The sequence below is a fragment of the Hyperoodon ampullatus genome (assembly GCF_949752795.1).
Source record: "Hyperoodon ampullatus genome assembly, chromosome: 19".
NCBI classification, from domain to species: Eukaryota; Metazoa; Chordata; class Mammalia; order Artiodactyla; family Ziphiidae; genus Hyperoodon; species Hyperoodon ampullatus.
The window spans coordinates 47916235-47988323 of NC_136932.1; the positions used below are offsets into that span (position 1 = coordinate 47916235).

The 72089-nt window shown below is 40.3% G+C and overlaps 3 protein-coding genes across 5 annotated transcripts in view; 2 read left to right on the forward strand and 1 right to left on the reverse strand.

Annotated features, from left to right (window-relative positions):
* Positions 1 to 20761: 20761 nt before the first annotated feature.
* Positions 20762 to 55175, forward strand: ATAD5 (ATPase family AAA domain containing 5; the record flags this gene model as incomplete). Its single annotated transcript, XM_079725090.1, has 23 exons — positions 20762 to 20827; positions 23068 to 24992; positions 25695 to 25803; positions 30191 to 30346; positions 32294 to 32417; positions 32964 to 33045; positions 36311 to 36495; positions 38826 to 38983; positions 39711 to 39861; positions 40320 to 40508; positions 43041 to 43137; positions 44331 to 44410; positions 44638 to 44780; positions 44871 to 45021; positions 47259 to 47435; positions 47662 to 47795; positions 48255 to 48348; positions 49002 to 49066; positions 50178 to 50358; positions 52821 to 53002; positions 53509 to 54374; positions 54834 to 54992; positions 55097 to 55175. The coding sequence occupies 23 exons, from the start codon at positions 20762 to 20764 to the stop codon at positions 55173 to 55175; spliced, it is 5553 nt and encodes a 1850-aa protein (XP_079581216.1).
* A 3540-nt stretch (positions 55176 to 58715) lies between these two features.
* Positions 58716 to 63204, reverse strand: TEFM (transcription elongation factor, mitochondrial; the record flags this gene model as incomplete). Its single annotated transcript, XM_079725364.1, has 4 exons — positions 58716 to 59153; positions 59947 to 60096; positions 61445 to 61908; positions 63174 to 63204. The coding sequence occupies 4 exons, from the start codon at positions 63202 to 63204 to the stop codon at positions 58716 to 58718; spliced, it is 1083 nt and encodes a 360-aa protein (XP_079581490.1).
* Positions 63205 to 71469: 8265 nt separating this feature from the next.
* Positions 71470 to 72089, forward strand: part of ADAP2 (ArfGAP with dual PH domains 2) — a gene marked incomplete at both ends in the record, with an annotated part of 23238 nt that continues 22618 nt past the window's right edge. For all 3 annotated transcript variants that reach the window (XM_079724736.1, XM_079724737.1, XM_079724738.1), the window contains one exon: positions 71470 to 71563. In XM_079724736.1, the coding sequence (XP_079580862.1) occupies positions 71470 to 71563 (94 nt within the window). The remainder of the gene's footprint in view (positions 71564 to 72089) is intronic.

Consider the following 72089-nt stretch of genomic DNA (forward strand, 5'->3'; position numbering starts at 1 on the left):
AGGACTTCTTGCAAAACAATCACCAAATATTTATCACCAATGGGGAAGACTGGAGACAGGGTTTTCTCTCCACCAAAATCCAGTAATATTCTGGATTATTTTAGAAAGAGTTTACCCACAAATGAGAAAACTCAGACAGCAAAAAAGTACAAGATAAAGTCATCCACACCATTGCCTGCTGACAGTGACAAAGACTGTAAAACACCTTTGGAAATGTCCTCAAATACAGAGAATAAGAAGAGAGGAAAGAGACTTAATTTATCTCATCAACTAAGTCATATTAAAACTGAAAATGAATCTGCAATTGAAATTAACAGTGATGATAGCAAGGAAGACTCCAGTTTAAGTAACAATTTTGTGGAAAGTAGTACTTCTGCTTTACTCTATAAGAAACATGTCGAGGTACTTGCAGAAAGTATTCAAGATACCAAAAAACAATCAAGCCCTATGACCTCCAAAAAAAGTTCTAAGAAAGTAAGTCCTAAACAAGAGCCCTCAAAAACTGATCTCAGAAAATTGAGGAAAGGGAAGCACAGAGAGATAATAGATCTATCTGAAAGTTTACCCTTAGCAGAGGAACTAAATCTCCTTAAAAGAGATGGTAATGATAGTAAACAGATAATGCCTTCCCTAACTAATGAAATTGAAAATACTGCAAATGATGCAGAATCCAGAGATAATATAACTAAAACAGCCCAGTTAAATGATGGTACAATAACTGTCTCATATGAGGAATTTTTAAAAAGTCACAACGAAAGTAAAGTAGAACAGGCACCAGACTCTACAGTGTCTATTTGTATTCCTTCTGAAACTGTTGACGATGCAGCCAAAAGTGGTTGTATGACTGACCCAGAAACCTATGAGATTGCCCAACAGGTCCGCTTTAAGACAGTCACTGTTGTTGCACAAGTTCACCCCATCCCCCAAGAAAAGACAGGGAAAATACCCTCAACTTTCTTGAAACAAAAGCAGGTGGAAATGGAAAATAGTCTGTCTCATCCTAAGAGTGAACAGACGATTCAGAAAAGAAGATCTAATGTCGTTATATATGAGGAAGAACTAGAATTGACAGTGTTGGAAGCTGGAGGTTCTGAAGCTGTGAAACCAAGATGCACTCTAGAAGAAAGACGGCAGTTTATGAAAGCATTTAGGCAGCGAACATCAGATGCACTTAAACGTGGAGTCAAAAAGTCTTCTGATAAGCAGAAAGAGCTCAATGAAAAATCTTTAAATGAGGAAGGAAGAGACAGTAATTCTAAAAAAGTCTTGGAAAACCCTAATATCCAAATGGTTTCAAATAATGGTAATTCACAGACACATGCTGATAAAGGAGGTTTTCCTAAGGAGAAAAGTAAAAAGCTGAAGAAAAAGAATAAAAAAATCTTAGATACTGGTGCTATTCCAGGTGAAAATAGAGAGAGAAATAGTCAAGAGAAAGAATCAACATTTTCCTTTAAAGAGAAACAAAATCAAAAATGGCTTGGAAGGATTTTAAGACAAAAGAAAACAGACGTTTTCAAAAACGGCACATTACTTAACAGCAAAAACCTTGTTTGTGAAGGTGCAGCCGACGATGACCCTCCCAAAATTTCCTCTCCGTGTAGCAATAAGTCTCCAAGAAAAACTGGCTTACCAGTTAAGGATAAGGTTATACACTCTAAAGCTGAGACTGAAGACAGCTCGGTATATGTTTCTACACTGAAACGAAGCAGCAGCACACCTGCTACAGTCATCGTTAGAGGTACTGATTCTGAAGACGCACAAGACGATAGTCCAGTAAAAGCTTCCACTCCAAAAGCAGCGAACTTATCAGGGAAGCGTAGCTTATATACAGCGGAATTAATAACAGTATCCTCTGATTCAGAGAGTCCTATTAGGTAAAGTTTTGTTTTGTTCTCAAGTTCTAAATATTCTGCATGTATTATTAGATGTGAAGGAAAATATGTCAAGCACTGAAGAATTTTTTTTCTAGAACACAGCTGATTTATAAGAAAAAGAAAACAGGGTTTCAAAAATGTTGCTTATTTTCCATATTTAATTTAAAGTCAGGCATGATTTCAGAAGAATTCTGGATGTATTTTAGATGAGTTTTAAACTCTTATTTATCATAGTTGTTAATTCCTGGAGAAATATCCTCCAAATATGAATTCTGTGCATTTAACAAACATAAGATGAAAAATAAATCATAGAACTTTTTTAGGTAAGCTGAGCCATATACTGTGAGGTTTGGCCAGAAAGTTTGCTCAGGTTTTTCCATAAGATGCTACGGGAAACCCGAATGAACTTTTTGGCCAACTCAACACATACTTGCATGTTGGTTCTGGCTAATCTTAGGGGCTAATTTTCTAGAAAGCTTATGATTTATAAAATGAAACTTTATATTTTCTAAGAGTTTAACAATGAGTTTGGCTTACTTTTGAATCAGTAATTTGAAACTAATGGGGGGGGTGTCTTTTTTCTTTTTCTGTTTCAGAACGGTCGAGAAATTAGAGCCTTAGCTGGTTCCTTTCTGTATTTAATTGAAATTCTTACACGTTACAATCATATGAATGTTTGTGAATACCTTTTTGGGTTTTTTTTCAGAATGAAATTCACCAGAATTAGTACTCCCAAAAACTCTAAGGAAAGGTCTAAGGAATCTGAAGCAGCTGATGAAGATTTTGAGTCTCCGACTAGAAAGGTAATTGAAATATTAGGGTGTCCTGTAAGTAGTATTCTGTTTTGTAAAACAATAACTATTACTATTGGAAGTGATACGCCAAAAGAAGATTCACATATTTCATAGATTGGTTATGTTAACTATAACCCTATATTATTTTTTGCTATTTCATTCCTCTAGTTAGCTTATTAAGAGATCAACATATCTTATTGTGAGATGAAAGCAATTGATAAAGACAGTATCGTTTACCTAGAAAAAGTTTTCTTAGTGACAGTTATATTCCAATCTTTTTCCCTAAGGCTGCTTATGGAAATAAGTGTGACTGAATTTTTTCTATAGATTAGAGGCTAACAAGTGGGGTCTCTCAACCCTGGTACTGTTGACATTGTGTGCTGGATAATTCTTTGTTGTGGGGAACTGTCTTGTACATTCTAGGATGTTGAGCAGTAATCGTGGCCTCTACCCGTGAGATGCCAGTAGCACCCCAACTGCCCTAGCTATGACAACCAAAATATCTCCAGTCATTGCTAAATATCCCCTGGAGGGAAAAATCACCCCCAGTTGAAAACCACTATCCTAAAGGGAGAGGTTGTATATATAAGAATAGTTTAGCTGATTTTGTAGAGTAAACTGCTTATCCCTTATGATGAGAGAATTGGATTCTCTCCTGGGTGAGTAGGTACAAGTGTGTGTGTGTATGTGTGTTGAAAAAGCCACCAGGGTGGTTCTGATATAATCCTTGGGTGAAAGCCACTGCCACAGAAAGTTGGTATCTGTTTTGTTTTTATTTAACAACTCTCTTTTTTTTCCGCTTGGGGGGGTGCTTCTTATCTCACTCTAGGTACTATGCTTGGTACTCTTATCATTAATCTCATAAAGTAAACATTTAACCCTGTTTTGAAGGACAGTGGCGCCAAAGGAGGTGAAAACATTTTTGAGAGTTGACATGATATATGATGGAATTTAAGCTGGGGATGGGGAAAAGGGGTACCAGGGGCTGTTAAATAAGGAGAAAGTAGAGAGCTGTCAGGACGGAAGTTCCTGTTTTAGTCAGGAGTAACCAAGTGTGAGCTGGGAGGACAGGCAGCTAGGTCGGAAAGGAGGGTGTTGGAAATGACTGGTTTTTGAGATGATAGGATTATGGTTGATTTTGATTTTCTTCATTTTTCTGTTTTTTGTTTTTCTATAAACATGAACTTTTTAAAACTTTTATCAGAAAAATAACTATTAGGAAAAAAACCCCAGATTTCAGGTAATAGCAGAACTACATGCCAAAATGCATGTGGATATTTTTTTCACACATTCACTGAAACATGTCTTTCTTAACTGTTTCAATGATTGAGTCGTTAATTTAAATGTAGCTGGATTATTTTGAATTCTAACTTATCCTAAGGTTCATCAGCCTGTCAGAAATTTTGCTGGGGACTTCCCTGGTGGCACAGTGGTTAAGAATCCACCTGCCAATGCAGGGGACACGGGTTCGAGCCCTGGTCCGGGAAGATCCCACATGCCGCGGAGCAACTAAGCCCGTGCGCCACAACTACAGAGCCTGCGCTCTAGAGCCCGCAAGCCACAACTACTGAGCCCACGCACCCCAACTACTGAGACCACACACCTAGAGCCTGTGCTGTGCAACAAGGGAAGCCACCACAATGAGAAGCCCGCGCACTGCAATGAAGATCCAACGCAGCCAAAAATCAATCAATCAAATAAACTTATGAAAAAGAAAAAAAAAATTTGCTAACACAACAACAAAAATCTGTCACTCTACTACTATAAAGCAGATTCTTAACATTCCTAACCTCCTTATGTATGTTCTGAATATCCATGCCTATTCTTTTTTTTATATTTTATTTTTATTTTTAATTAAAAAAAATTTTTTTCCGTACCTATTCTTTTTAATGTTTTTAAAAAACATTTTAAAAGTTTCGGGAATTCCCTGTGGGTCCGGTGGTTAGGACTCCGCGCTTCCACTGCGGGGGCACAGGTTCGATCCCTGGTGTGGGAACTAAGATCCTGCGTGTCACAAGGCGCAGTCCAAAAAAATTTTTTTTTAAGTTTTTAAAAACAGCAAACATTTGTTTAAAAGACACAGTAGTAGGGCTTCCCTGGTGGCGCAGTGGTTGAGAGTCCACCTGCCGATGCAGGGGACACGGGTTTGTGCCCCGCTCCGGGAAGATCCCACATGCCGTGGAGCGGCTGGGCCCGTGAGCCATGGCCGCTGAGCCTGCGCGTCCGGAGCCTGTGCTCCGCAACGGGAGAGGCCACAACAGTGAGAGGCCTGCGTACCGCAAACAAAGAAACAAACAAACAAACAAACAAACAAAAGACACAGTAGTATATAAATTTAAAAGTGAAAACTTTTAAAAGTTTCTCTTTCCTGTTTAGGGGGAACCCACTTTTTTTTCTTAATTGCTATCTCTTACTTTTTAGAAAGATTCTACTGAACTTTTAAATGCTGCTTATATTATTTATTTACTTGGATTTAATTTTGTTTGTTTATTTATTTATTTATTTATTTGACTGCCTTGGGTCTTCATTGCTGTGCGTGGGCTTTCTCTAGTTGTGGCGAGCGGGGTCTACTCTTCATTGCAGTGTGCGGGCTTCTCATTGCGATGGCTTCTCTTGTTGCAGAGCACAGGCTCTAGGTGTTCCAGCTTCAGTAATTTTGTGGCACACAGGCTCTAGAGCACAGGCTCAGTAGTTGTGGCGCATGGGCTTAGTTGCTCCATGGCATGTGGGATCTTCCCGTACCAGAGATTGAACCCGTGTCCCCTGCATTAGCAGGTGGATTCTTAAGCACTGTGCCACCAGGGAGGTCCCCAGGGGGAACCCTCTTTTAATAGTTACAAGTTCATCTGTCCAGACTTTTTCCTATCCTTAAATATTTATATGTCATTTTTAAAAGGGATCATATAATGTGAACTATTTTGCAGCTTGCTTGCTATGTGTTTTTAATCCCAATGTAAAAACCTGTAGAACTCAGAATATGGCAAATACATTATCTGGAAGATAATATTTAAATGCACAAGATCCCTTAGTACATCAGTGGTAGAGCCAGGCCTGAAGGCCAGACTTTATTCTTATCAGTGCTCTTTTCCATACCTACTGCCTTTTCAGCCTCTCTCCAAAGGATTCAGCCTAAAAGTGACTAAAATCAAAGAATAGATGCCATGAAGATAATGGGGAAATAACCAATAATTCTAATCTGTACAGACATCTATTTGTTTGTTTGTTTGTTTTGGCTATTGTGCCTCTGATACGAGCTCACGATAATAATACTAACAACTCGTTAACATTTTCTTCTAGGACATTTATCATTTCATTTTAAGATGTAAAATTTTAATCTGTCTGTAATTTATTTTGTCTCATATTTATCCAGAGGGTTAAAATTTGTCCCAGTACTATTTATTAACTACTTCTTTGCCCACTAACTTGAGTGCTACTATTACCATATACCAAATTCTTAAATACACACTTATGTCTCTTTCTGGTTTTCTAATCGGTTCTATTAAGTTGCCTGCCTATTCATGCATCAGTGCTATGCTTTTAATCATGATAGCCTTATAATCCATTTTAATTTTCTAGACGTATAATTCCTTTGCTACTTATCTTCAAAAGAAAAGGTTTTCTTGTTGTTCTGGCAAGTTTTTTCTAACAGATGAACTGAGGAAGTTAAAAATAAGGTTGACGGAGCTTTTTTTTAAGGGTACTAAATAGTATAAGAGGCAGGCGGTAACTCTTAATAGCACACTAAAACACTGAAAAGTCTTATTTGTTTTATTTGTAGTAAATGTCCACTATAATTTTTACTTAATTAGTAAATTTTGGGATCCTAGGCTTGTTCACCATGTACCTGTTTCTTGGAAATAGTTAGAATAATTTCTTTATTTTTAACTAAAACAGTATAAAGGGAATGGAAATAATATTTATAGAGTTCCGAGCATGCATCAGACTTCACATGTTTGTATGTAGTATGTTCATTACAAATTCTGTGGGGTGGGTGGTACTATTCAAAGGTTATAGAGTAAACAGAGGCCAACAGTAATTAACACATTTGTACACAAGCATAGGGAGCCTTCAAACTTTTTATTGACGCATAATATATAAAGTACACAAATTATAATTGTATAACTTGATGTGACATTGAGATTTGAATGTAGGTTTAACTTTAAAGCTCTTTTTCTTCCTAATATGTAATGTTTATCAACTAAGGGAGCCTTCCTTTTTTTATCGCATTACATAAAATAATAGATCCATGTTTAGAATTTATGTTGCTTGAAATAAGTGCTTTCTTTCTTCTTTTAAACTGATAGGCAAGCAAGAAGCGAGGGACAGACGATGACAGGACTTCTTGCAAAACAGTCACCAAATATTTATCACCAATGGGGAAGACTGGAGACAGGGTTTTCTCTCCACCAAAATCCAGTAATATTCTGAATTATTTTAGAAAGAGTTTACCCACAAATGAGAAAACTCAGACAGCAAAAAAGTACAAGATAAAGTCATCCACACCATTGCCTGCTGACAGTGACAAAGACTGTAAAACACCTTTGGAAATGTCCTCAAATACAGAGAATAAGAAGAGAGGAAAGAGACTTAATTTATCTCATCAACTAAGTCATATTAAAACTGAAAATGAATCTGCAATTGAAATTAACAGTGATGATAGCAAGGAAGACTCCAGTTTAAGTAACAATTTTGTGGAAAGTAGTACTTCTGCTTTACTCTATAAGAAACATGTCGAGGTACTTGCAGAAAGTATTCAAGATACCAAAAAACAATCAAGCACTATGACCTCCAAAAAAAGTTCTAAGAAAGTAAGTCCTAAACAAGAGCCCTCAAAAACTGATCGCAGAAAATTGAGGAAAGGGAAGCACAGAGAGATAATAGATCTATCTGAAAGTTTACCCTTAGCAGAGGAACTAAATCTCCTTAAAAGAGATGGTAATGATAGTAAACAGATAATGCCTTCCCTAACTAATGAAATTGAAAATACTGCAAATGATGCAGAATCCAGAGATAATATAACTAAAACAGCCCAGTTAAATGATGGTACAATAACTGTCTCATATGAGGAATTTTTAAAAAGTCACAACGAAAGTAAAGTAGAACAGGCACCAGACTCTACAGTGTCTATTTGTATTCCTTCTGAAACTGTTGACGATGCAGCCAAAAGTGGTTGTATGACTGACCCAGAAACCTATGAGATTGCCCAACAGGTCCGCTTTAAGACAGTCACTGTTGTTGCACAAGTTCACCCCATCCCCCAAGAAAAGACAGGGAAAATACCCTCAACTTTCTTGAAACAAAAGCAGGTGGAAATGGAAAATAGTCTGTCTCATCCTAAGAATGAACAGACGATTCAGAAAAGAAGATCTAATGTCGTTATATATGAGGAAGAACTAGAATTGGCAGTGTTGGAAGCTGGAGGTTCTGAAGCTGTGAAACCAAGATGCACTCTAGAAGAAAGACGGCAGTTTATGAAAGCATTTAGGCAGCGAACATCAGATGCACTTAAACATGGAGTCAAAAAGTCTTCTGATAAGCAGAAAGAGCTCAATGAAAAATCTTTAAATGAGGAAGGAAGAGACAGTAATTCTAAAAAAGTCATGGAAAACCCTAATATCCAAATGGTTTCAAATAATGGTAATTCACAGACACATGCTGATAAAGGAGGTTTTCCTAAGGAGAAAAGTAAAAAGCTGAAGAAAAAGAATAAAAAAATCTTAGATACTGGTGCTATTCCAGGTGAAAATAGAGAGAGAAATAGTCAAGAGAAAGAATCAACTTTTTCCTTTAAAGAGAAACAAAATCAAAAATGGCTTAGAAGGATTTTAAGACAAAAGAAAACAGACGTTTTCAAAAACGGCACATTACTTAACAGCAAAAACCTTGTTTGTGAAGGTGCAGCCGACGATGACCCTCCCAAAATTTCCTCTCCGTGTAGCAATAAGTCTCCAAGAAAAACTGGCATACCAGTTAAGGGTAAGGTTATACACTCTAAAGCTGAGACTGAAGACAGCTCGGTATATGTTTCTACACCGAAATGAAGCAGAAGATCTGTAAGAAGCAGCAGCACCCCTGCTACAGTCATCGTTAGAGGTACTGATTCTGAAGACGCACAAGACGATAGTCCAGTAAAAGCTTCCACTCCAAAAGCAGCGAACTTATCAGGGAAGCGTAGCTTATATACAGCGGAATTAATAACAGTATCCTCTGATTCAGAGAGTCCTATTAGGTAAAGTTTTGTTTTGTTCTCAAGTTCTAAATATTCTGCATGTATTATTAGATGTGAAGGAAAATATGTCAAGCACTGAAGAATTTTTTTTCTAGAACACAGCTGATTTATAAGAAAAAGAAAACAGGGTTTCAAAAATGTTGCTTATTTTCCATATTTAATTTAAAGTCAGGCATGATTTCAGAAGAATTCTAGATGTATTTTAGATGAGTTTTAAACTCTTATTTATCATAGTTGTTAATTCCTGGAGAAATATCCTCCAAATATGAATTCTGTGCATTTAACAAACATAAGATGAAAAATAAATCATAGAACTTTTTTAGGTAAGCTGAGCCATATACTGTGAGGTTTGGCCAGAAAGTTTGCTCAGGTTTTTCCATAAGATGCTACGGGAAACCCGAATGAACTTTTTGGCCAACTCAACACATACTTGCATGTTGGTTCTGGTTAATCTTAGGGGCTAATTTTCTAGAAAGCTTATGATTTATAAAATGAAACTTTATATTTTCTAAGAGTTTAACAATGAGTTTGGCTTACTTTTGAATCAGTAATTTGAAACTAATGGGGGGGGTGTCTTTTTTCTTTTTCTGTTTCAGAACGGTCGAGAAATTAGAGCCTTAGCTGGTTCCTTTCTGTATTTAATTGAAATTCTTACACGTTATAATCATATGAATGTTTGTGAATACCTTTTTGGGGTTTTTTTCAGAATGAAATTCACCAGAATTAGTACTCCCAAAAAATCTAAGAAAAGGTCTAAGGAATCTGAAGCAGCTGATGAAGATTTTGAGTCTCCGACTAGAAAGGTAATTGAAATATTAGGGTGTCCTGTAAGTAGTATTCTGTTTTGTAAAACAATAACTATTACTATTGGAAGTGATACGCCAAAAGAAGATTCACATATTTCATAGATTGGTTATGTTAACTATAACCCTATATTATTTTTTGCTATTTCATTCCTCTAGTTAGCTTATTAAGAGATCAACATATCTTATTGTGAGATGAAAGCAATTGATAAAGACAGTATCGTTTACCTAGAAAAAGTTTTCTTAGGGACAGTTATATTCCAATCTTTTTCCCTAAGGCTGCTTATGGAAATAAGTGTGACTGAATTTTTTCTATAGATTAGAGGCTAACAAGTGGGGTCTCTCAACCCTGGTACTGTTGACATTGTGTGCTGGATAATTCTTTGTTGTGGGGAACTGTCTTGTACATTCTAGGATGTTGAGCAGTAATCGTGGCCTCTACCCGTGAGATGCCAGTAGCACCCCAACTGCCCTAGCTATGACAACCAAAATATCTCCAGTCATTGCTAAATATCCCCTGGAGGGAAAAATCACCCCCAGTTGAAAACCACTATCCTAAAGGGAGAGGTTGTATATATAAGAATAGTTTAGCTGATTTTGTAGAGTAAACTGCTTATCCCTTATGATGAGAGAATTGGATTCTCTCCTGGGTGAGTAGGTACAAGTGTGTGTGTGTATGTGTGTTGAAAAAGCCACCAGGGTGGTTCTGATATAATCCTTGGGTGAAAGCCACTGCCACAGAAAGTTGGTATCTGTTTTGTTTTTATTTAACAACTCTCTTTTTTTTCCGCTTGGGGGGGTGCTTCTTATCTCACTCTAGGTACTGTGCTTGGTACTCTTATCATTAATCTCATAAAGTAAACATTTAACCCTGTTTTGAAGGACAGTGGCGCCAAAGGAGGTGAAAACATTTTTGAGAGTTGACATGATATATGATGGAATTTAAGCTGGGGATGGGGAAAAGGGGTACCAGGGGCTGATAAATAAGGAGAAAGTGGAGAGCTGTCAGGATGGAAGTTCCTGTTTTAGTCAGGAGTAACCAAGTGTGAGCTGGGAGGACAGGCAGCTAGGTCGGAAAGGAGGGTGTTGGAAATGACTGGTTTTTGAGATGATAGGATTATGGTTGATTTTGATTTTCTTCATTTTTCTGTTTTTTGTTTTTCTATAAACATGAACTTTTTAAAACTTTTATCAGAAAAATAACTATTAGGAAATAAAAAACCAGATTTCAGGTAATAGCAGAACTACATGCCAAAATGCATGTGGATATTTTTTTCACACATTCACTAAAACATGTCTTTCTTAACTGTTTCAATGATTGAGTCGTTAATTTAAATGTAGCTGGATTATTTTGAATTCTAACTTATCCTAAGGTTCATCAGCCTGTCAGAAATTTTGCTGGGGACTTCCCTGGTGGCACAGTGGTTAAGAATCCACCTGCCAATGCAGGGGACACGGGTTCGAGCCCTGGTCCGGGAAGATCCCACATGCCGCGGAGCAACTAAGCCCGTGCGCCACAACTACAGAGCCTGCGCTCTAGAGCCCGCAAGCCACAACTACTGAGCCCACGCACCCCAACTACTGAGACCACATACCTAGAGCCTGTGCTGTGCAACAAGGGAAGCCACCACAATGAGAAGCCCGCACACTGCAATGAAGATCCAACGCAGCCAAAAATCAATCAATCAAATAAATTTATGAAAAAGGAAAAAAAATTTTGCTAACACAAGAACAAAAATCTGTCACTCTGCTACTATAAAGTAGATCCTTAACATTCCTAACCTCCTTATGTATGTTCTGAATATCCATGCCTATTCTTTTTTTTATATTTTATTTTTATTTTTAATTAAAAAAAATTTTTTTTCCGTACCCATTCTTTTTAATGTTTTTAAAAAACATTTTAAAAGTTTTGGGAATTCCCTGCGGGTCCAGTGGTTAGGACTCTGCGCTTCCACTGCGGGGGCACAGGTTCGATCCCTGGTGTGGGAACTAAGATCCTGCGTGTCACAAGGCGCAGTCCAAAAAAATTTTTTTTTAAGTTTTTAAAAACAGCAAACATTTGTTTAAAAGACACAGTAGTAGGGCTTCCCTGGTGTCGCAGTGGTTGAGAGTCCATCTGCCGTTGCAGGGGACGCGGGTTTGTGCCCCGGTCCGGGAAGATCCCACATGCCGTGGAGCGGCTGGGCCCGTGAGCCATGGCCGCTGAGCCTGCGCGTCCGGAGCCTGTGCTCCGCAACGGGAGAGGCCACAACAGTGAGAGGCCTGCGTACCGCAAACAAAGAAACAAACAAACAAACAAACAAAAGACACAGTAGTATATAAATTTAAAAGTGAAAACTTTTAAAAGTTTCTCTTTCCTGTTTAGGGGGAACCCACTTTTTTTTCTTAATTGCTATCTCTTACTTTTTAGAAAGATTCTACTGAACTTTTAAATGCTGCTTATATTATTTATTTACTTGGATTTAATTTTGTTTGTTTATTTATTTATTTATTTATTTGACTGCCTTGGGTCTTCATTGCTGTGCGTGGGCTTTCTCTAGTTGTGGCGAGCGGGGTCTACTCTTCATTGCAGTGTGCGGGCTTCTCATTGCGATGGCTTCTCTTGTTGCAGAGCACAGGCTCTAGGTGTTCCAGCTTCAGTAATTTTGTGGCACACAGGCTCTAGAGCACAGGCTCAGTAGTTGTGGCGCATGGGCTTAGTTGCTCCATGGCATGTGGGATCTTCCCGTACCAGAGATTGAACCCGTGTCCCCTGCATTAGCAGGTGGATTCTTAAGCACTGTGCCACCAGGGAGGTCCCCAGGGGGAACCCTCTTTTAATAGTTACAAGTTCATCTGTCCAGACTTTTTCCTATCCTTAAATATTTATATGTCATTTTTAAAAGGGATCATATAATGTGAACTATTTTGCAGCTTGCTTGCTATGTGTTTTTAATCCCAATGTAAAAACCTGTAGAACTCAGAATATGGCAAATACATTATCTGGAAGATAATATTTAAATGCACAAGATCCCTTAGTACCTCAGTGGTAGAGCCAGGCCTGAAGGCCAGACTTTATTCTTATCAGTGCTCTTTTCCATACCTACTACCTTTTCAGCCTCTCTCCATAGGATTCAGCCTAAAAGTGACTAAAATCAAAGAATAGATGCCATGAAGATAATGGGGAAATAACCAATAATTCTAATCTGTACAGACATCTGTTTGTTTGTTTGTTTTGGCTGCACCACGCAGCATGTGGAACTTCGCTGACTAGGGATTGTACCCATGCCCCCTGCACTGGAAGCATGGAGTCTTAACCACTGTACCACCGGGGAAGTCCGCAGACATGTATTTAAAAAAATTTTTTATATACAGACATTTAATATGGATATCTTTTTGGGTATTTTTCACAATGTAATTATATTTATCTGAATAGATTTCAAGCAAGAAATAAAGGCAAACTAAGTATAATTAGACACATTTTAATTTCATTTCCTTGGTAAGATTTGAATAACCATTTTTCTGGTCTTTTATTTAGTGTGATCTGTGGTTATATTTTTCTATTATATATGTACTTAGTGGACTTCATTTTTTAGAGCAGTTTTAGGTTCACAGCAAAATTGAGCAATAGGTATATATTTCCCATATACCCAGTGCTGTCACACATGCGTAGTCTCCCCATAATCAATATCAAAATAGTACACTTGTTATAATTGATGAACTTACATTGACACATCACCCAGTGTCTGTAGTTTAAATTAAGGTTCACTCTTTTTTTTTTAATGAATTTATTTATTTATTCATTTATTTAATTTTTGGCTGCATTGGGTCTTCGCTGCTGCACGCGAGTTTTCTCCAGTTGCTGAGAGCGGGGGCTACTCTTCGTTGTAGTGCGCAGGCTTCTCATTGCAGTGGCTCATCTTGTTGCAGAGCACAGGCTCTAGGCGCATGGGCTTCAGTAGTTGTGGCACACAGGCTTCAGTAGTTGTGGCTCGCGGGCTCTAGAGCTCAGGCTCAGTAGTTGTGGCGCACGGGCTTAGTTGCTCTGCAGCATGTGGGATCTTCCCGGACCAGGGCTCGACCCCGTGTCCCCTGCATTGGCAGGCAGATTCTCAACCACTGTGCCACCAGGGAAGCCCGATAACCATTATTCTGATGTGTATTAACTCAGATTAGTTTTGTCTATTCTGAAATTTCAAATAATTGGAAACATTATGTGTCCTTTTATATCTGGTTTCTTTCATTTTTTTTTTGTTTTTTTTTTTTTTTTTTTTTTTTTTTTTTGTGGTATGTGGGCCTCTCACTGTTGTGGCCTCTCCCGTTGCGGAGCACAGGCTCCGGACGCACAGGCTCCGGACGCACAGGCCCAGCGGCCATGGCTCACGGGCCCAGCCGCTCCGCGGCATGTGGGATCTTCCCAGACCGGGGCACGAACCCGTTTCCCCTGCATCGGCAGGCGGACTCTCAACCACTGCGCCACCAGGGAAGCCCTGGTTTCTTTCATTTAACATTATGTTTTTTAGATTTATCCATGCTGTTCTGTCAGTGGAATTGTTGAATCATATGCATTATGTTATTTTTGTTTGTTTAGCTTTTTAAGACTCTGCCAGATAGGTTTCCAGTGCATGAGAATTCTGGCACCTGCTGTCAGTCTTTTTAACTTTGGCCATGGTAGTGGTATCCATCTGTATGTGTGCATGTTTGCTTTCTGTTAATTAGCTTTGAAATATAGTTTATTTACAGTAAAATACATCCACTTCAAGTGTATAGTTCAATGAATTTTGACAAATATAGTTACAGAACATGTCCATCAAGATAGAGAACATCTTTATTACTTCCAAAAGTTCCCTTGTGTGCCGTTGTGTTCTGTTCTTTGTCCTAATCCCTCGGCCCTGCCGACTACCAGTCTGTTTTCTGTCACTGTAATTTTGCCAATTGTAGAATTTCATGTCAATAGAATCTTATAATATGTAGTGTTTTTTATTTAGTTTCTTTCACACACCATAATGCTTTTTCAGATTTGCTCATATTACCTGTGCCAGTAGTTTCTTTCCTTTTTTTAAAATAAGTTTATTTATACATTTATATATATGTATTTTTTTTCCATCTTCTTCTTTTTTGCGGTACGCGGGCCTCTCACTGTTGTGGCCTCTCCCGTTGCGGAGCACAGGCTCCGGAAGCGCAGGCTCAGCGGCCATGGCTCACAGGCCTAGTCACTCCATGGCAGGTGGGATCTTCCCAGACCAGGGCACGGACCCGTGTCCCCTGCATCGGCAGGCGGACTCTCAACCACTGCGCAACCAGGGAAGCCCCATTTATATGTTTTTTATTTTTGGCTGCGTTGGGTCTTGGTTGCTGCAAAGGGGCTTTCTCTAGTTGCGGCGAGTGGGGACTACTCTTCATTGCGGCATATGGGCTTCTTATTGCGGTGGCTTCTCTTGTTGCAGACCACGGGCTCTAGGCACCCGGGCTTCAGTAGTTGCGGCACGCGGACTCAGTAGTTGTGGCTTACGGGCTCTGGAGCGCAGGCTCAGTAGTTGTGGCGCACGGGCTTAGTTGCTCCGCGACATGTGGGATCTTCCCGGACCAGGGCTCGAACCCGTGTCCCCTGCACTGGCAGGCAGATTCTTAATCACTGTGCCACCAGGGAAGCCCTTGTATTGGGTTTTGACAGTGAAAGCAGGGGGAAAGATAGGCAAATGGTTCAAGGGAACAGGAGAGTTTGGACACACATTGAGTCAGTAAAAAACAGGATTTATTAATTGTTCTTGAACATGGTAGGTTCTGTGTGCTCTCTAAAGCTAATTGAACAGAATTGGCTCCCACTCCGGAAAGCTTTACTAAGTGAAATTAAAAAAAAAAATTAAAAGGAAAACTTCCATAAAGACAAGCTACCAATCTTAGTCTCACTCAACTTTATTTCTTTAACCTACTAACTGATGGGAAGCAGAAAATGTGTATCTAATATATCCACACTACCCACAAAAATAACATGAAGAAAACTGAAGAAAAGCTGTAAAACTGCACCCCCAGGCTCGAAATTTTTTTATTTTTTTTAACTTTAGAGCACAAGTTTCTGAAAAATAAATGCTCTGGTCAATAATAGAGAGGAAGATTGATCTAGAGGTGGTGATGACAGAAGCCAGCAGGCCATCAGACAGGGCTTTACAGAGTTTTTAATCTCTGTGTCACCACATTAGTCTAGCACTGACTTTTCAAGAGTACCCAGAGGTGAGCAGATTCAGAGGCACAGACTCCTCATGCTACAAGAAACAAAGGACTTGATAATTGATTTATTTACAATAAGAATATAATTGACGGGCTTCCCTGGTGGTACAGTGGTTGGGAATCTGCCTGCCAATGCAGGGGACACGGGTTTGAGCCCTGGTCCGGGAAGATCCCACATGCTGCGGAGCAACTAAGCCCATGCGCCACAACTCCTGAGCCTGCACTCTAGAGCCCGTGAGCCACAACTACTGAGCCCACGTACCACAACTACTGAAGCCTGCGCACCTAGAGCCCATGCTCCACAGCAAGAGAAGCCACCGTAATGAGAAGCCTGCGCACCGCAACGAAGAGTAGCCCCAACTCACCACAACTAAAGAAAGCCTGAACGCAGCAACAAAGACCCAACGCAGCCAAAAATAAATTAATTAATTAATTAATTAATTTTTTAAAAAAAGCACTGAAGTTTAAGTTTGGAGACTTGGCTAAACATTGTAACTTTGGAAACGTGTGAGCTACATTTCTCTAAATCGACAATAATGTAAATGTCTTCCTCACAGGACTCATGCAAAGGCTGAATAGTATGGCCAGGTAGAAGCACACATTTACTTACAAAATATTTAAAGAGTACAAGGTATGTGTCTGGCTCTGTGCTTAGGTGCTGGGAATCAAATCAGGAATGAGACCTAGGACTTGCCTTCATAGTCCAGTAGGGGGATCACTCACACATAAGCAGGAAGTTATATTCTAATATATTGAGTGCAATGAGTAGAAGCACAGAGACGGCCACCTAATCCAGCCTAAGGTAAAGTGGAAGGAAGAAGGTATCAGGAAAAGTTTCTTGAACGAGGTAAACCCTAAACTGAGTCTTAAGGCTTTTCTCGGCTTGGCCACAGGTGCTTCTCTCCTTTCCCTTCCAAAACCCCATCAAAATAACAATTAAGGGATTTAAAACTGGATTAGGAAAAACAAATGGATTAGGGACAAATGGAACAGTCGAGAACACAAAAGAGCGCTAGAGAGTTCCATACATTTTTGGAAGATGGAAAGTGGAGTGGTAGTAATTGCCCAAGAAAACTGCAGGAAGTTACGATCTAAACTGAAGAGGATGAACCATTCAGAACTGGGCTAACTCTCCCCAAAGGCTCCTGAGAAACTCATGGTATATATCCTTTTAAAAATTTTAGTCACTTAAAAAAAATCACAACCCCTATTCTGACATTCCTTTCCTTATCCTACTTCCTGCATTATTTTCTCCTCAGCATTTAGCCCTGTCTTACCATATATTTTACTTATGGATCATTTTTATTACATGTCTCTTCCAACCAGAATATAAATTCTAAAAGGATAGGCATTTTTGTCTGTTTTGTTCATAGCTGGCACATGTCAGGCATTCATTTGTATTTATGGAATGGATGGAAGGATGAATAACACAGCACATGAGAATGAGGCATGGGACTGAAAAGGGGAGACGTCAGTTAATATTAGAGTTAGATATTTTAGGTCCCTTGCCCTATTCCATGCATTTAGGTGACGCCTCCCTATTGCTTCCACAAAACTGCATGAGATATAAACACCTCTGCCCCTAAATAGATTGGAGGAGAAACCAAGTGGTCCAGAGGAAAGACCTCCACCTATAAACATTAGGAAGTTCCCCAATGAAAATCTCCTGATGATCCTACAGTAGAACCCACGAGTGAGTCCCACCTATGCTAAAAACCTTCAATCAGCTTGAACCATTTTTTAAACAGCTTTATTGAGTATAACTGATTTGCAATAAACTGCATATATTTAGAGTATATGACGTGATGAACTTATTCATCAGTAGATACCTGTGGAACCATCACCATAACCAAGATAATGAACATTTCCATCACTCCCCAAAGTTTCCATGTAACCTATTCCTTTGTAATCTATCCCTCCTTCAACCCCTGAACACAGGCAATGATGATCTGCTTTCTGTAATTAGAGATTAATTTGCATTTTTCTCAAATTTTAAATAAATGGAATCATGCAATATGTACTCTTTTTTCATCCATGTTGTTTCATGTATTGATAGTTCATTTCTTTTTATTGCTGAGTAGTATTCCATGGTATGGATGTGTTTGTTAATGTACCTGTTGATAGGTTGTTCCAAGTTTTTTACTATTACAAATAAAGCTGCTATCAACATTTGTGTACAAGTGTACAAGTCTTTATAATATAACTATATTGGGAATGTGGGAGGAGAGAAAGTATGGAGGGTGGTGTTACAAGAGAATGAACCACCATAACAGGACTTTAATGAATACTGTTTAAAATTGTTAGATCAAGAAATAGCTGTTTAGGGCTTCCCTGGTGGAGCAGTGGTTGAGAATCCGCCTGCCAGTGCAGGGGACACGGGTTCAGGCCCTGGTCCGGGTAGATCCCACATGCCGCGGAGCAACTAAGCCCGTGAACCACAACTACTGAGCCTGTGCTCTAGAGCCCAGGAGCCACAACTACTGAGCCCGCGTGCTGCAACTACTGAAGCCCACGTGCCTAGAGCCAGTGCTCCACAATAAGAGAAGCCACGACAATGAGAAGCCCACGCACCGCAACTAAGAGTAGCCCCCGCTCCCCGCAATTAGAGGAAGCCGGTGCGCAGCGAGGAAGACCCAACACAGCCAAAACTAAATAAATAAAGTGAATAAATTTATTTTTAAAAATAGCTGTGTAAAGATATTGAAATACTTAAAGATAAGCAGATATTTATAGTGCTAGAAGACCAGGGGTCGAACCCGTGTCCCTTGTATTGGCAGGCAGATTCTCAACCACTGCGCCACCACATTTTAAATGCTTAGCTTTTTAGAAGAATAAAAAGCGCTAGAGACATACCCTACAACCCAGCAATTCCACGTTTAGGTGTGTATCCTGGAAAAGCACCATTTGTGTTCAAGGAGACAAGAACGTTCGCTGACTCATTGTTTGACTAACAGAAAATTGAAGACAATTTAAATGATCATCACTAAGGAAATGGATAAATAAAATGTTGTGCATAATCGGGTGGAATGCTCAGGAATGAAAGGGAACGAATCAGATCGACCTGCATAGCTCTTGAAGACAATGATGAAAGAAACAAATTGCTGAGTGATATTTACATTGTTACCTTTTATGTAAAGAAAAACAAAACTAAAGATTTTTCTACGGATACGTATATGTATGTAAAAGTATTAAGAAAGGCTGCAATGCTATCCACCAAATAGGTAATACTGGCTGGCTTTGGGGCTAAGAGGAAGAGACCGAGTTAGGGGGTGAAAGTCAAACAGACTTTCAGTTTTTTCTGTAATTTTCTAATTGATTTCTCCTCCTCTTCGCCGTCATTCTCCTTGCGCAGCGTTCTTACACTACGTGAGTTATATACAAACGAAACCAAAACAACAAAACAGTTTATATTTAGAAGTGCAGTCTCCCTTCCTGAAAAACCTTATCCGGGGTTAATAATTTTCAAGGAGAAAGTAATTACCACTAATTTCATTGGAGAAACTTGTACCCTTTATGTTGTCCAGACAATAGCAAATACCATAAAGATCTATCTTTATTACGTCAACAGTTAGTATCAGTTTGCATAACCCGACCGAACGAGGTGGCTTCCCGTTACTATTTGACAGGTGTATTTACATGACTTGTTTCAGCTCTTCCATACCGTGTAGTTAAAACTAGCACTCAGACAAAATAAACACACTCTCTATATTGCAAGTGCAATGTAAAAAAAAAGTAAAGCTAAACATATCCATGAAAACAATGCAAATGATGTATGAGATTATCTTCACTGCAAACTAGCAAACTACTGGTACCCAGCAACAACTCGAACACACGCCAGCCAGCTGAGGCGACGACCTTGGGCTCCTAGCTGCTCGCGAGGACGAAATCCACGTCCGAGGCGGACCCCGCGGCCCAGCTCCTCGCTCCTGCTGGAGCCGGCCGCCTCCATGGCCTCCCGACAGGCCGGGCAGGGCCGCGGAAGGTCCTAGGAACCGGGATTCCGGGAAGCAGGGAGCATGGTGGGGGTCTTGGCCATGGCGGCGCCAGCTGCTCCCCCTCCGGTGAAGAAATGCCTCCTGAGCTCAATTAGGGGTAAAAAGTCGAAATCTCGGACCCCAAGTGGGCGTATCTCTAGGTAGGACGCTTGGCAAAATAACATTTTATTCCGTGTGGGAGTGTAATCAATTGTTATTCCCTTTTCTGTATTCGAATTTCCACTTTTAAATAGGGGCTAGTCTGGGGCATCAAAAGTATGGGGTTTTAATTCTGCCACCAACGGACTTAGTCAAATCATATCCTCATCAGTGAAACTGGGCTTTAGAAGGTTGAATCTCCGAAGTCCCCGCTGCTTTTAGATTCACGGTAAAACAATCCCGCCTTCCCGCAGGCTTGCCGAAGAAGCATTTTGGCCCTCTCGGCTCACTGTCCGCGCAGCCTCCGGAAGCAATCTAAACTCCGCCCCCTGCACTCTGGACGGCGCGAAAACACAATTGACAAGAACTCCTTCCGAAGCCCGCGGGTAGGTTCTGTGTTCGGCCTGCTTTCCCCACGGGAGACCCAGTCCCGATCACTCAGAGCTGGAGCGCCGGCCTCAGGGGCACCCCGCGCTCACCGACCGAGCCCGAGGGTCTTCGCTGCCCGCGCTTTCTCACCGCCTCTTCCCGCGTTCTTCTTGGCTGAGCTGGGCCCAGCCTCTGCGACCACCCCGGGCCGTGGGCGCGGGGGAGTCCGAGGCGGACCCCGCGGCCCAGCTCCTCGCTCCTGCTGGAGCCGGCCGCCTCCATGGCCTCCCGACAGGCCGGGCCGGGCCGCGGAAGGTCCTAGGAACCGGGATTCCGGGAAGCAGGGAGCATGGTGGGGGTCTTGGCCATGGCGGCGCCAGCTGCTCCCCCTCCGGTGAAAGACTACGGGAATGAGGTAAGTTTGAATATCTCCGAATGTTGGGTGTGAGTGAAAGGTGATCCAGACTTAGGATCTGTGAGGGGAAAGGAGGGATCTGGTGAGGCCCCAGAGTCTGACATTGTGTGGAACAATTGCTGGGGTGTGTCGTTGCTTAAAGACGTGATAGGTCCCTAGAAACATTGGGATTGTGAGATGTTTGCGGGGACCTTAAGATGCCTAGTAAAGGACTAGTTCCCAGATCCTGAAATGTTTCTGGAAGTTGATGTTTTAGTCTTGTGAAATGTTATGGAGGGTCCCAGGGTCAAGTCAGGGGTTCATGATAAGGAATCATAGAACTTTAGCGTTGAAAAGAATCTTTAAGTTCTACCTGTCCACCCAATCACCTGCTCTAGGAATACCGCTTAGATTGTCACTACAGGAATCAAAAAAGGTACGTCATTTAAAAATCACTATCTCGTTGTTCTAGGGCTTAAGATACTGCAGTTAGAAGTCCCAGCTTGGCATGCTGTTATTCTCCAGTGTTCATCAAGTTTCAGTGAAATGTACTAAGCAGTTGTTGTTAAGAGATTCTAATGCCACGAAGTAGTGGAGTAGCATCTAAAAGTAGACGGTTGCTATATTTTTACACCTTTTCACTTCAAGCTCGCATCCTAACTGAAGTATGCAAACAGATGTCTTCGAAGTGAGCCAAGATGTATATTCACTTATTTCGCTGGGACTCTTTCTTACTTTTTAGAATTGAGTACTTTTGTCTGCTTGCTAATAGATGTTATGCTGATACTTCTTTGCTGAAAAGACAGTTGCTCTGCTTGTCTCAGGTGTGAAGAAGGACTTTTGATACTTGAATTACACCGTTCTTGCTTTTTGTTTGCTCAGTTTTCCAGTCTTTTCATTACACTTTCTGCTTTTGGTGCCCTGCTTAGAGGGCTATTTCACAGTAATGATGCTTACTGTTTAGTATTTTAAGGGTAAGGACCTTATACACATTATTTTACTTAATATCAACCCTGTGATGAGGTGTTATTATCTGTATTCTACAGATGAGAGAAGGTTAAGAAGTAATTAAAAGTAAGTTAGGTTAGAAAAATAAGTTAGAAAATTAACAGTAATTTGCTTAAGGTCCCACACTAGTAGATGTCAGAGCCAGCACTTGAACTTAGATCTGCTTGACTCCAGAGCCTATGGTATTGTGCCTCTGATACAAGCTCACGATAATAATACTAACAACTCATTAACATTTTCTTCTAGTACATTTATCATTTCATTTTAAGATGTAAAATTTTAATCTGTCTGTAATTTATTTTGTCTCATATTTATCCAGAGGGTTTAAATTTGTCCCAGTACTATTTATTAACTACTTCTTTGCCCACTAATTTGAGTGCTACTATTATCATATACCAAATTCTTAAATACACACTTATGTCTCTTTCTGGTTTTCTAATCGGTTCTATTAAGTTGCCTGCCTATTCATGCATCAGTGCTATGCTTTTAATCATGATAGCCTTATAATCCATTTTAATTTTCTAGACGTATAAATCCTTTGCTACTTATCTTCAACAGAAAAGGTTTTCTTGTTGTTCTGGCAAGTTTTTTCTAACAAATGAACTGAGGAACTTAAAAATAAAGTTGATGGAGCTTTTTTTTAAGGGTACTAAATAGTATAAGAGGCAGGCGGTAACTCTTAATAGCACACTAAAACACTGAAAAGTCTTATTTGTTTTATTTGTAGTAAATGTCCACTATAATTTTTACTTAATTAGTAAATTTTGGGATCCTAGGCTTGTTCACCATGTACCTGTTTCTTGGAAATAGTTAGAATAATTTCTTTATTTTTAACTAAAACAGTATAAAGGGAATGGAAATAATATTTATAGAGTTCCGAGCATGCATCAGACTTCACATGTTTGTATGTAATATGTTCATTACAAATTCTGTGGGGTGGGTGGTACTATTCAAAGGTTATAGAGTAAACAGAGGCCAACAGTAATTTACACATTTGTATACAAGCATAGGGGGCCTTGAAACTTTTTATTGACACATAATATATAAAGTACACAAATTATAATTGTATAACTTGATGTGACATTGAGATTTGAATGTAGGTTTAACTTTAAAGCTCTTTTTCTTCCTAATATGTAATGTTTATCAACTAAGGGAGCCTTCCTTTTTTTATCGCATTACATAAAATAATAGATCCATGTTTAGAATTTATGTTGCTTGAAATAAGTGCTTTCTTTCTTCTTTTAAACTGATAGGCAAGCAAGAAGCGAAGGACAGTCGATGACAGGACTTCTTGCAAAACAATCACCAAATATTTATCACCAATGGGGAAGACTGGAGACAGGGTTTTCTCTCCACCAAAATCCAGTAATATTCTGGATTATTTTAGAAAGAGTTTACCCACAAATGAGAAAACTCAGACAGCAAAAAAGTACAAGATAAAGTCATCCACACCATTGCCTGCTGACAGTGACAAAGACTGTAAAACACCTTTGGAAATGTCCTCAAATACAGAGAATAAGAAGAGAGGAAAGAGACTTAATTTATCTCATCAACTAAGTCATATTAAAACTGAAAATGAATCTGCAATTGAAATTAACAGTGATGATAGCAAGGAAGACTCCAGTTTAAGTAACAATTTTGTGGAAAGTAGTACTTCTGCTTTACTCTATAAGAAACATGTCGAGGTACTTGCAGAAAGTATTCAAGATACCAAAAAACAATCAAGCACTATGACCTCCAAAAAAAGTTCTAAGAAAGTAAGTCCTAAACAAGAGCCCTCAAAAACTGATCGCAGAAAATTGAGGAAAAGGAAGCACAGAGAGATAATAGATCTATCTGAAAGTTTACCCTTAGCAGAGGAACTAAATCTCCTTAAAAGAGATGGTAATGATAGTAAACAGATAATGCCTTCCCTAACTAATGAAATTGAAAATACTGCAAATGATGCAGAATCTAGAGATAATATAACTAAAACAGCCCAGTTAAATGATAGTACAATAACTGTCTCATATGAGGAATTTTTAAAAAGTCACAACGAAAGTAAAGTAGAACAGGCACAAGACTCTACAGTGTCTATTTGTATTTCTTCTGAAACTGTTGACGATGCAGTCAAAAGTGGTTGTATGACTGACCCAGAAACCTATGAGATTTCCCAACAGGTCCGCTTTAAGACAGTCACTGTTCTTGCACAAGTTCACCCCATCCCCCCAAAAAAGGCAGGGAAAATACCCTCAATTTTCTTGAAACAAAAACAGGTGGAAATGGAAAATAGTCTGTCTCATCCTGAGAATGAACAGACGATTCAGAAAAGAAAATCTAATGTCGTTATACATGAGGAAGAACTAGAATTGGCAGTGTTGGAAGCTGGAGGTTCTGAAGCTGTGAAACCAAAATGCACTCTAGAAGAAAGACAGCAGTTTATGAAAGCATTTAGGCAGCCAACATCAGATGCACTTAAACATGGAGTCAAAAAGTCTTCTGATAAGCAGAAAGAGCTCAATGAAAAATCTTTAAATGAGGAAGGAAGAGACAATAATTCTAAAAAAATCATGGAAAATCCTAATATCCAAGTGGTTTCAAATAGTGGCAATTCACAGACACATGCTGATAAAGGAGGTTTTCCTAAGGAGAAAAGTAAAAAGCTGAAGAAAAAGAATAAAAAAATCTTAGATACTGGTGCTATTCCAGGTGAAAATAGAGAGAGAAATAGTCAAGAGAAAGAATCAACTTTTTCCTTTAAAGAGAAACAAAATCAAAAAAGGCTTAGAAGGAGTTTAAGACAAAAGAAAACAGACGTTTTCAAAAACAGCACATTACTTAACAGCAAAAACCTTGTTTGTGAAGGTGCAGCCAATCACGACCCTCCAAAAATTTCCTCTCCGTGTAACAATAAGTCTTCAAGAAAAACTGGCATACCAGTTAAGGGTAAGGTTATACACTCTAAAGCTGAGACTGAAGACAGCTCGGTATATGTTTCTACACCAAAACGAAGCAGCAGATCTGTAAGAAGTAGCAGCACACCTGCTACAGTCATCGTTAGAGGTACTGATTCTGAAGACGCACAAGACGATAGTCCAGTAAAAGCTTCCACTCCAAAAGCAGCGAACTTATCAGGGAAGCGTAGCTTATATACAGCGGAATTAATAACAGTATCCTCTGATTCAGAGAGTCCTATTAGGTAAAGTTTTGTTTTGTTCTCAAGTTCTAAATATTCTGCATGTATTATTAGATGTGAAGGAAAATATGTCAAGCACTGAAGAATTTTTTTTCTAGAACACAGCTGATTTATAAGAAAAAGAAAACAGGGTTTCAAAAATGTTGCTTATTTTCCATATTTAATTTAAAGTCAGGCATGATTTCAGAAGAATTCTGGATGCATTTTAGATGAGTTTTAAACTCTTATTTATCATAGTTGTGAATTCCTGGAGAAATATCCTCCAAATATGAATTCTGTGCATTTAACAAACATAAGATGAAAAATAAATCATAGAACTTTTTTAGGTAAGCTGAGCCATATACTGTGAGGTTTGGCCAGAAAGTTTGCTCAGGTTTTTCCATAAGATGCTACGGGAAACCCAAATGAACTTTTTGGCCAACTCAACATATACTTGCATGTTGGTTCTGGCTAATCTTAGGGGCTAATTTTCTAGAAAGCTTATGATTTATAAAATGAAACTATATTTTCTAAGAGTTTAACAATGAGTTTGGCTTACTTTTGAATCAGTAATTTGAAACTAATTGGGGGGTGTCTTTTTTCTTTTTCTGTTTCAGAACGGTCGAGAAATTAGAGCCTTAGGTGGTTCCTTTCTGTATATAATTGAAATTCTCACACATTATAATCATATGAATGTTTGTGAATACCTTTTTGGTATTTTTTCAGAATGAAATTCACCAGAATTAGTACTCCCAAAAAATCTATGAAAAAATCTAAGAAAATGTCTAAGAAATCTGACGCAGCTGATGAAGATTTTGAGTCTCCGACTAGAAAGGTAATTGAAATATTAGGGTGTCCTGTAAGTAGTATTCTGTTTTGTAAAACAATAACTATTACTATTGGAAGTGATACGCCAAAAGAAGATTCACATATTTCATAGATTGGTTATGTTAACTAAAACCCTATATTATTTTTTGCTATTTCATTCCACTAGTTAGCTTATTAAGAGATCAACATATCTTATTGTGAGATGAAAGCAATTGATAAAGACAGTATCGTTTACCTAGAAAAAGTTTTCTTAGGGACAGTTATATTCCAATCTTTTTTCTAAGGCTGCTTATGGAAATAAGTGTGACTCAATTTTTAGTTTATTTCTATAGATTAGAGGCTAACAGGTGGGGTCTCTCAACCCTGGTACTGTTGACATTGTGTGCTGGATAATTCTTTGTTGTGGGGAACTGTCTTGTACATTATAGGATGTTTAGCAGTAATCGTGGCCTCTACCCGTGAGATGCCAGTAGCACCCCAACTGCCCTAGCTATGACAACCAAAATATCTCCAGTCATTGCTAAATATCCCCTGGAGGGAAAAATCACCCCCAGTTGAAAACCACTATTCTAAAGGGAAAGGTTGTATATACAAGAATAATTTAGCTGATTTTGTAAAGTAAACTGCTTATCCCTCATGATGAGAGAATTGGATTCTCTCCTGGGTGAGTAGGTACAAGTGTGTGTGTGTGTGTGTGTGTTGAAAAAGCCACGAGGGTGGTTCCGATATAATCCTTGGGTGAAAGCCACTGCCACAGAAAGTTGGTATCGCTTTTGTTTTTATTTAACAACTTTCTTTTTTTTCCCGCTTGGGGGTGCTTCTTATCTCACTCTAGGTACTATGCTTGATACTCTTATCATTAATCTCATAAAGTAAACATTTAACCCTGTTTTGAAGGACAGTGGCGCCGAAGGAGGTGAAAACATTTTTGAGAGTTGACATGATATATGATGGAATTTAAGCTGGGGATGGGGAAAAGGGGTACCAGGGGCTGTTAAATAAGGAGAAAGTAGAGAGCTGTCAGGACGGAAGTTCCTGTTTTAGTCAGGAGTAACCAAGTGTGAGCTGGGAGGACAGGCAGCTAGGTCAGAAAGGAGGGTGTTGGAAATGACTGGTTTTTGAGATGATAGGATTATGGTTGATTTTGATTTTCTTCATTTTTCTGTTTTTTGTTTTTCTATAAACATGAACTTTTTAAAACTTTTATCAGAAAAATAACTATTAGGAAAAAATCCCCAGATTTCAGGTAATAGCAGAACTACATGCCAAAATGCATGTGGATATTTTTTTCACACATTCACTGAAACATGTCTTTCTTAACTGTTTCAATGATTGAGTCGTTAATTTAAATGTAGCTGGATTATTTTGAATTCTAACTTATCCTAAGGTTCATCAGCCTGTCAGAAATTTTGCTGGGGACTTCCCTGGTGGCACAGTGGTTAAGAATCCACCTGCCAATGCAGGGGACACGGGTTCGAGCCCTGGTCCGGGAAGATCCCACATGCCGCGGAGCAACTAAGCCCGTGCGCCACAACTACAGAGCCTGCGCTCTAGAGCCCGCAAGCCACAACTACTGAGCCCACGCACCCCAACTACTGAGACCACACACCTAGAGCCTGTGCTGTGCAACAAGGGAAGCCACCACAATGAGAAGCCCGCGCGCTGCAATGAAGATCCAACGCAGCCAAAAATCAATCAATCAAATAAATTTATGAAAAAGAAAAAAAAATTTTGCTAACACAACAACAAAAATCTGTCACTCTACTACTATAAAGCAGGTTCTTAGCATTCCTAACCTCTTTATGTATGTTCTGAATATCCATGCCTATTCTTTATTTTATTTTATTTTTATTTTTAATTAAAAAAATATTTTTTTCCATACCTATTCTTTTTAATGTTTTTAAAAAACATTTTAAAAGTTTTGGGAATGCCCTGCGGGTCCAGTGGTTAGGAATCCGCGCTTCCACTGCGGGGGCACAGGTTCGATCCCTGGTGTGGGAACTAACATCCTGCATGTCACAAGGAGCAGTGAAAAAAAAAAATTTTTTTTAAGTTTTTAAAAACAGCAAACATTTGTTTAAAAGACACAGTAGTAGGGCTTCCCCGGTGGCACAGTGGTTGAGAGTCCACCTGCCGATGCAGGGGACATGGGTTTGTGCCCCGGTCCGGGAAGATCCCACATGCCGTGGAGCGGCTGGGCCCGTGAGCCATGGCCGCTGAGCCTGCGCGTCCGGAGCCTGTGCTCCGCATCGGGAGAGGCCACAACAGTGAGAGGCCTGTGTACCGCAAACAAACAAACAAACAAAAAAGACGTAGTAGTATATAAATTTAAAAGTGAAAACTTTTAAAAGTTTCTCTTTCCTGTTTAGGGGGAACCCACTTTTTTTTCTTAATTGCTATCTCTTACTTTTTAGAAAGATTCTACTGAACTTTTAAATGCTGCTTATATTATTTATTTATTTGGATTTAATTTTGTTTGTTTGTTTATTTATTTATTTATTTATTTATTTGACTGCCTTGGGTCTTCATTGCTGTGCGTGGGCTTTCTCTAGTTGTGGCGAGCGGGGTCTACTCTTCATTGCAGTGTGCGGGCTTCTCATTGCAATGGCTTCTCTTGTTGCAGAGCACAGGCTCTAGGTGTTCCAGCTTCAGTAATTTTGTGGCACACAGGCTCTAGAGCACAGGCTCAGTAGTTGTGGCGCATGGGCTTAGTTGCTCCATGGCATGTGGGATCTTCCCGTACCAGAGATTGAACCCGTGTCCCCTGCATTAGCAGGTGGATTCTTAAGCACTGTGCCACCAGGGAGGTCCCCAGGGGGAACCCTCTTTTAATAGTTACAAGTTCATCTGTCCAGACTTTTTCCTATCCTTAAATATTTATATGTCATTTTTAAAAGGGATCATATAATGTGAACTGTTTTGCAGCTTGCTTGCTATGTGTTTTTAATCCCAATGTAAAAACCTGTAGAACTCAGAATATGGCAAATACATTATCTGGAAGATAATATTTAAATGCACAAGATCCCTTAGTACATCAGTGGTAGAGCCAGGCCTGAAGGCCAGACTTTATTGTTATCAGTGCTCTTTTCCATACCTACTACCTTTTCAGCCTCTCTCCAAAGGATTCAGCCTAAAAGTGACTAAAATCAAAGAATAGATGCCATGAAGATAATGGGGAAATAACCAATAATTCTAATCTGTACAGACATCTATTTGTTTGTTTGTTTGTTTTGGCTGCACCACGCAGCATGTGGAACTTCGCTGACTAGGGATTGTACCCATGCCCCCTGCACTGGAAGCATGGAGTCTTAACCACTGTACCACTGGGGAAGTCCCCAGACATCTACTTAAAAAAATTTTTTTATATACAGACATTTAATATGGATATCTTTTTGGGTATTTTTCACAAATGTAATTATATTTATCTGAATAGATTTCAAGCAAGAAATAAAGGCAAACTAAGTATAATTAGACACATTTTAATTTCATTTCCTTGGTAAGATTTGAATAACCATTTTTCTGGTCTTTTATTTAGTGTGATCTGTGGTTATATTTTTCTATTATATATGTACTTAGTGGACTTCATTTTTTAGAGCAGTTTTAGGTTCACAGCAAAATTGAGCAAAAGGTATAGATTTCCCATATACCCAGTGCTGTCACACATGCATAGCCTCCCCATAATCAATATCAAAATAGTACACTTGTTATAATTGATGAACTTACATTGACACATCACCCAGTGTCTGTAGTTTAAATTAAGGTTCACTCTTTTTTTTTTAATGAATTTATTTATTTATTCATTTATTTAATTTTTGGCTGCATTGGGTCTTCGCTGTTGCACGCGGGTTTTCTCTAGTTGCTGAGAGCGGGGGCTACTGTTCGTTGCGGTGCACAGGCTTCTCATTGCGGTGGCTTCTCTTGCTGCAGAGCACAGGCTCTCGGCGCATGGGCTTCAGTAGTTGTGGCACACAGGCTTCAATAGTTGTGGCTCACGGGACATAGAGCTCAGGCTCAGTAGTTGTGGTGCACGGGCTTAGTTGCTCCGCGGCATGTGGGATCTTCCCGGACCAGGGCTCGAACCTGTGTCCCCTGCATTGGCAGGCGGATTCTTAACCACTGCGCCACCAGGGAAGCCCCAAGGTTCACTCTTGGTATTGTACATTCTGTGGGTTTAGACAAATGTAAAATGACATGTATCCACTAGTATAGTACTATGCAGAGTAGTGTCACTGCCTTAAAAATCCTCTGTTCTCTGCCTATTCATCCCTTCCTTTTTCCCTGGCAACTACTGATCTTTTTACTGTCGTTAAAGGTTTGCCTTTTCTGTTTTTTTCTATTATTAAATATAAAATATTTGCCAGTAACCTAAAGTATTATTTCATATTTGTGTTTAGGTAAGCAGTGCTTCAAAAAATGTATCCAAAGCAAAACAATTGATTGAAAAAGCAAAAGCTTTACACCTTAGTAGGTCAAAAGCTACTGAAGAAATAGTGACACCTTTAAGGCGTTCGTCCAGACATCAGACGCTCCCTGAAAGGTCAGAAACAGAAGTAAGTATTACAAATATTTATTGATATAAATTCTGTTCTGTTTTTCTGTTTGAAATGGGAGAAGGAAACTGTTATAAAATTATAAGGTAGAATTGTAGGAAGCCCGGAGGTGGTAGAAAAATATCATTTTCCATTCTCTTTTCAAAGGCTTTGGCTCTCTTTTGCTTACAGAATACACTCTGAATCCTTATCAAGTCATTCAAGATCCTTCTTAGGCTGAACTAGCTCCTCCTTTTCCTCAAAACAACCCCCCTTCCTCAAACACACACTTTTTGCTCTGTCATACTAAATTATTCGTTTTGCCCCAAAGGCTGCAATTTTTACTTTTTTCAGTTTGTAGTTTCAGCGTAAAATGTATATTAGGTACTCTCTTCTACCTGAGGAATTCCTATTCAGAGATTAAGATCCTGCTAAATTATGCCACCATCTCTCTCTCTTTTTAAAAAAATATAATAACATGATTTATTTAAAGTGTGCAATTCAGTCGCTTTTAGTATATTCACAGAGTTGTGCATTCATCACCACAGTCAGTTTTAGAATATTTCATTGCCCCCAAAAGAACCCTCATTCTCCTTAGCTGTCACCTTCCTATCTCCCCTCCCCCAGCCCTAGCCAAACACTAATCCACTTTCTGTCTCTATAGATTTGCATATTCTGGACATTTAATACAAATGGTATCCTACCATATGTGTCCTTTGTATCTGGCTTCTGTCATTTAGCATAATGTTTTAAAGCTTCTTCCATGTTGTAGAATCAGTATCTTGTTTCTTTTTATTACCAAATAACACCCCATTATATGGAAATACCACATTTGATTTACCCATTCATCAGTTGATGGACATTTGGGTTGTTTCCACTTTTCGGCTATGAAAAATGCTGTGAGTAATCGACTACGTCCTCTTGAAAGCTTTGCTGATGTCTTCAAGACAAATAGTTTCCTTCCCTATATGTACTTTAATTTACTTTCATGGGGGTTTTTTTTGTATTTAGTCAGTATTACTTTCACTATACTGTATTATAACTAGTTAACTAAACTTTTTTAAAATAAATTTATTTATTTATTCATTTATTTTTGTCTGCTTTGGGTCTTCAGTGCTGTGCATGGGCTTTCTTTAGTTGTGGTGAGCGGGGGCTACTCTTCGTTACCGTGCACGGGCTTTCTTAATTGTGGTGAGCAGGGGGCTACTCTTCATTGTGGTGTGCGGGCTTCTCATTGCGGTGGCTTCTCTTGTTGTGGAGCACAGGCTCTAGGCATGCGGGCTCAGGAGTTGCAGCTCGTGGGCTCTAGAGCACAGGCTCAGTAGTTGTGATGCATGGGCTTAGCTGCTCTGTGGGCATGTGGGATCTTACTGGACCAGGGCTCGAACCTGTGTCCCCTTCATTGGCAGGCGGATTCTTAACCACTGCGCCACCAGGGAAGCTCACTAGTTAAACGATTTACTCATAGATTAGCTCTCCTTCTGTCCCCTAAACCCTGGTGTAAACTTGACACCAACTCTAGAGTTTCACTTTTTTGTGTGTTCCCAGTGCCTGCTGTATTGCCTAACACATAGTAGATGCTCTACAGATGTATGCTGACCACATGAGAACTTACCAGACTTCATCTAATACATATCTAGGATGTATAGTTCTGAAAGGGATTAGCTATAATTTTTATAGCTTGGTTGTATTGATTCTTTTATCTGCAATTTAGTCTGTTCATTGCTTCTTTAAAAAAGAAAACCCATGGTCATAATAAATCCACTCTTTGATCACATGAACTTGTATGATATAAGCACAGACTATTGCCATTCATATCCTGTGTTTTCCGTGTTAGTTTCTGACAGGGAGATGTATGGAGTTGCTAATGTGATTATCTTGTCATGGCTTCTAGCACTGTAATGCTTTTAAAATTTTAATAACATTAATTGTATGTTATTAAAAATTTTTTTTCTTATTCTGTCTTAGGACTCTGTAATAACAGGTTCAAGTCCTACTCCTTTAAAGCATCCTGAGAAAAATCAGAAGAAACTTCAGTGTCTGAATGATGTGTTAGGAAAAAAACTTAACAAGACTCCTAAAAATGTCCCTGGTAATCAGATTTGATAACTTGATTATGAACATTAGAATGTTTTGGGGGGATTATATTGTTCTGAATCTTAATTTTATCTCATTTTGATTTAATCTCTTGTCTTATAAAATATAACCTTTTAATTATATTAAATATTTATATTTTTTTGAGTAAATGAGTAAAGTTATAATGTAATGAAGAGTTTTACAAAAGGTAACTGAGTGTATTTTAAGTGATTGCGTTTCTTTGTATCTATTTAGCCTCAGTTAACTTAGTGGTTCCCAAAGCTGACTGATTATCAAAATCATCTGGTAAATTAAAAAATTTTTTAAATCCTTAGGTCCTTCCCTAGACATACTGACTGAGAATCTCCAGAGGTGGATTGTGGGAATCTGTAGTTTAAAAAGAAGCTCCCCAAGAGATTCTGATATTGATTTTGCCAGGTTGAGAGATCAGCTCATTATAGAAAATTTTTTAAATAAAAAATTTTTTTTAAGTTTTAAAAGCAGCTAGAGGTAAGTGGAGATGATGAACCTTGATACTAACCTAAGCATTTATTTTTCTAAGGAAAAGTGAAAGTCGCGCCTTTATTTCTTACTAGAAAGGCTCAGAAAACAGCTGATCCTGTCCTTGGTTTTGATGAAAGCAGGTCAGTCTGATACAAATTTTAAAATGTCAAAATATTTCATGGAATGTATTTTGCATTCATTTACTTTGATGAGAAAGCATTTATCATTTGAAGCTTTGATAAATCCATTTTAATAGATGACAATATTGACAATGCTACAACTGCAATTTGAAGATCTTGGTCTTTTGCAAACATTTTGTGTCCATCTCTAGACAAAACAGTGGGAAAATAAGCAAACCAAAAATAGCAAAAAGCTGGTTTATGAACTTGTTCAGTAAATATTTAAATACCTACTATGTAGCAGGTGCTGTTTTTGATACTAGGAATATCATGGGGAATAAGACACATTCCCTGTCCTCAGGAGGCTTATACCCTAGAGGAAAGACAATCTCTGATTAAACGTTAATTGGGCCAACAAATGCAAAATTGCAGTGTGCTAAGAAGGAGAGGTACAAAGGTCTATTAAAAGTTTGTTGAGTCGATTTGGTCTGGTCAAGCAAGGATTTTCTGAGGAAATGACATCTGAACTGAAGGATGAGCAGGAGTTCATCAGGAGGTGGAGCAGTGTTCCAGCCAGAGGGCCCATCTGCAGAGTCCCTGTGGCTGGAAGGAGCATGGTAAACACAGGAGGTTGAAGGAATGCCAGTGTGACTTGAGCAGAAACAGCACGGGTGAGAGAAATGAGATTATGCTGGAGAGGTGGCTGCCAGCCCATGTGGGTAGGGCCCTTAGGCCATATGGAAGAATTTTGTCACTATGCTAAGAGCAATGAGAAGCAATCAGAGGGTTTTAAACAGGAGTATGGACATAAACATTTGGATTTTGAAAGTTTAATTTGTCTGCTGGATTAATTTGGCTCTTGTACAGAGAATGGGATGGAGGAGGGATTAGAGTGGATGCAAGGGTTTGGGTGTGAGATGATGGAGGTGTGGACTCAGGTGCTGGAGATGACGTATGAAAAGATTTTAGGAGATAAATTTAAGAACCCTTGATGATTAATTAGACACGGGGGCTGGGGGTGGGAGAGACAAAGGTAGAAGGGTGACACTTAAGTTCTGGACTGTGCCAGTAGATGGCATGATGGAAGAAGACCAGGTTCAGGGACATGAGTTCAGGTTATTTTTTTTTTCCTGTTTCAGTTTTATTGAGGAATAATTACATATTGTTAAGTGCACAAATCTTAAGCATACAGTTTTGATTAGTACACTATATCAAGATATAACATCTTTCTTTTACTCCCTAATGGTTACTTACTCTTTCTGTGTATCACCACCATCACCACCACAACAAAAGGTTACCACTATTCTGATTTCTATTACCATCAATTAGTTTGACTTCTGTTGCCATGGGTTGGTCTTGTCTGTTTTAGAACTTCACGTAAACTTTATATATTCATATATATATTGTTTTGTGCCTAACAGCTCTTGCTCAGTACACACATATTTTTTTAAATCAACTTTATTCAGGTATAATGTACATACAATCATATGCACCCATATTAAGTAAACAGTTTGAGGTTTAACAAATGTACACATCTGTGTGATCGCCACCACAATAGAGAACATTTCATCACCCTCAAAAATTCCCTTTTGCCTCTTTGCACTTCATCCCTGCCTTCCACTCCCAATGCCATGCAACCTGTGATCTGCTTTCTGTTGGTATAGATTAGTTTGCCTTTTCTAGAATTTCATAGAAGTCATACAGGAGGTACACTTTTGTCTCTGGCTTCTTTCAGTCAAAGAATATCAGTAGTCTATTCTTTTTTTATTGCCGAATAGTATTCCTTATACGAATATATTTACCACAATTTATTCTTTTATTGGTGGCCATTTGGGTTGTTTCCAGTATTTACCCATTTACTCATGGATTCCTGTTTTATTCTCTGGGTTTTAACCCATTAATAATTTTAAGGCTCAAATTGCTTCTAATTTGGCCATTGGAAGTCCTTCAGCTTGGTTTCTTTGCCCCTTTGACACATGCTCATCATTTATAGAGCATTTCTTACTTTTTTGAACACAAAGATATTCCAGGCTCATCTTTTATTTGCCCTGCCCCAGCTCTGTAATTAGCCTCTTCTGCAAGGAGCCCTGGTTCCTTTTAGTGGAGGTGCTTATTTTACCTAATGCTCCTGAGGTATCAGTGCTTCTAGGCTTTCTCAGCAGATAAAGCTAGGAAGTACACACACACACTCCCAAAACTATTTCTAACTGCGTATATAATATATGTGTGTATATATATATATATTTTTTTCCCCCCCGGTACGCGGGCCTCACTGTTGTGGCCTCTCCCGTCGCGGAGCACAGGCTCCGAACGCGCAGGCTCAGTGGCCATGGCTCACGGGCCTAGCCGCTCCGTGGCATGTGGGATCTTCCCGGACTGGGGCACGAACCTGTCTCCTGCATTGGCAGGTGGACTCTCAGCCACTGCGCCAGCAGGGAAGCCCTGTGTGTATATTTTTTATTAGTACCTTGTACCCCCTCCTTAAAGTTTACCTTCCGCTCTAGGCACATACTAATATAACTACTTCACCCATCTTTTCGTCCGTCCCTCCAATTAATAGTCAGCAAGGTACACCTCCTCTTTTCTGAGATTAATCTCTTCAGTCTGGCTTTAGATCTCATCTTTTCTTCATTTCTCTCAAATGGGAAAGGAATAGAAATTTTTGAAGCCTCTTCTTAATTACCAACCCAAATTTCAGTTTGCAGAGAATATTACAGTCCTCACTCTATATATGGCAGGCTAGGAAGGGTGTATAAGCCGTGACACACCAGCACCATGCTCTCTCTCCCCTCAGCCACTCCATCATGCCATCCTCCTCTACCCTTTCACCACCCTCCCGCTAAAGTCAAGATTCTTATGATTAGCAATACAAGATAAGCCAGGTGAAACTGAGACATCAATAATAAGGGCCTTAAGGTTCCTGCTATTGTATTGGAAACAATATTACCTTAGAAGTCCTTGTGTTAACTTTTAGAAATGTGGCACTGATTTTGTTTTCTGATTATAATATAAATGTATGTTTAAAAAAAAAAGGAAGACAAAGACATTTTGGTGGATGTCCTTCAAGACATTATTTTCTGTATATACTTATTTTTATTTAATTTTTTTTAACACTGAAAGACTTTCATTTTTACGATAAGCAGAAAAAGAATTTGACCAGCTAACATCTCAGGTAGCTGATTAAATTTTTTCAAATAAAATTAAGAAGTATTTATTGTATAGTTAGTTTATTTTTTAAAGTGTTTATAACCTTAGCTCTCCTTTTCTCACATCATTTTCTTAAAAGTCAAGATGCAACTGAGAAGCCTCAGGATTGTGATGTGCAGTTTAAAGCAAAGCGTGACTTTCTAATGAGTGGTTTGCCAGATTTGTTGAAACGACAAATTGCAAAGAAAGCTGCTGCGTTAGACGTGTACAATGCAGTGAGTACCAGTTTCCAGAGTGTCGTTCATGTTCAGCAAAAAGATGATGGTGAGTTTATTACTATGAAATATTTTAAAATGTTAGTAGTAATATGAAACCATGTAAGTTGGTTTAAGGTGAGACAAAGGTTTAGGTATAATTCTTATGGGGATTTTTGTGGGAATTTAGTGTTTTATCCTCTCTTCTTCAGCCTTGGACTGAGGAAGGGGGTGGGGCAAGAAAGCCAAAGGCATCCTCAGCCCTTTTACCCCTGATGCCAGGGGAGGGCAGGCACATGCGTGGGCCCTTAAGTGAATGCTGTCCAGACAGGCGCTGTGTTCTAAAAGGAAGGCCGTTCCCTTCTGAAATCATAGCCTGTGTGTGAACAGATCATCTTTAAAAATTTGTCAGAGGAGCTCCAGCCCTGTCTTTGTCCAGTCTGCTGTTCACCGTTCAAGGGAAATCTGTTTGCCTCCTTTCCAGAACAGCTTGTGCTGTTTAGTACCACAGAAGTATCTGTGGGCTATATCCTGCCATTGGTAACAGGGAGCTCCATTGGAGCAACAGTGGAGCAACAGTGCTCCATTGCTCTAGTTCAGTCTTTCCTCACAGGCACCGTGCACGAGAGCGAGCTGTTTGCCCAAGCCTTGTAAGGTGGTGTTAGCTTGATCCTGAGCTAATTCTCTTTGGATCCAAGTGCTATGGCAACCACATTCCTACTTGACTTATGTAGTTTTTAATTACTGATAATGTACAAAGCCTTCTATCTTTGCTTTGTTGTTGTTCCTACCTAGAGTTGTTTTGTCAGCACAAAAACAGTTATATTCTTCTCAGCTGGCTTTGCGGTTTGGTTTGGTCTATTCCCTCTATTCATGAAATGTTCACTATGTTCTGTTCTCCTTTCTTTTCCTTTTATGTGTCTGACCTTGATAGTTGTTTTTTTTTTTAACGTTTTTTTTTAAACCCACATTTGTTTATTTATTTATTTTTGCTGTGTTGGGTCTTCGTTTCTGTGCGAGGGCTTTCTCTAGTTGTGGCAAGCGGGGGCCACTCTTCATCGCAGTGCGCGGGCCTCTCACTATCGCGGCCTCTCTTGTTGCGGCGCACAGGCTCCAGACGCGCAGGCTCAGTAGTTGTGGCTCACGGGCCTAGTTGCTCCATGGCATGTGGGATCTTCCCAGACCAGGGCTCGAACCCGTGTCCCCTGCATTAGCAGGCATATTCTCAACCACTGCGCCACCAGGGAAGCCCATGACCTTGATAGTTTTTGAGTTTTGTTTAGCCTCTCTTTTTTGGGGAACTTCCCAGTCAGTCTTTTTAGTAATATTCCACTTTTCTTTTCCTTTTTTTTTTTTTTTTTGTGGTACGCGGGCCTCTCACTGCTGTGGCCTCTCCCGCTGCGGAGCACAGGCTCCAGATGCGCAGGCTCAGCGGCCATGGCTCACGGGCCGAGCCGCTCTGCGGCACGTGGGATCCTCCCGGACTGGGGCACGAACCCGTGTCCCCTGCTTCGGCAGGCGGACTCTCAACCACTGCGCCACCAGGGAAGCCCCCACTTTTCTTTTTTCCCAGTTCTTTCACTGGCCATTCTCTTGATGCAGCCTTTCTTGTTACTTTTACTAGTTCAGTTTTTTTACATATTTATTTATTTAATTTTCTTTTTTGCTGCGTCGGGTCTTAGTTGCGGCACACGGTATCTTCGTTGTGGCGCGTGGGCTCCTCGTTGCGGCGTGCAGGCTTCCCTCTCACTGTGGCGCGCGGGCTCCAGAGCACATAGGCTCTGTAGTTGTGGTGCGGTGGGCTGCCGACTGTGTGGGCTCTGTAGTTTGCGCATGCAGACACTCTAGTTGAGGCGTGCGAGCTCAGTAGTTGTGGTGCGTGGGCTTACTTGCCCTGCAGCATGTGGGATCTTAGTTCCCCGACCAGGGATCGAACCTGCATTCCCTGCATTGGAAGGTGGATTCTTAACCACTGGACCACCAGGGAAGTCCCTAGTTCAGTTTTATAAAGCATTTTCTAATAGTACATTCAATTACAGAAGTTAGTTACGCTTTTCCTTAGGATCATGCCCACGCTCACCTAGTAACAGAATCTGGATTTCAGGATGCTAACTGCCCCTGAAATTTTTAACTTGATTTGCAAGGTTGATTTAAAAAGAAAAGAAAATATTCTAATATTTGCTTATTTTTAACAATTGGGAGGGAAGACTGGGTAATTTTTATGAATTGTATTTGTTGGAGGTGAGGGTATTGTTTCCTGTATACTCATTTGAGTTTTGGTACTTTTGTGTTAACTATATAGTTGTTGTCGAGTCTTCTCATGTTTATTTAGTTGGTATTTGATAAGTGGATAAGGATATGACTGAAGGTAATTAACATAATTTTTCTCTTTTTCTTTAGGGTGCCATTTGTGGCATTTGAAACCACCCACTTGTCCTCTCTTAACTAAACTTAAAGAACTGAATACTAAAGTAATAGATCTCTCAAAATGTGTCATGGCTCTCGGTGAATTTTCAACATTGAGTTCAAATTCAAAAAGTAATAATTCTGCTGCTGTGGTAAGTGTGAGAACGGTCATCCATTGTAGGAAGTTCTCTTCATATCTTTCAGAGGGAAAAAACTTTGGATATTTACTGTTGTGGCCTAAAATTCATCTCTTCCTAGAGTCCAATTTTAAAAAATAAATCCCAATTGAAGTACATATCTGTTTTAAATACTCCTAGAGCTTTAAAAACATACTAAGAATTAATGATAGCCAGTTTCAAAAGAATATTAGATTATATAGCACATTTAGATACTTTATCAGCCAGAATTATAATCTAATAAATGTGTAAAATACAATTCGTTGAAAAGAAAGAACAATAAAAATATGAACTAAGGGACTTCCCTGGTGGCACAGTGGATAAGACTCCGCGCTTCCAATGCAGGGGGCCTGTGTTCGATCCCTGGTCAGGGAACTGGATCCCACATGCATGCTGCAACTAAGAGTTCACATGCCACAACTAAGGAGCCCTCGAGCCGCAACTAAGGAGGCCATGAGCCGCAAATAAGGAGCCCTCCTGAAGCAACTAAGATCTGGTGCAACCAAATAAATAAACAAACAAACAAAAATGAACCAAGTCCTTCTGAAGCTGTGCAAATGCAGCTTTGCCATCGAGATTGTATTTAGTGACTAAAGCTAATCCTAAAATGACATAGACTTATAGTCAGAAAGTAGTTGGTAGTATTCTGATTAAGATTAATGGACAATGTGGGTTTAATTGAGCATTTTATTCTTCATTGCAGTTTGTGGGGAGAAGGAAGGATTTGACTGAAGAAGTACGAAATCTTTTGCTGGAGGAAATTAGGTGGTCAAATCCCGAGTTTTCTTTGAGGAAATACTTCCCTTTGCTTCTAAAAAAGCGAACTGAGCACCAGGCACTTTCCAAGTGTCATCGTAAACAAGGTTAGTGATAATTACTATTTCTGTTAACATTTCAGTTTTGAAAACACTAAGCTTAGCCATTGACTCTTGGAAGTGGTCACCACTGAGAGAACGTTGCTTATGGTTGATAGGGAGAGCTGTTCAATTAAATTCAAGCAACTTGTGTGATACAGTGTTAGCCCCTGCCAGCTTCCAGAGTCGGCAACCCAAAGACAGCTTTAATTATGTTAAAATACTAATAATTTATTTAAGGAAAGCCTTATTAGATGAGGTAGTTTATATAGCCCGTACAAAAGGCAATCTAAATAACAAGATATCCAGCTTGCTTTCAGTATGCCACATTTGATTCTTGCGTTTTCATTTTATAGATAAGGCTATTGGATATTTTGAAGTGGTATTAAGATTATTGGGTATTAAATTTGTTTTTTGTTGATTAATAAGCACATGCATTTCAATAATTCCCCAAATAGAAAGTCCAAAACTAGAGCCCGACGTCAGTCGAAAAGAAACCAAAAGGAAACGAGTGGAAATGGAAAATCATAAATCCAAAAGAAAGAAACCAAATGAGTATTCAGAAAGTCCAAAAAAGATAAGTGGGAAACTAGAAGAACTTGACAAAAGAAACAACTCCAGCGGGATAAAGCTAGATTCTTCCAAAGGTTTATTTCCTAAAACATCCAGGAAGAAACGAACAGCTTTGAGTACAAGGTGTAAAGTGGAAACAGAAGCCGTAGAAGATTCTGATATTCTGATAATAGATGGTGACAAGTCTACATCAGAAGTATCTTCTATTCCAGGTGAATTAGACTTTCTCCTTGTGGTCCTAGAGGTTTTTTGTTTGTTTTTAACTTCTCATTTTCCCCCGTCTCTTAATATATGCTCACTGCAACATTTAAACAAAATAAGAAGTGGAAGCCTCACTGATTAGAGTCTTCCAGATAACCACGTTTAACAGATGGCTGTTTGGTCTTTGATTTTTCTGTGCTTCCCTAAATACATATGCTTTCTTAAAAACCGGGAGACTTCCCTGGTGGTCCAGTGGTTAAGACGCCATGCTCGCAATGCAGGGGCCCGGGTTCAATCCCTGGTCAGGGAACTAGATCCTGCCTGCTGCAACTAAAGATCCCGCATGCCGCAACTAAAAATCCCGCATACCCCAACTAAAGATCCTGCATGCTGCAACTACAAAAAAGATCCCGTGTGCCGCAATGAAGATGTCGCACACGGCAGCGAAGATCCTGAGTGCTGCAACTAAGACCCGGTGCAGCCAAATAAATTAAAAAAAAAAACAACCTGGAATCACACTCTACCTATTATTTTACACCTGTTTCACATATTTTTGACATATTCCCATTTGGTTACGTAGCTTTTCTGAAACATTCTATTGAATTAATTCATCCATTTAGATTATGTTTTGATAATTTGTACAGCAAGTCTCTGTATTTTTTAAAATTAATTAATTATTTTTGGCTGCGTTGGATCTTGGTTGCTGTGCGCGGCCTTTCTCTAGTTGGGGCGAGCAGGGACTACTCTTTGTTGCGGCACGCAGGCTTCTCATTGCGGTGGCTTCTCGTTGCGGAGCATGGGCTCTAGGCGCACGGGCTTCAGTAGTTGTGGCACACAGGCTCAGCAGTTGTGGCTCACGGGCTCTAGAGTGCAGGCTCAGTAGTTGTGGCGCACGGGCTTATTTGCTCCGCGGCATGTGGGATCTTCCCGGACCAGGGCTCGAACCCGTGTCTCCTGCATTGGCAGACGGATTCTTAACCACTGAGCCACCAGGGAAGCCCCTCTATATTAAAAAAAATTCTTTTTAATTTTTTTAAATTAATTAATTTATTTGTTTTTATTTTTGGCTGTGTTGGGTCTTCGTTGCTGAGCACGGGCTTTCTCTAGTTGCGGTGAGCGGGGGCTACTCTTTGTTGTGGTGTGCGGGCTTCTCATTGCGGTGGCTTCTCTTGCTGTGGAGCACAGGCTCTAGGCACATGGGCTTCAGTAGTTGTGGCATGTGGGCTCTAGAGCGCAGACTCAGTAGTTGGGTGGCCAGGCTTAGTTGCTCCGCGGCATATGGGATCTTCCCGGGCCAGGGATCAAACCCGTGTCCCCTGAATTGGCAGGCAGATTCTTAACCACTGCACCACCAGGGAAGCCCTTTTAAAAATTTTTCTTGGAGCATGGTTGATTTACAATGTTGTGTTAGTTTGAGGTGTACAGCAAAGTGAATCAGATATACATATACCTATATCCACTCTTTTTTTAGATTCTTTTCCCAGATAGGCCATTACACAGTACTGAGTAGAGTTCCCTGTGCTATACAGTAGGTTCTTATTAGTTATCTATTTTATATGTAGTAGTGTGTATATGTCAATCCCAATCTCCCAATTTATCCCTGCCTGCCCTTACCCTGGTAACCATAAGTTTGTTTTCTACATCTGTGACTCTACCTCTGTTTTGTAAATAAGTTCATTTGTACCCTTTTTTTAGATTTACATATAAGCAATATCATATGATATTTATCTTTCTGTGTCTGACTTACTTCCCTCAGTATGACAATCTCTAGATCCATCCATCTGTCAGTTTTTAAAACTATTTTCGTGCATTGACTCCACTAAATAAACTATAGATTCCCTTACCCCACAAATTCCACTGGGGATTTGATTTTGCATTAGAATGTAGATTAATGCCATGTGGTGCGGCCAAAAAAAACGAGAGGGAGATGCATACCACAACGTAGATTAATTTGGAGAGGACTGTCATCTTCCTAACTCTTCTCAATTGGGAGTGTAGCATCTCTCCGTTTACTCAGGCTGACATCCTAGAATGTTTTAATGTATCTTTTTAGTGGTCAAGAAGAGGTTCCATGAAAATTATGCTGCATTTGTTCTTTAGATTATTTCTTACAGTACAAATTATTTTTCATATTTTGTGTTTCTTGAGTGATTGTTAAAATTTTTAATGTATACTTTTAAATCTTATTGTCATAAGACTTTATGGTGGTTAGCTTTTAAGAGGGAAGGGTTTTGATGTGAAAAATTTTTAATATAATGTTAAGTTTTGAAATTGCCTTTTTGGCAATTTGTAAATATAAATATTTGTACAAATACTTATTGTTACATGAAACAATAATGTAAATGCCTAAGAATATATGTTTATGCCAAGAAACAAAATACTTTAATATATATTTTTTGCTTTAGATTCTGGAACTGAAGACATGCTTTGGACAGAAAAGTATCAACCCCAGAACTCCGGTGAACTTATAGGCAATGAGCTAGCTATTAGAAAGTTACATAGGTTGGTAAAATTTGTAAAGGAATTGAGAAATAGTTTATGAATCTAGTTTTACTATTTATTTTATTTGTACTAAAATCTAGAAATTATAAAGTAATACATCACAAGGTAAAATCTTAAAAATAAAAAAAAAAAAGAATTTTCAGTGAAAAGTAAATGTACCTCTTTTCTCCTGTTTCTACTCCCTAGAGGTAAATGACTATTAAAAGTGTCTTGTAAAACCTTCCAGAAAAATTTTAATGCATATATTTGCTCCTTTCTTCCTAACAAATAGGATCATATTACTACTAATTCAGGTAATAATCCTTTGTCTATAATTCCCACCTCCAAAGAGTTCTGGAAATTTAAAGTTTATTAACTTTATTATATACATAAAGTTTATTATAGTCTTTATCAGTCCCACTTAGTAGGAGTTCATATTTTTTTAACTAGAAATATTCAGTGATTATGGATGTACTGCCACAGACCCACTAGGGATATTATGTTCTATGTGGTATATGTACCAAATTACATTTCTAATATCTGAAAAATCCTGAATTCTAAAACTCATCTGGCCCAAAGGATTTCATACAAGGAATTGGGACTCATAATAATAAAATCTTTGAGATTGGCATTGTTCTAAGCACTTGATCATGCTTAGCTCATTTGATCCTTAGAACAATCCTAAGAGGGTAAATACTGTTCCTTATGAGGAATGAGGCCCAGAGAGGTTGAGTTATTTGTCCATGGTCACACAGCTAGAAAGTGGTGGAGCTGGCATTTAAACTCAGTCTAGCTCCAGACTAGAACTTAATCTTTCTACTCATACTAATCATTGTATCAATATATTAGACATCTTTCATGTCACCATACAATCTACTCCAGTTCTTCACAGTTTTTGTACTGATTTCTTATGTGAGCATACATACCATATGTGATGTATTTTTAGGTTTTTCCTTTTGGAGGCTACTATAAACAGTGTTGCAGTGAATATCCTTGCACATATTGTCTTGAGTATTTAGGCAAAAATTACTTCATTTTAAAATATCCATGTCCATGTAAAATTATTTTACTATATAGTTGATTCAAAAATGTTATGGAGTTCTTAAAAACTAACAATATACCATCACTTCCCCCGACAATCATTTTAATGTATCATCTAAGAGATATCTATATTCTGTGAATTATTTTTATTAACATACATTTTCTTGTGGTAGTTGGTTGAAAGACTGGAAAAGAAGAGCTGAATTGGAAGAAGGACAGAATTTGAAGGGAAAAAGAGATGAGAAACAGGAAGGTATTTTGAGTCATTTTTTTCCATTTCACTGAACATTTTTAGAATTAGATTAGCTGAAAATTTTTATAAAGCTGCTTGTTTGATATTTTATATTTGTTTTTTTAGTTTTCGTACATTGAATTTCCAACATTTATTAGCAAGAAGTTTGTGGGATTTGGTCATTGGGTTTGGTGAGACAGAATTGACGCCTAAGCGATTGTTTTATGTGCATTTGAATGATTTTTCAGATCCATTGGACAGCATAGACTTTAAAGGCAGTTCAGATGATGAAGAAGAGAATCGTCTTTGCAATACTGTTCTTATAACAGGGCCAACAGGAGTGGGGAAAACTGCTGCGGTATATGCTTGTGCTCAGGAGCTTGGATTTAAGGTTAGTGGACGAATGTTAATGTAATAATTACCCTTGAAACAAAAGGAAACATAAACCATTCTGCCATTTTTTCATAAATTCTTCTTTTAGATATTTGAAGTGAATGCCTCTTCTCAGCGCAGTGGTAGACAAATTCTGTCTCAGCTGAAGGAAGCTACTCAGTCCCATCAAGTAGACAAGCAAGGTGTAAACTCACAAAAACCCTGTTTTTTTAATAGCTACAACATAGGCAAGTCACCAAGTAAGTAAATTATTTTCCTGAAGTTGTAATGTTTAAAAAATTAAAATCTAAGAAAAGAATTTTAATAATTAGTATTTTTTAAAATAAATTTATTTATTTTATTTACTTATTTTTGGCTGCATTGGGTCTTCGTTGCTGCATGCAGGCTTTCTCTAGTTGCGGTGCTCAGGGGCTACTCTTTTTTTTTTTTTTTTTTTTTTTTTTTTTTGTGGTACGCGGGCCTCTCACTGTTGTGGCCTCTCCTGTTGCGGAGCACAGGCTCCGGATGCGCAGGCTCAGCAGCCATGGCTCACGGGCCCAGCCGCTCCGCGGCATATGGGATCCTCCCAGACCGGGGCACGAACCTGTATCCCCTGCATCGGCAGGCGGACTCTCAACCACTGCGCCACCAGGGAGGCCCGGGGCTACTCTTCATCATGGTGCGCGGGCTTCTCATTGTGGTGGCTTCTCTTGTTGTGGAGCACGGGCTCTAGGCCCATGGGCTTCAGTAGTTGTGGCTCTCAGGCTCTAGAGCGCAGGCTCAGTAGTTGTGGCGCACGGGCTTAGTTGCTCCGCAGCATGTGGGATCTTCCCCGACCAGGGCTCGAACCCATGTCCCCTGCATTGGCAGGCTGATTCTTAACCACTGCGCCACCGGTGAAGTCCCAATAATTAGAATTTTGCCATTCATTTTTAATCTTTTCCTATATATATACATGCCTTTTTCATTTTTCTTGGACTTTATGTTTTAAAACAAATCTCAGGACCATCACATAATTTTACTCATGTATATATATTTCAATATGTAGCTCTAACTGATAAGGACTTTTTTAAAAGCATAGCCACAATATCATAATCAGACCTAACAAAATTAACTGTATACCTTAATTTGATGTAATATGTAGTTTACATGTTTCAAATGGTTTGTTCAAATCAGGATCCAAACAAGATTCATAGTTTACATTTGATTAACGTCACCTAAGTTTCTTTTAATCAGCTCCCTCACCCTTTCTTTTCATGTCATTTATTTGTTGAAGAACATGGGTCATTTGTCATAAAATTTCTCACATTCTAGATTTGGCTGATTATATCTTCATGGTATCAGTTAACACATTCCTCTTCCTTGTATTTCTTATAAACTGGCATTCATTTCCATTTTGGTGCTGGCATACCTGCATAGACAGGGCTGTGTGCTTCCTGTGGTGTCACAGCAAGAGATACATGACGACTGGTTATCCCACTTTTAGTTATATTAAAATATTTTTAAGATTACACCTCTTTCCTTGTGGTGTTAAAATGCCCTATTTTTTAAAAACAATTTTATTTATTTATTTGGTCGCGTTGCGGCTTGCAGGCTCCTTTGTTGTGGCATGTGAACTCTTAGTTGTGGCATGCACGTGGGATCTAGTTCCCAGACCAGTGATCGAACCCTGGCCCCCTGCGTTGGGAGCTTGGAGTCTTAACCACTGCACCACCAGGGAAGTCCCTAAAATGCTCTATTTTTATGACATGATAGTGATATCTATAATTTTTTTCAAGCTCAAAATTTTCACTAAGTTTTTCGAACACCTGTGATATGCAAGGTCTATGATAAGATCTCTGGAGATGAGGGTACAAAAAAAGAATAGGACACAGTCATGGAATGGTGCACATATGCTGGTACATAAAGAAGATCCTGCTCTGAGTCCGTATGATAATAACTAGCACTTGTAAAGGCTGAATGAGGGTACTTAGAGAGGAGCAAATGACACACTCTGGAATAAATGCCAGGCCACTGTTGGGCTTCTGAAGGGTAGACATCAGCCATTTGTTTTTTAACTTTGTATCCATCTTTCATAGCATATCTAGAAAAACATATCATTTGCTTGCAATATCAGTTTACTGTGGGCTAAATTGAAGTTACACAGGAAAGTCTGTAATGTGCTCAGTATGTACCGATATCACTTTTTCTCCAGCCTCTTCTGACCTCAAGCAGATGTAGACAGAATGAATTAAGGGATTATGAAGATTTTTGCTTCAAGAATATATGTTTCTTGGAAAAGAGTATCTTTTCCAAATGATTGGTTTTGCCTTCTCTACTGGTAGAATAACTAACAATACAGTAATATTTGACTGTAAAGAGAATATAAGAATGAAAAAGAATTTTTATACCTTTGCTTTTTAACTGGTAAGGGTAGAAATATACTGTGGATAGCTCAATCTTGCCATCTGTTTAATTTTTAGAATATTTGTCTTTAAGTGCAATTTGTTTTTGGCAGAAAAATTAAGCTCCCCCAAGAAGGTTGTTACATCACCAAGAAAACTTCCTCCACCATCACCACAAAGTAGTGGACCAAAGCGAGTACTTCCACCTAGAACTTTGGCAAATTATTTTAAAGTGTCTTGTAAGCCAAAAAATAATGAACAAATAGGAGCACTTCTGGAAAATAATAAAGGTAAGATACTAAATTAACAGAGGCCCTGATAGCATAAAAATATGATCATAGTTCATGAGTTCCTATTGCTATTTATTAAACCTCAGTTACACTGAAGGTCATATATATAGGAGTATTGATACTTTGTTTCAGTTTTGATCATGGATTTCAGTTTGAGTTTATTCTGTGGAAAAATCCAGTGTTAAAAGTTGATTTTATCTAAAATATTAATGTTTTATTTATGCAGGAATCAAAAATTCTTTTGAACAGAAACCAATTATTCAGACTAAATCTACAAACACAACTAATAAAAATGTCAAAGAGATTGGGGCTGAGGAACCCAACAGGAAAAATGCAACATCTCTCATTCTGTTTGAGGAGGTAGGCTTACAGAGGTATACATTTGTGATACCTCCTGATAAAAACTTATTCTAAAGATTACTGTATGTTTTACTATAAAGGACTAAAATAGCCAAGAAGGTCAGGAATAATTGTATCTATTTGAAATTAAAGTGAATGAAACTGTCAGCCATAGAAGAATTTTTTAGGAACATGATTAATGCAATTCAGTTACTGTTTAGTGTTTGTAGAAATTATTCTGACCCATACTTATCCAATTATAGGTGACTGCATTTTTTTGTTTTTAATGTTTGATAATTTTTTTACCCTTTTAATAGTATAAAACGTTGTAAGCTTTCGGCATGGTGTGAAGTCACACTGTTCACAAATTCATAAATTCTGTCTCTAATAGACATATAGTGTATCTACTGTGTATACATAACTGATATCCAATAAGTATATTGTTACTGTATTAATATTCTAATAACCATTTGTTCTTAGGTTGATGTCATTTTCGAAGAAGATGCTGGGTTTTTGAATGCAATCAAAACATTCATGGCAACCACGAAAAGACCTGTAATCCTTACGACAAGTGGTAGGTAACCAGTGGTTTTACAATTAATTACTTTTGGTTAAAATATTTGGGGAAAGCTTCTAATTTTAGTTAGATATGTTCCTTTTGAAGTCTGCTGGTAAATTAAGTCTGTTTTTTTCCCTAAAGCGATGAGGCTTCTAGATCTTTTTTTAATTATTTTTGGCTGCATGGGGTCTTTGTTGCTGCACACGGGATCTTCATTGCCAAGTGCGGGATCTTTAGTTGCGGCATGTGGGATCTAGTTCCCTGACCAGGGATCAAACCTGGGCATTGGGAGCATGGAGTCTTAACCACTGGACCACCAGGGAATTCCCTATATATTGTTTTATAACATTCTTTTCTAATATTTGTCATTGCAAATATTCAGTAGAATATCTCTGCTATGGGTTTGTGTTAGACTCTACTTAGAAATTAATAGCCCGTTTGATAGTTAATGATTGTACTCTAAAAATATTGATAAAAATCATATTAATCCCAAGTGAGATGGTAGTTTAATTAAAAAGTCAAGATGGAAGTTCAATTCCTTAATGATTTATAATTTGCATATTTTATTTTCATTACTGATGAAATATAGAATACTTTCATAGAAAAGTATGACTAGAGAAAGTACCTTAGTGGTCTTAATGTTTAAAAAATATGTTATTTCCCTATAGATCCAACATTTAGTTTAATGTTTGATGGCTGCTTTGAAGAAATTAATTTTAACACTCCTTCACTGGTAAGTTTTTAATTTTGAACAGCATAAATTATATATCACAATTATATAAAAGGTGATTTATTATAAAATTTAGTTATAATTTTTAAATGTGGTTACTAAGGGGTATGTTAAAATTTCTGCATTTTAGGAGACTTCTGATTATCTTTTTTTTACTTTAAAAAATATCTTTTTCAAAATTCATGTATTCAAATTTTTACTAGACTTCAGTGTTCATTAGGTCTTTTTCATAGTAACCAGTGCTTTACTGAGGTGAAATTTGCATATAGTTAAAAATGCACTTAAGTATACAAATTGAAAAATGTGAACAGAGATAAACATCCATGTAACCATCACCCAGATCAAAATATAGAACATTTCCATCACCTCCAAAAGTTCCCTTGGGTCGTTTTTAGTCAGCACTGCCCCCTCCACCGGCGATAACCACTATTCTTTTTATTTATTTATTTATTTATTTATTCATTCATTCATTCATTTATTCATTCTTTCATTCATTCATTCATTCATTCATTCATTTATGGCTGTGTTGGGTCTTCGTTTCTGTGCGAGGGCTTTCTCTAGTTGCAGCGAGCGGGGGCCGCTCTTCATCGTGGTGTGCGGGCCTCTCACTATTGCGATCTCTCTTGTTGTGGAGCACGGGCTCCAGACGCGCAGGTTCAGTAGTTGTGGCTCATGGGCCCAGTTGCTCCGCGGCATGTGGATTCTTTCCAGACCAGGGCTCGAACCCGTGTCCCCTGCATTGGCAGGCAGATTCTCAATCACTTTGCCACCAGGGAAGCCCGCTAAGGGATTTTCTTAAGGTTTAATAAAATTGCCTTCAGGATTCAGGTTGGAGAATCGCCCATAAAATTTTCCTTGCTGTCTCAGACTATATACAGTTAATAAAAGAAGTTTATGTAAATGCTTCTAATTTGGTACCATATTCCTTTACATTTTTCTAGATCAATCATTCTCAATAAGAGCTTAAGATATTGTGAATCTTAGCAAAATTTGGCTTGCTTTTTGATATGTTATTGATGTATTTCTGTTAACTCTGCAGTTGACCATGTTTCTTTCCTGTGTCTCTCTCCCTCCTACCCCCACCTCTCCCCTCCTATCTCTCTCTCTCTCTCAGCTAAATGTTGCCAGCTACCTACAGATGATCTGCTTGACTGAGAATTTTAGAACCGATGTAAAAGATTTTGTAACATTGCTAACTGCAAATACTTGTGACATCAGAAAAAGTATCCTTTACTTACAATTCTGGATTAGAAGTGGAGGTGGATTTTTAGAAGAAAGGCCGTTATCTTTTTGTCGTAAGTTGATTTGTTGTAAAAGAAATTTCTGTAATGGGATCCTATATTAAAATATATGCTGTACCAAAACATTTGAAAGATTATAAAAATTTTGAGCATTGAGGTATCATGTTAATATTAAAAGAAACATACATACATCAACTTAGTTGATGAAAAGTTTTGTAAGCATTAAATGTGGGTAAATACAATTAAACTGAACCTGGAACAAATGGTTACTTGTACATTTATAAACATAGTTGCTTATAAACAAATAGAATTATATTATTTAGCAACTTTCTTTTTCATTTATTAAAAAAATAAGTATTGGTAATTTTTCCATATGTAAATTATTTTTAGATGACTGTATTGTAAGTTCCTTTTCAGCTTCCTTAATAGCCTGTAATTCTCTCTTTCCTAAGAACTCTCTTATTTCAGAAATGCTTTATTTTATTTCTTATCAATCTTCAGTCATTGTTACCTAATTCAAGTCACAGACATTTACTGAGGACTTTCTCCATGCCGGGTCCTGTGTTTATATGAATAAGACATGGTTCTTTCCCTGAAGAAGTTCATAGTTTGTGGTTTCCATGCTCCATAGTCACAGTTCTGTAGTTACAGATCCTGCTCTGGGAAATATACAAATATTTAATTTAAAAAAAGGTGAAGTTCTGTAATATTAATCCCCTATTGGTTTTCTGATTAGTTCAAAATTTAATATCTTATTCTTTTCAAAATTTTATTTATTTATTTATTTATTTGGCTGTGTTGGGTCTTCATTTCTGTGCGAGGGCTTTCTCCAGTTGCGGCGAGTGGGGGCCACTCTTCATCGCAGCGCGCGGGCCTCTCACTGTCGCGGCCTCTCTTGTTGCGGAGCACAGGCTCCAGACGTGCAGGCTCAGTAGCTGTGGCTCACGGGCCCAGTTGCTCCGCGCCATGTGGGATCTTCCCAGACCAGGGCTCGAACCCGTGTCCCTTGCATTGGCTGGCAGATTCTCAACCACTGTGCCACTAGGAAAGCCCTAATATCTTATTCTTTCTCAAAGTATTTAATTCAATTTAAGCTGGCAGTTTTAACTATTTCTTAGAAGTAAATATGATAAATAAGACATGGAAAATATCCTATTTTAAACAAAATAGTTAATAACTATCACCATATTACTGGTTATAAAATATAATACCAAGAACTTTAGCATTATTTCTTTTCTTGAAGATCTTAAATTCATTTCATTCCTGTCTTAAAAAAAAGATACACACTCATTGGAAATCAAACAGTACGGAAGTATATAATGTAAAAAGTAAAAGATCTTGCCCCACTTCTTAAAGGTAGCTACTGTTAGACCTTTATCTATGCATATACAAATATTGCTACCTACTTATTTAGCAAAATTAAACAATACTATGTGTATTGTTAAACAATTTGCTTTTTCTTACCTCACAATTTATTGTCAGTACGTATAGTTCTAGCCCTCTTTTTTTTTGTTTTTTTTTTTTTGCGGTACGCGGGCCTCTCACTGCCGTGGCCTCTCCCGTTGCGGAGCACAGGCTCCGGATGCGCAGGCTCAGCGGCCATGGCTCACGGGCCCAGCCGCTCCGTGGCATGTGGGATCTTCCCGGACTGGGGCACAAACCCGTGTCCCCTGCATCGGCAGGTGGACGCTCAACCACTGCGCCACCAGGGAAGCCCGCCCTCTCTTTTTCACAGCTGCATGCTATTCCATCATATAAAGTGGATGTAACGTAATTTAATTAACCATTACCTACTAGGTGACATTTAAGTCATCTTCAGTTTGTTGTTAAAGTATGCAGTGAATATATTTTTTAATTTTACCAATTTAGAAGGTGAAAAATGAATGGTATCTTATTTTAATTTCCATTTCCATGATCACTGGTAAAATTGTACATCTTTTTATGAGTTTTTTTGATATTTGTGTTTCTTCTGTGACTTGCCTGTCCAGTCCTTGCCCTTTTTTCTGTTGGATTGTTTTGTAAGCCCACCCCACACCCCAGCCCCACTTAACCTATGTAGAAATCATGTTTGTATTGTATGGTTTATGAATTAGATACACACGGGGAGAATAACAAAATGAGGATTAGGTCCAAAAAATGCCAAAGGGGACTTCCCTGGTGGCGCAGTGGTCAAGAATCCTTCTGCCAATGCAGGGGACGTGGGTTCAGTCCCTGACCCGGGAAGATCCCTCATGCTGCATAGCCACTAAGCCTGTGCCTGCGCTCTGCAGCCCGTGCTCTGCAACAGGAGAGGCCACGACGGTGAGAGGCCCATGCATTGCAACTAAGAGTGGCTCCCGCTGGCTGCAACTAGAGAGGGCCTGCCCGCAGCAAAGACCCAACACAGTCAAAAATAAATAGATAAATAAATAAATTTATTTTTTTTTAATGCCAAAGGATCTTGGATTTTAAATAATTACTTGCTACAATTTGATAAAAATATGGATAGCTAAGGTTTTCTTTTACTAATTTTGTAGGAGGAAATAGCAGAAATGTACCACTTGTTTGCTCTGAAGATGACCCTGATTCCAAAAATAATGCTAAAAATACTAAAAGGAATCCAACAGACCTTCCCAAATGTGACATTGGCTGTGCTGAGACCTTGTTTGGCCTTAAGAACATTTTTTCCCCATCTGAAGACTTATTTTCATTTTTGAAGGTATTTTCAATGTCTAGTAAATTTATGTTCTTTTTCATCTTCCCAACACTCACTTCTGTCTTTTGAATCTTAACGTTAACTTAAATTTACCAGTAATTTTTACAGGCTTCAGATTTCTGATTTTAACACATTGTACCACTTTGACAAATGGTGCATAGGCATTGCTCTAAATTCATATTATAGAATTTAGAACAGAACTTAGAAATATTTCAGATAAAAAAAGACAGTTTCAAAACAGTAGTTTTTAAGCAAATGAGCTTCTAATTATTGAATTAGGGTATGTACTGACTATTAGAGAATTTAATTTTTTTAATTAACAGTCTAAATTAATCTTTTAGACCCATGATACTATTTGATGTATTAGGGAAGTGTAGGTTAATAAAATTATGAGGGTTAGTGACTCATTACTTTGAAGATAGATAGGAATGACACTATATTCATATGGGTAGAAAAATGTTCAGACTATGTACTGTTATGACATTTCTTTACTCAATATTGTTTTTCAGCACAAAATCAGAACAAAGGAAGAATGGCATAAGCTCATCCAGCTTCTTACAGAATTCCAAATGAGGAATGTAGATTTCTTGTATAGTAATCTTGAGTTCATTCTACCACTACCTGTTAACATCATTCCAGAAACAGAAAACTTTTCTGGTTCGTCAGTAAGTGTGGACACCAATGCAGCAACAAAAAATATGAAATGTCTTGCTAGGAAACTTTCTGAAGGAGAGAAGCCATTGAAAAAGTCACAAAAAAAGAAACATAAGAAAAAGATGGTAATTTTAGATGATAGTGACTTATTTGACACCGAATTGGACTTTTCTGATGAATTTATTAGGCTTTCCTCTGCATCTTCTCCAAATTCAGAAGAAAGCAAAGCCAGAGATAAAGAAAGCAACCCAGAGACAAATAAACTAAACAAATGTCTAGAGTCAAACTTTGAATCTATTCCTCGTTCTCCTAAAACAGCAGCAGAAAAAAAATATTCGGTCCTTGTTTCTCACGGTTTAAATTCTCTCACTGAGTTCGTGGACAACATGTCCTTCCTAGATGCCCTTTTAACTGATGTAAGGGAACATAGGGAATTTGGTAAAAATGATTTTGGCTGGACAAATGGAAAGGTTAAAAGTGGACTTTGTGATGAGTTTAGTCTCGAGAGTAGTGATGGATGGACTTCTCAAAGCTCTGGAGAATTAAAGGCAGCTGTAGAAGCTCTCAGCTTTACTAAATGTTCTTCTACTATTTCAAAAGCATTGGAAACCTCCCTGAATTCTTGTAAGAAAGTAGGAAGAGATCCAACAAAAGAACTTACTTTTTATGTTTCACAAAAGCGCAACAATGTACACTTCAGTCAGTCAGCAGCTAATTTAGAGTAAGTCTTGACTTCTGTTTACTTTTTATTTTTCAATAATAAATGGTAAAGGGGAAATTATTAGTTTCTTTCTCTTACTAATTTTGAAATGCTGGGCTTTATTGATCATGGTAAGCCCTTCATATTAATAATGTAGCTTCTAATGAGACAGTTAAGGAGACCAGCCTGATTGCTGGGAAGAAAAAGTGAGAGATTGGGGTGGGGGTTAGATTTGGGAGACTCTTGGGTAACAGGGAAGGGGTCTGGATTTGGTGTGCAGAGAGCAGGTAGCCATTAAAGTCTTTTCAGTATGGGAGTGATTGATGTGTTGAAAATGATATAGGAGGTGAATCTGGAATACAGTTAATCTAGTCTAGACCAGAAGCAGGGAGAAGCAGAGACCAGCAGCTGGTTTTGGGATTGTTGCATTTTTATTGGGCATTAAAAATCAAAAAATAATGCATTACTTTTAATTTACAGCAGTGCTTGGAAGAGGATAGCAGTCATCAAAAGTGTGTTTTCTAGCCGATCTCTTCCGAACCTGGGTAATAGACAAGCTAGTATAGTAGAATACTTGCCAACTCTTCGAAACATTTGTAAGACTGAGAAGCTAAAAGAACAAGGAAAAAGTAAAAGAAGGTAGTTTCTATAAAAACATGTTACATAACTATTTCAAGATTAATAAATATTCTCATCTGATGGAACTATTAATATTAAAGTGTTTTTCCTTGTAATTTTGACAGATTCCTGCACTATCTTGAAGGAATTCACCTTAACATTTCAAAAGAGACTATGAACACTTTGGCAGCTGGCTTCCCTTAATATCCTACATTTACAGTGCCTTGTACAGATTCTTACATGGTCCTTAAGAGACTTTTTTTTTTTTTTTTGCGATACGCGGGCTTCTCACTTGCGGCCTCTCCCGTTGCGGAGCACAGGCTCCGGACTCGCAGGCTCAGTGGCCATGGCTCACGGGCCTAGCCGCTCCGCAGCATGTGGGATCATCAGCAGGCGGACTCTCAACCACTGCGCCACCAGGGAAGCCCAAGAGACGTTTTTATAGTGATTTTCATGGAAGAGTTTATTTCTCTTAATGTACATTTAAAACAGACTATTTGTATATTTCTTATTAGTGTGTAAATATTTAAAATGAAAAGATTTGAGTTACAAATTGTATTTATAATTGTGGTAGTGGTGGGGTTTTTTTGAATTTTTTTGTATTATCTGATTTAGCATTGGAGTATTTTTGTATGTGTGTGAGCTGTTTCTAGAAGGTAGAGTTCACTGAATATTTCTAAAGGTACTTCAGTGCTAAACTAATCCATATTTTTCCCCTTCTGGTGACCCTTAATCCATGCTGTGAATGTGAATCACCTAGGTGATAATCTTTTTTAAAAATAAGTTTACACAATCCAAAGGACAAAATAGCATGTATAATACATAAGCAAACTTCTTAGGAAAGAAATTTCAAAAAGTAAGATCTTCCTGATAAAATTATTTTTAGTGTACTCATCCAGCATATTTTACCATGTGAATCACTGAACGCTTGACAAGGTGAAATCAAGATTATGAATTTCAGGTTTCGTAAATCTTTTTTAGCAACCATACAAATGTGATATCTTGTATATTTTGACAACGCAAATCATTTGTACATTTTTCTTGTATTTTTATATCATTGATGTTTTATTTCATAAAGATATTAATGATAATATAAATATTTTGGACAAACTGCTATTCACTGAAACTGTAATAAAGGATTCTACCCTAGGATTTCTACATGATAGCCATTTCGACTTAAGGTTATATTTTTGGAGAAGGTATATATTTTTAATTACAAGATTTTAAAATACCACATTTCACTTAAAATCATTTTTGCAATCAGATGTATCTGAAAATAGTTTCCTATTTCAATTGTTTATATTATATATTAGCTTAATATTCAGTTACATTATCTGGTGAATTAATTTTCACTTCAAAAGGTAAGTATCCTAATTTTGTACAGTTGAAAAATAGATGTATACCTGTGTACAAAATGTTTTTACCTCTTATTTGTTCAACCTACCTTTTCTTGTATTGATAGTACACTGATTTAATTAAAGGCTAAAGCTAAAAGACTGCAATGTTTAGAGAGTTCCAGATGTAATCATCTGGGTAAATATGGATATTTTATAGGCTTGAATATAGTCTATATCTTACAGGTTTTGTCCTTGTACAAAAGAAAGAATAACATCTAAGGCATTTTTTTAAGTATATGGATTTATTATTTTCTACTGAATGCAAAAGTCCACTACCTGTAGAGCATTTACCAGTTAATTTGGTCTTTAATTATTAGAAAATTCGGATAATCCTCATCAACTGAGGAACCAAAGTAAAATAACTCCATAGAATTGTATTTAAATGATCAAAAACCAAGAAATAATGGGGGCATTTTCCTCCCTAATAGGGACACATTTAATATCTTTTTTTTTTAAGGTTAAGCATAATTTTGGGAAATATTTTCTCAATTCTTAAAGGTTCCTGTAAGACTTAAGATTTACTTTTGTGATAAAAGTAACCAAATTTTGGGCTTCCCTGGTGGCGCAGTGGTTGAGAGTCTGCCTGCCGATGCAGGGGACATGGGTTCGTGCCCCGGTCCGGGAAGATCCCACATGCCGCGGAGCGGCTGGGCCCGTGAGCCATGGCCACTGAGCCTGCGCGTCCGGAGCCTGTGCTCCGCAATGGGAGAGGCCAGAACAGTGAGAGGCCCACGTACTGCAAAAAAAAAAAAAAAAAAAAAAAGTAACCGAATTTTGATGACTCTTCAGTACTTAGCATCTTATCCTATAAATGTCTAATTTGGACACATTTCACTACAGCTATTTCTAGAAATGTTGAGAAGTAGAATGCCACACATCTGGCATGAACAATTTGAATGGTTGGTGAAGCTGTTCACTAAAGTGTAAAACAAAGGCAACTGAGGTGGCCTGGGGGAAAGAGAATGAGTTCAGATGTGTACTCGGAGGTATCTACAACAGTTCCAAGGTGGAGACGCTCACATACACAGTCACCTATGTAGAGATTTACTTGTGCACGGCCACAAGTCTAGAGTGTACATCAAACTGCCTAGGGAGTTGGAGGTGCTGGAAGGGAGGACTTCCATATATTTTATAGATTTCTGATTATTTGAATTTTTTTTCCCAACAAGTATACTTCACTTTTAGATTAAAGGAAAGAAAAGACTTAATGCTTTGACATCAGAGAGACTTGGGTTCAGTATAGGTGAGATATAATGAGGGCCTGAACTAAGGCAAATCTAATGGAAATGGAGAGATGTGGGGAAAAAAGTGCTACTTTTCTCAAAAGATGGTCTGTTAAGTAAAATATTTCAAAGCTTAGGGCTTCCCTGGTGGCGCAGTGGTTAAGAATCCGCCTGCCAATGCAGGGGACACGGGTTCGAGCCCTGGTCCGGGAAGATCCCACATGCCGCGGAGCAGCTAAGCCCGTGTGCCACAGCTCCAGAGCCTGCGCTCTAGAGCCCGTGTGCCACAACTACTGAAGGCCGCACACCTAGAGCCCGTGCTCCGCAACAAGAGAAGCCACCACAATGAGAAGCCCGTGCACCACAAAGAGTAGCCCCTGCTCGCCGCAACTAGAGAAAAGCCCGCGCGCAGTAACAAATACCCAGTGCAGCCAAAAAAAAAAAAAAAAAAAAAATTCAAAGTTTAAAAATGAGCCTATTGGGCTTCCCTGGCAGTTCAGTGGTTAAGACTCCACACTTCCACTGTAGCGGGTACAGGTTCAATCCCTGGTTGGGGAACTAAGATCCTGCATGCTGCGTGGTGCAGCCAAAAAAAAAGCCTATTAAACAAAGCTTGTTTGTTTTGGGCTTAATAGATTGAGCTGATGAAAACTCCCTTCTGGAGGCAGTGCATCAAACCACATTGTACTTTCAGAGTAAGAAGAGGATTCTACAAGCTGTGTTGTCAGTTATATTTAGCTTTATTCCCATGATGAGCACCATCCAGAAAATTCATTATTCCCTATTTTAACAGTATGATAATAATGCAAATCCTTTAGTATAGATGGCATTTGCCTTTCAAGGAAGATAACTTTGTTTCTTGTTTTGGATGTTTAGGGAACATCTTATTTTTTAATGCTTAAACCCAAAAGGCACAGAATCTCATTTATTGATTTAGCCTTGGTTTATTATTGTGTAAACCATTCAGTAGCCAAAAGTCTGACTTGAAACATCTAAATACACTCAAACTTATGTTTTCTTCTCCATTAACATGGATGTTCGAAACAGTGGGTTTTAAAACTTCAGACCTAATAAATATAAATTAATATGATATTAAGAACATGTAACATACTAACCTCAGAATTTTAAGATTCAGTATTAAAAACTGCCAATTCATAGAAGGCAATAGCTTGTAATAATGAATCATATAACTCTTCTACCCTGTATTGTTCAGTAGATGAAAACATCTGTCTGTAGCGGACTATCTTATCTGGTGGGAAGAATACCCGAGGCTCTTCTTTCAGTACAGACTCTGAGAGGAGCTGCTTCACTACCTCTTTTCCACTAGTCCGCGTGTCACCAATCATCAGTTCAAAGTGCTTCCCCACTGCATTTCGGTTCATGCTCAGCACCTGATGATGGCCATCCTGGGTAAAAGTTGTATTCAGCAAGGCATACAGCATGGCTTCCATGATATGAAAATGTAATAGTATAGGAAACAGAGATGAGTTCTGAAATGAAGGTCCTGTTTTCTCCAGGACATAGAAGTCGGCTTTAGGCATCTTTGAAATAACTGAAGAAACCTTTTTTTTTGGGGGGGGGGGGAAGGAGGGAAGATAAAATAAGTGAACAGAAATAATTCATTAAGCTTTATTGTTTGGGCCTCCTCTCTGTCCCACTTCTGTTTTTTAAATATATAACTTACATAATATTGCTATTGACAACTTTGAAGTAATTGAAAAAGCATTTTATGAAGGGGTCAGGCCAGCCAAGTTCTTTCTAGTAGGAACAAGCTGAGCTAAGACAAGTCAGTAAATCCTCCTAATTACTAGTTTCTTCATCTGTACAGTGGGCTTCATAATTCCTAAAAACTATATTGGCTTTAAGATTAGACAAAATTGTCTTATTTAGCTTTTAAAAAATTCTAGGGTAGAGTATAGGGTTGGAATAACTAGCCTAGAATCAGTCACCTCTGCAACTGACTAATCACATCATATACTTGATTGAACCAGTTTTCATAGATATAATCAGGATGATCATTACTGCCCATCTCACCAGGTTTTGAAGACTAAATGAGACAATAAGTAATAGTGTTTGAAGAATAAGCTTTATAAATATGGTAATGAAGTTTCTTAACATTTAGAGTAATAAACTTTACCACTGATTTTCTCAGGATCTGCCTTTGATTCATAAGGCATTTCTTGAAATAAATGATTCAATTGTTAAAAAATCATAAGTGATGGAAAACATAGGAATGGGTGAATAATAAGTACCAAAAGAAAATCCATCCTTACTATCTTATTTCATTCCTTTTAGGACTAAAATACTACACAATGAGCTCTAGCAGGTAGGGATTTGGAGGTGTAACTGCCTTACCTCTTCTAAATAGACAGATGATAGGTATGTTCCTTTCATCAATCGGCAGTATTCAGTTTGCTGCCAGTCCAGCACTGCCAATTTACGATCAAGGTGAGCCCAGGCAATTCTTCGAGTACCAGAAACAATGGATACAATACTATTAATTGCCTAAAACAAAAAAGGCTGGTTTAATTACAAGTGTAAACATTTTAACAGATATAAAATTTAAGATACAAACTCAGAAATCCAAATTAGTTTATTAATAGAAATATATTTACAGTTTATGAACTAAGAATTGTTAAAGAGTAATTATTATTAAAAGGTAACCAGGGCTTCCCTGGTGGCGCAGTGGTTGAGAGTCCGCCTGCCGATGCAGGGGTCACGGGTTCGTGCCCTGGTCCAGGAAGATCCCACATGCCGCGGAGCGGCTGGGCCCGTGAGCCATGGCCGCTGGGCCTCCGCGTCCGGAGCCTGTGCTCCGCAATGGGAGAGGCCACAACAGTGAGAGGCCCGTGTACCGCAAAAAAAAGAAAAAAAAAGGTAACCAGTAGCAGTCTTTTACTTGTTGAACAGAACTTTTACTTGTTCTCAGCACCTAGCTCAAAGTAGGCATTCAAATATTCAAATGTTGCTGGGGAATGTGCTAGATACTGGGAAACAAGGGACATAACCATATATTATAAGAAATGCCACCATACAAGTTACACTGTAGAGAGGAAAAATGGTCAGGAAGACTTATTGGAGAACTAGGAGAATGACTAAAATGGTAAACGGGGAGTTATTTCACCCAGATGTCTGCAAATACAGGCTGACACCTCTCACTCAGGCAGTGAATAAAGAGTGCAAGTGGGAAAAGGGCAGAGGGGTAGGCACATTTCTGCAAAAAGTAACTTCCTTTATCCTGAGAGCTACAGGGAGCCACCAAAGCCTATAACATTCAGGTGTAACATGAGATACACATTTCAGAAAGAACATGGACAGCTGTGTGGAAGGTGGACGGGAGGCGTCTAGACTAGAGGTGGGGATTTGTGTTAGGTACCTGTTGCACGACAAAGTACTAAGAATCTAGGTCACAGTGAAGAAGCACAAGAAACAAGTAATAGGAGCAGAATTAATATGTCAGATGAAGGAGGAGCCTAGGAAAACAGCCATATATCTTCTCAACATTCCTCCTAAATAAGTCTTGCCCAGACCTACTTCTCTACATCAACTGTCCTTTCTTCCTAGAATGCCTTCCTCTTCCTGCTAGCCTAGTTCACTCTCCGTGATCCAGGCTGAGTTCTTCTAGTAAACATTCCCCAACCCACAGTTCTCTCCTCTAAATTGCCAATTTACTACCTGTACATCTCATTCTTTGAGAATAACCATATAATAGATTATCTATTTATATGTGTATCTCTGGGCCCACCAACTAAACTATAATCTGCCTGAAGAACCCCATCTTGGTGCTCAGAATAGTGCTTTGGTTCTCAAATATTTAGGCAGTATAAGACGCATTAAGAAAAAAAAAGTATACCTTAAGTCTCTCTCTTCCTATTTCTGGTTTGATGAGCTTCCTCAAGAGCCGACTTTCCTGTAACTTCCTTTTTTTCCCTCCAGTCTCTGGATTAAGAATGGAGTTACAAACTTGAATGGTGGTTTTATACTGGAACAAGGGCACATTCATTAAACTCTCCAAATTCTGAAATGGCCCAAACTTTTCTCTGTGCTCTACAATACTGAGGGACTTTTTTCCACGAAGTAATGTGAAAGCTTCAAGTTCTTTATTAGACGCTGTATTCAACACATGCAAGATGGAAGCCTGCTGTTCTGAAGAGAAGAGCTTGTCAAGTGCCTTTCCAGACTGCTTTGCGTTTTCATCAGAAAAATCAACATGGGGAATAATTTTCTTTGGTGCAGTGGATTTTTTCCGACAGCAGGAATTATGTAGGTCCTGGAATAAGGAGGACCCTAATGGAACTGGAAAACATCTCCACCTCCCTGAAAGGAAATTTTAGCAAAATGTAAGTTGAGACGTCTTAGTTCCTTTTAGCGTTAGTTGTGGCCTAACCAGAGCCTTTGCAAAGTGACACTGACTTTCCTATAATTTAACAACTAGTGGAGTTTCCCTGGTGGCGCAGTGGTTAAGAATCCGCCTGCCAATGCAGGGAACACGGGTTCGAGCCCTGGTCTGGGAAGATCCCACATGCCGCGGAGCAACTAAGCCCGTGCGCCACAGCTACTGAGCCTGCGTTCTACAGCCCGCGAGCCACAACTACTGAGCCTGCGTGCTGCAACTACTGAAGCCCGCGTGCCTAGAGCCCGTGCTCCGCAACAAGAGAAGCCACCACAATGAGAAGCCCGCGCACCGCAACAAAGAGTAGCCCCCGCTCGCCACAACTAGAGAAAGCCCGCGCGCAGCAACGAAGACCCAACGCAGCCAAAAAGAAAGAAAGAACTAGTGGATCATATCCATAAGAGATATCTTCTGATTTTTATGGATAACGCCTAGGTTTTACTACCTAGAAATCTTATTTTATGTCCATCAAGAAGCATGTATTTAAAAAATGATTTCAACTGCCTAACGTTTTTGAAATTTTTAACCTTAGAGAAACCTTTTAACAATTAATAGATCTTTTTAACAATATTTATCTTCAATAGTTTCTTTCTCATCCAGTGGAACCAAATAAAACTAAATTTTAGGGAATTCTCTGGCGGTCCAGTGGTTTAGGACTTGGTGCTTTCACTGCCAGAGCCAGGGTTCAATCTCTGGTGGGGGAACTAAGATCTCGCAAGCCACATGGCGCAGCCAAAAAAAGAGAAAAAGAACCAAATTTTATACGTTTATAATAAATGTTTTAGCTGAGTGGTAGGTTTAAGGGCGGTTTTTATTTTCTTTTGTACACTTTTCAAGATTTCTACCATGACTATATTTCTACAAAGAAGAAAAACCATATAAGGAACAACTTTGTAAAACCAATGGAAACTTTGACATTGCGGCCACAGGACAATAACGCATCCAGAAGCAAGCAAGCAGCCGTTAGACTCTGAACCCTCCGCCCTCGGCCCAGTCCGAGGAGTCGCTCGTGGACCCCTAACCCAGGGAAGAAAGCACAATCGCTCCTAGGCTCGGCGACCAGAACAGCCCCGTCAACTCAGCGGGGACCCCAAGAGGGAGACCTGGACACGGGACCCAAGGGGGAAATACTCCAGGACCAGGGGCTAATGTCAGACGGGAGATTCACCCAGTATTGCAGGCACCCTACCTCCCGCCAAGAGGATACTAGGGACATTCATCTTCCACGTTAAAGCAATAGGCGCCCGCGCCCATCTTCCTCCACTAACTTCCGGTTCCTGCGTGCTTCGCCCAAAAGCGCCCGGCCTTTCAGTAGAAAGGTTCCAGCGGAAGCGGCGTTCCGGCCGGCCCGAGGTTGTTCCCGCTGGGCTGTGAGCAGCCGCTCCGCTGCGCCTCTGGGCAGACGCCGGCCCCGATTGTGCCGGAATCCGGAGCCCCCGGGTGCGCCGCAGGCTCCTTCCACTGCATCCGGGAAAGGGCCTCGCCCTCACCGGCCCCTGACTGCCGGTGAGCAGAATGTCTGGGAAGAGAACGCCTGGGCGGGTTTTAGCCTGTAGTTGGCAAGATCCCTCCTTTGGGGAGACTCTCTGGGTTTATTATCTAGGCATACAGATTGATGAGCTCCTCTTGGGGCCCTGCCTAGAGTCTGGTGGGGGAGCGTAGGCAGGAACATACATAACCAAATCACCAGGTAAAATGGAATAACTGGGACAGGTGCGAGGTGGTGTTTCAGGAGCTCAAAGGGGGAACTGTGTGAAGACAGCCTTCAAGGAAGGGAGAGGTAGGAGGAGGTGGCTTTGACACTGGGCCTCGAAAGTATCCTATTTGGAAGAGATGGAGGGAGCCGAGGCTGGCTCCAATTTTGGCTGGGCCTCGAATGCAGAATGGAACAGCTGAATAGTTCCACGAGGTAACTCGAAACCACCGGGGCTTTTGTAGAGTCAGATCTGAGGTGTGTTTCTAAACATTTGGGCATATGTCGAAGTGTGAGGCTGGATTGGAGGTAAAGAGCCTAGTAGCAAAGTGTATTTGGAAGCTAGTGTATCTTCTCAAGGGACAGGCAACCATAAGGAATTGAACCTGGGAGGTTGTGTGATCAGGCCACTCGGGATGGCTGTTCTCTTGCTCTCTGTACATCCCCTGCTGGAACAGTCCCTGCTTTCCCTACGCCCTACTCAGGTGGCTGACCTTCGCTCCTAATCATAGAGCCTAATCAGTAAATGCCTTTGTACGTGCCCCCGGCCCCAGCTAGTGAGTTTTCTAATCTATAGCCCAAAACATCTCCACTGGGACAGTTTATCAAAGGGGCGGTGAGGGGCTGTGCTCCTCTGCTGGTTTCCCTGGTAACCAATGTACCCACCTGACGTCATTTCCCTCTGTAACTGGTAACCTCTCCCCCCCGCCCCCCCGCACCCAATGAAGACTGCTACCATGTCCTGCCCTCCACCATGTGGGGCTGCTCCAGAACCCTGTGACTTCAGATGTGTAAGATCCCTTATCCCTTAAACCATTGATGTCTCTGTTGCTGACTCTGGGTTCTTTCAGGAAAGATGGGACGACTTTAGCTAATTTTGTGAAAAACAGGGAAGTCAGGAGGGCGGTGGCTTTGGGAGGGCCAGATGGTGTGTTTGCGTTTTTTATGAGGCAGCAGTGTCTGTGTAGCTACTGTCCAGGAGGTGGTGGAGATGTGGCCAGTTACAAGTACTCATGAGAATTCTAGGATTCTTGCCAATTTCTGCGGAACTTAGGAATCCAACACAAAATAAAGCCAATTTTTTGTGCAAAATTCTCCAAATCAATGGGAAATAATTTCCTTTCAACTCCAAGGCTTATTCCACTTAATGAGGTGTTAATGAGTTGAAATGTATCCCTCAAAAAAGATTGTGGCCTTATTTGGAAAGAGGGTCATTGCAAACCTAATCAGTTAAGATTAAAATGCCGTCACACTACAGGGGGTGGGGGGCAGCTAATCCGATATGACTGGTGTCCTTATAAGAAGAGGACCCTGTGAATGCAGGTGAAAATGGAGGCGGAGCTTAGAATGATGCTTCTACAAGCCAAGGCCAAGGATCATCAGCAGGTCACACACACCACAAGCTGGGAGACAGGCATGGTACAGATCTGCCTGCAGAAGGAACCAACCCTGCTTGCATCTTGATTTCAGGCTTCTGGGCTCCAGAACTGTGAGAGAATACATTTTTGTTGTTTTAAGCCACCCAGTTTGTGGTGATTTGTTACAGCAGCCCTAGAAAACCAATACAGGAGGCCATAAGGAGCGCTGGTGATTGATGCTTTCTGAGATGCTGTGGTTCACTGGCAAGATGTAACAAATGACTTGCTATCTGCACAACCTTAGACAGTTTCTCATCCCCTGTGGACCTCAGCTTCCTCATTTGTGACATGGAGGTAATGGTACCTGCTTCACACCGCCAGGAAATCCTCCTGAGAGGATTTCTCGTTAGAGACTGGATGCAGAGAGCCTGGCATAGAATAAGTGTTCAGTAAATGTTACTTCCCCTATTAAAGTTTCATCTCTTCTTTGGAGCTGATTATTAATGACCTTGAGGGGAAACTCCCTCATGCCTCAGAGCATTCATTCAGAATTACTTTGACAAGAGCCTGGAAGTAGTAAGAGGCAACCACTATGCATGATTTACTGTAAATCAGAATCAGTGGGTTCAAAATGAAAGTCATCATCTTCCCCAGAAACCAGCCCCTCACTTCCCTGTTTTTGTTGCCCAGATACAGATGGCCCTGGCCCTTCCCATGCCTGTGTCTAGCCCGTTATCTAGTTCCTATGTTTTCAAAACTTTTTTGAACGTGACCCAGGACACATGGATGATGTACGTGTGAAACAAAAGCTTTATTTAAAGACACTTGTACCAACAAGGACCTACTGTATAGCACAGGGAACTATACTCAGTATTTTGTAATAACGTATAATGGAAAAGAATCTGAAAAAGAACATATATATATGTATTTTTTTAACTGAATCACTTTGCTGTACGCCTGAAACTAACACAGCATGGTAAATCAACTATACGTCAATTTAAAAAAAGAGAGGGGCTTCCCTCGTGGTGCAGTGGTTAAGAATCTGCCTGCCAATGGGACACGGGTTCGAGCCCTGGCCCAGGAAGATCCCGCATGCCGCGGAGCAACTAAGCCCACGCACCACAACTACTGAGCCTGCGCTCTAGAGCCCACGAGCCACAACTGTGGAGCCCACGTGCTGCAACTACTGAAGCCCGCATGCCTAGAGCCCGTGCTCTGCAACAGGAGAAGCCACCGCAATGAGAAGTCTGCGCACTGCAAGGAAGAGTAGCCCCCGCTCGCCACAACTAGAGAAAGCCCATGCACAGCAACGAAGACCCAACGCAGCCAAAACAAAACAAAACAACACAAATAAATACATTTTTAAAAAGAGAGCGAGAAAGAAAATATTTGTGTTTTTACATAGGATGCACCTTGACATTTTCTACTGTATTTCAGTTTGTGTGTGTGTATTTCAATTTTTAAAAAACACTGATCTGGGGCCTCCCTGGTGGCGCAGTGGTTGAGAGTCCGCCTGCCGATGCAGGGGATACGGGTTCGTGCCCCGGTCTGGGAGGATCCCATATGCCGCGGAGCGGCTGGGCCCGTGAGCCATGGCTGCTGAGCCTGCGCATCCGGAGCCTGTGCTCCGCAACGGGAGAGGCCACAACAGTGAGAGGCCCGCGTACCACAAAAAAAAAAAAAAAACACTGATCTGTTGTGTTTTTTTTTTAACACTGATCTGTCTTTAACCCACAGGACATTGGGTGGAGATGTCTAGTAGATGGTTAGATATGTAAGGGAGAGGACTAGGCTGTGCCATAAAGAAATGGCACTTTATCCCAGGAGAATGCCTGGCTGAGCCAGGGAGAGGGACAGTGTGAGGAAAGCACGGGGAGTCCAGGATAGAACCCTGGGAGCACTACCGTTGGGTGCGAGTAGAGGATTCCCCAAAAGATGGAGAAGCAATGTTCAGAGAGATTTAAAAGGAAACAGGGGCTTCCCTGGTGGCGCAGTGGTTGAGAGTCTGCCTGCCGATGCAAGGGACACGGGTTCGTGCCGCAGAGCGACTGGGCCCGTGAGCCATGGCCGCTGGGCCTGCACGTCCGGAGCCTGTGCTCTGCAACGGGAGAGGCCACAACAGTGAGAGGCCCGCGTACCGCAAAAAAAAAAACCAAAAAGGATATAAAATTGTATGAAAAATGTGGTCCCAATGATCAAAAGATGTATAAAAGACCAGAAGGAAATTTATGAAATATTAATCAATATCAGTGGTAGGACCATTAAAAAAACACCATTAGGTTGAACTGCATGACATTACTACTTTTGTAAGTCAACTTGATACATTTCAACATAAAATTTTGTTGAAAAGGGCTCAAGATGAACTTGGATTTGAATCCCAGCTCCAGTACTCTGTATCATCCAGTATGTATCATCTCAGTTGTGTAACTGTGGACAAATTCACTTAGATTCTCTCTCGGGGCCTCAGTTGCCTCATCTGTAAAATGGGCATAAAAATAATCTACATCTCAGGGTTTTATTGAAGAGCAAATGGAATAATTCCCATAAGGGTCCTGACATACAGCAATCCCTGAATAAATGGTAGCCATAACTGTGGGTGGTGTTTTCTTTCTTCTTTATTGTATTTTCCAAATTTCCTATAATTATAGTTTTTAAAATTCTATAACTAATAAACATAATTATTTAAAATTTCCAAGGGGTTGTGGTCTATTCTGTGGGGATTTTGAGCCCAGTCCAGGTCTGGGAATGTGGTTGAAGGTTTTCTTCTAGTCCTGCTGTGGCTGGGCTCAGCTCGACAGAGACAGTGACCCCGGGAGCAGGACTGATGTTTGTGCTCTGAGGGATCCTGGGAGCTTTATTTACAGAGGACACTCTGTCCCAGGGCCCGACTGCCCCCTCACCCAGCAGCTGCTGTATGGACTGAGCCCACGAGAGAGGCTGCCTCTGCCCGATCCCAGTACTCGGTGTCCGCTGGGTCAAGACATCCTTTGGCACAGAGTTCTTCCCTTAGAAGCAGCTCCTGGTTCCCGAATACAGAGCTGAGCTAGACTTTGATCATGTCCAGTCCCCATGAGGGGGCTACAGAGTCTCTCTTTGTGGCAATGAAAAAGGTTTGGAAATAAATAGTGGCGATGGTTGCACAGCATTGTGAATGTAATGAATGCCACTGAATTGTACACTTTAAAATGGTTAGAATGGCCAATTTTATTTATTTATTTAAATATTTATTTATTAATTTATTTTTTGGCTGCGTTGGGTCTTCACTGCTGTGCGCGGGCTTCTCACTGCGGTGGCTTCTCTTGTTGTGGAGCACAGGCTCTAGGCACGTGGGCTTCAGTCGTTGTGGCTTGAGGGCTCTAGAGCGTAGGCTCAGTGGTTGTGGCGCACGGGCTTAGCTGCTCCGCAGCATGTGGGGTCTTCCCGGACCAGGGCTTGAACCCGTGACCCCTGTATTGGCAGGTGGATTCTTAACCACTGAGCTCCCAGGGAAGTCCCTAAATGGCCAATTTTACGTTATAGAGATTTTGCCACAATATTTTTAAAAGTGAAAAAAAAATCCAGTTATGGGAAGAGGACTAAAGGGAGAGCAGCCTTGTCCTGTGGGGTTTGCCAGACACCACAGTAGGAGACCTGGATGTAGGCCCCTGTTCCCACCTTTGCTTTGGCTATGACTTAGGGTACCTTAACCTCTCATCCTCCATGAGGATAACAGGCTGCTCTCAGAGGGCTGTCATGGAAACCAAGTGTGATCAAATGGTGTGAAAGTCTCTGTAAAAACACTCAATACTTGTTAATTAGCATTATCCCTCTCTCTCTCCCCTCTCCCCAAAGAAAGAAAGAAGGAAAGAAAGAAACCCATCACCATGGGGACTTCCCTGGTAACTCAGTGGTTAAGAATCCCCCTGCCAATGGAGGAGTCATGGGTTCGAGCCCTGGTCCAGGAAGATCCCACATGCCGCGGAGCAACTAAGCCCGTGCGCCACAACTACTGAGCCTGAGCTCTAGAGCCCGCGAGCCACAACTACTGAGCCCGTGTGCCGCAACTACTGAAGCCCGCGCGCCTAGAGCCTGTGTGCCGCAGCAATAGAAGTCACCGCAATGAGAAGCCCAAGCACCGCAACGAAGAGGTGCCCCCGCTCACTGCAAGTAGAGAAAGCCTGCGTGCAGCAACGAAGACCCAACGCAGCCAAAAATAAAATAATAAATAAATTAAAAAAAAAAAGAAACCCATCACCAACAAAGTTTAACAGTACCGCTTTTTGTTTCTTTTTGTTTCTTTTGTTTGTTTTTGGCAAACCTTGAGGCTTGAGATTCTGGTGTTTTTGTTTGTTTGTTTTGTTTTTAGTTTTAGTTATTTATTTTTTTGGCCACACCGCGGCATGTTGGATCATAGTTCTCCAACCAGGGATCGAACCCATGCCCCCTGCAGTGGAAGTGCAGAGTTTTAACCACCGGACCGCCAGGGAAGTCCCTTGAAATTCTGTTAAATGGAAACTTCCAGAAATAGGACGGGAAGAGAAGAAACTAAAGGAACCTCTCAATCTCTTGCTTCTCGCCATGAAGGAGATGATATATTTTCCCTTGGGTTGGCTTTTGTGGGACCTCCAGGGAGGGGACGCTGAATCTCAAGGTGCAAAGAGAGCAGCTCAGCGGGACAGAGGCACCCAAGAAGCTCCCCAACATCACTGTTCTGCCCTGGCTGCGGAGAAATGATGTCCTTTGCCTGTCCCCTCTTCGTCCCCCACTTCCCCCCTCGCCTTGCCTTCATCCCTTAGGTTGCCTTTCCCAGATTCCTCCTGGGAGATTTATTTCTGTCCCTTTTTTCATCTAAAGCAGCGGAAATGAATCATCTTTCGGCCTGTTTGGTAAATAACTCCATGCCCTCTGACCCCTCTCCAGGCTCTCTCCTTGGTCCCTCTGGAGAGATTCCTAGGCTAGGCCTCACCCCCACAGTCAAGACCCTCCTGGCTGCTTACTCTTGGTAATGTCCCCTTCCCCCAGGGCCTGGAGGCTTGACCTCCTCCACCCTGGGGAAGATGGGAAATGACACAGAGCATTCCAATGGATGATCCCATGAGCTGACCACAGGGGCAGGGGAAGCAAGGGAGCCACTGTGTTTTGAGGGCTTTGTGTGCCATGTACTGGCTCATCTCAATGACCCTATTAGGTGATCTCTCGACCCTCGTTTTACAGATGAGGTGTCCAAGGCTCAGAGAAGTGAAGGAACTTGCCCAGGACCACACAGCTGGTGAGTGATGAAGCCAAGATTCAAAGTCTGGATTTCTGAATTCATTCCATTACACCATGCTGCCCTACGTGTTCGCATGTGTATATGCACGTGTGTTGAATTGGGGATGCTGGCAGATCAGCTGCAACCCACCAGAATGGAAACCTAAGATGATGTGCATTAAGCCTTATGCATATGACAGATATTTGCCTACAGAGGGGATGGCAAGTGTGCACAGCGTGTGCCTTACCGGGAGTCTGTGGATCACTGAGGATGGTGTCAAAGAGGGACAGAGATGGGGGAGGGGCATTCACGAAATGCCCAGATTCAAGACCACCTAAGCCCTGCCCACACCTCACGGTGATGGAACTTCACAGATAGAAATGCCCAGCGGTGTCCCTCTTGGTGAAGCCACACTTCCTGGGGAACACCGTCATGCGACTATGTATTAGACTTCTAAAAATGTGCAGGTGCTTTTTCTAGGAGCTGTGTGGGATACAGAAGTAACTCTTCTGACATCAAAGTATCTAGTGTGCGCATGTGTGTGTGGGGAGGGGAGAAGGAATTAACATAAATATATAAATAACTGTAAGGCAAGATCGGTAGAAAATGCTCAGGGCCAAAGGGCGAAATGGATCCAATAACGGTTCGTATTCTAGCAAGACCAGAAGCTGGAGAGATTACTCCAGGCTAGGGATCAAGGAGGGCTTCCTGAGGAGGTGGCATTTGAATGTCTCTAAGTCTCTGAGTAGATGTAGGATCTATAATACATCAGGAGAACGCTTTAACAGAAGTTAGATCCTTTTTAATTTGCCAAGGACATATGCCCTTATTCCTCTTTTTACAGAGGTGTAAACTGAGGCCCAGAGAGGTTGACTAGGTTGTCCACAGTCACAACGCTAGCCAGTGGCGGGCCAGGATTTGACCTCGGTCCAGGGTGACCGACTCCAAGCCCTGCACTGGGTCCCTGCCGGGCGGGCGTGCGCCTTAAAGAGGAACGCAGCCCGCAAACAGGACGCGCCGGGGGCGGGACAGAAAGTCCAGGAGGGGCGGGGCTTAACGTCCTGCGGGGCGGGACAGGCGGCGCGGGCGGGCTAGAGGCGCCGGGTTTGCGTCCCGCTCCACCTGCGGACGAAGGCGCTGACCATGGGCGGCAGCAGGCCGGGGGGCGGCCGGACTGAGCCCTGCTGAGCCCGCGGGGCCGGCCATGGGCGACCGCGAGCGCAACAAGAAGCGGCTGCTGGAGCTGCTGCGGGCGGCGGGCACTGGCAACGCGCACTGCGCCGACTGCGGGGCGGCGGGTAAGGGCGCGGCGGCGCGTGCAGTCCGGAACGTGGGACCGGCCCCCGGCCCGCCGGCCCCCTCCCCTCCCTTCAGGTCCGGGCCGGTCCAGGACTCCCGCTGGATCCGCGCGTGACCCTTATATCACCTTCGGACCCGGGGCCCCGGCAGCCCTCTCCTCGGCCGGTACCGCTCCCACTCGAACCTGGCCGGGCCGCCTGTTCTCCCCACTCTGGACCTCGACACTAGATCCCGGCCCCGGGTGCCCTGACCATTCTACTCACCTCCCCTGCCAGACACCCTGCCCACCCGAACCACGGTCCTTGACGTCTTCGTTCCGGACCCAGCCACTTCCCACACCCTCGGATCCAAACATCCTACACACCAGGGATCCCAGACCCCGGACCCAGTTCTGCCCTGATGGTCCAGTGCCCCTTCCCAACCCGCCCCGGACGTCCCCAGGGTCCTCCCACGTTCCTGCTCCACAGCACTCCGACCCTGTGGACCCCGAGCGTCCCTGACTCCGACTTCCCCACCCGCAGCTCC